This window comes from Nycticebus coucang, chromosome 9 (genome assembly GCF_027406575.1).
Source record: "Nycticebus coucang isolate mNycCou1 chromosome 9, mNycCou1.pri, whole genome shotgun sequence".
Lineage (NCBI taxonomy): Eukaryota > Metazoa > Chordata > Mammalia > Primates > Lorisidae > Nycticebus > Nycticebus coucang.
This window is the reverse complement of record NC_069788.1, coordinates 394,702-466,790: the sequence shown is the minus strand read 5'-3', so window position 1 is coordinate 466,790 and position 72,089 is coordinate 394,702. Positions and strand designations below refer to the sequence as shown.

The 72,089-nt window shown below is 47.2% G+C and overlaps 2 pseudogenes; one reads left to right on the top strand and one right to left on the bottom strand.

Moving 5' to 3' along the window:
- Positions 1-46,580: 46,580 nt before the first annotated feature.
- Positions 46,581-47,969, bottom strand: LOC128593546 (eukaryotic translation initiation factor 3 subunit E-like; annotated as a pseudogene).
- A 20,937-nt stretch (positions 47,970-68,906) lies between these two features.
- LOC128593843 (transcription factor SOX-2-like) lies at positions 68,907-70,518 on the top strand (annotated as a pseudogene).
- Positions 70,519-72,089: the final 1,571 nt, after the last annotated feature.

Genomic DNA, 72,089 nt, shown 5'->3' with positions numbered 1-72,089 from the left:
GAGCACCAGCCAGCTCCCACACAGACCAGTGAGCGCCACGCCAGCTCCTGGACAGACCAGTGAGCGCCACACCAGCTCCCACACAGACCAGTGAGCACCACGCCAGCTCCCGGACAGACCAGTGAGCGCCACGCCAGCTCCCACACAGACCAGTGAGCACCACGCCAGCTCCCACACACACCAGTGAGCACCAGCCAGCTCCCGGACAGACCAGTGAGCACCACGCCAGCTCCCGGACAGACCAGTGAGCGCAACGCCAGCTCCCACACAGACCAGTGAGCTCCACGCCAGCTCCCACACAGACCAGTGAGCACCATGCCAGCTCCCACACAGACCAGTGAGCACCAGCCAGCTCCCGGACAGACTAGTGAGCACCACGCCAGCTCCCACACAGACCAGTGAGCACCACGCCAGCTCCCACACACACCAGTGAGCGCCACGCCAGCTCCCGGACAGACCAGTGAGCACCACGCCAGCTCCCACACAGACCAGTGAGCACCAGCCAGCTCCCGGACAGACCAGTGAGCACCACGCCAGCTCCCACACAGACCAGTGAGCACCACGCCAGCTCCCACACACACCAGTGAGCGCCACGCCACCTCCCGGACAGACCAGTAAGCGCCACGCCAGCTCCCACACAGACCAGTGAGCACCACGCCAGCTCCCACACAGACCAGTGAGCACCAGCCAGCTCCCGGACAGACCAGTGAGCGCCACGCCAGCTCCCACACAGACCAGTGAGCACCACGCCAGCTCCCACACAGACCAGCGAGGAACACGCCAGCTCCCACACAGACCAGTGAGCGCCACGCCAGCTCCCAGACAGACCAGTGAGCGCCACGCCAGCTCCCACACACACCAGTGAGCACCACGCCAGCTCCCACACAGACCAGTGAGCGCCACGCCAGCTCCCGGACAGACCAGTGAGCATCACACCAGCTCCCACACAGACCAGTGAGCGCCACGCCAGCTCCCACACAGACCAGTGAGCGCCACGGCAGCTCCCACACAGACCAGTGAGCACCACGCCAGCTCCCACACACACCAGTGAGCGCCACACCAGCTCCCACACAGAAGAGTGAGCGCCACGCCAGCTCCCACACAGACCAGGGAGCACCACGCCAGCTCCCACACAGACCAGTGAGCACCACGCCAGCTCCCGGATAGACCAGTGAGCACCACGCCAGCTCCCGTACAGACCAGTGAGCACCACGCCAGCTCCCAGACAGACCAGTGAGCACCACGCCAGCTCCCCAACAGACCAGTGAGCACCACGCCAGCTCCCGGACAGACCAGTGAGCACCACGCCAGCTCCCGGACAGATCAGTGAGCACCACGCCAGCTCCCGGACAGACCAGTGAGCGCCATGCCAGCTCCCAGACAGACCAGTGAGCGCCACGCCAGCTCCCGGACAGACCAGTGAGCACCATGCCAGCTCCCGGACAGACCAATGAGTGCCACGCCAGCTCCAGTACTAACCAAAGAACGCCATGCCAGCTCCTGGACAGACCAGTGAGCGCCATGCCAGCTCCCAGACTGACCAGGGAGCACCACACCAGCTCCAGGACAGACCAGTGAACACCATGCCAGTTCCAGGACAGACCAGTGAGCACCACGCCAGCTCCCGGACAGACCGGCTCCAGCCTTCCCACGGGGGCAGGGTCCCACTTTGTGAAGACCCATGTCAATTGTTGCATTAAGTGTGAATTTGAATCACTCACACCCCACATTCTACTCACATTTGAGACTTTACCTATAGGTGGAAAATAAGAGGCCTTTCTGGTTATTATGGGAATTTGAAACCTCGATGAACAGATAAAATAGATGCAGAAGTAAAGACTGGGAAATCCAGGGTATGTTTAAGGGAAAGTATTTACCAGGTGTTTTTCATTGTGTTCCACTGATAACATTAGCCACGGATTTCTTTAGGTATCAGCAAGTGCCAAGCTCCACAAGGCCTTTTTTTGCACTCACCAGGTATCACCTGTTTTCCATGAGTATTTTTAAAAGAAGCTGAAACAGTGACTGTGAAGACCAAGGTTCACCTGATTTCACCACTGAGGTTTAAGTCAGCTCACTCACCCTTACATGCAAAGCTGCAGACATGTGTGACTGTTGGATTTAGTGAGGAGCAGTGGACGCTACTGACAACCACAGAGCTGCACACCCACTGAGTTCACATTTTATAGATGATCTCAGAAGGGTCAACACATCATCCAGATGTAACTTGGGAACCCTGGATGCCTCCCTCACACCCAAGTTACAGCATGCTGCACACTGGACCCACTTAAGATTTGCTTTTGAAAAGATATTCCTTTTCTCCAAAGAAAGGAAGCAAAAATAGTCAAATTATGAACAAAACTCCTTGTCAGGATCAGTGGGCAGTAACACTGAGACTCTGTCTCAACAAAAGGTCACCACTGGAAGGCAATTGCTCTCCCTGCTGGAACTGGAAGTGAAAAGATCATGATAATTCTCTTATCTGTCTCAGGTAGGTCTGATTTTTGCTGAGGGTGAATGATCTGTCAGTTTCCTAGTTATAGGTGGAAGTAGGAAACCAAAATTTGTCTTTTTCAGTCATTAATAAAAGACAATACCACAGGTGTCAAAGGGTAACTCAATTGTTAACCTGAAACCCTGGAAGGATTTTATTTCCAACTTATTACAAATCAGACTGACCTCAAAGCATACCCAGCTCAGAGTTCTGTGGAGAAAGCAAGACTGAAAAATCCACTCCCTGATTGGAAATCCAGATCATCCATCCAGGAGAAAAGACACTTGACTCCCCCTGCTCATGGATATAATAACCTCAGCCAGATGGAAATCAGGCTTCTAAGGAACTCTATTCATAGTGAATATCATTGTCTGCAGAAGAAAGGAAAACAACCCGTATGTGTGCAGGTACAGATTCAGGAGAAACCACAGCACTAATCAAAGTGAGATCTTCTCACCCTGACGAGGGGGTGGGAGTTCAAGGATGGTGAACATGGCACCTGCCAGCTAATCACAGTTACCCAGAACAATCTGGCACCTGCTACCTTCAGGCGAGAAAGGCTAATTGACTGGTCCTCCCCATACCTGCAGTACTTAAGGTGCTGGATCAGAGAACAAGGCCTGAGTCCTAAAAGTTTGTGTGTGAGATTATAGTGCTGTCAAAAACACTCAGTATGGCTTGGTGCCTGTGGCTCAAATGGCTAAGGCGCCAGCCACATACACCTGAGCTGATAGGTTCAAATCTAGCCTGGGCCCACCAGATAGTGATGGCTGCAACCAAAAAATGCTCAGTAATTTTGACCTACTGAGGCAATGTTTCCTGAATTCACTATAATTTTTCTACTATAGAGTGAATATATATAAAGAAATACAGGTTGAAGGCTAAATCCTGTGGGTTAAACATTTGGCAGAGAATAATTACACTCCAAACAGATTTGACTAATTCACTCTGTGCACTGTTCACCTGTTAGCTTTAGTCTACATCGAATTCAATCCTGGCAATGATGAGCTCCCACAATGGCAGGGAAACAGCTCTCTCAAGTAGAGAAATGTTTTCTGCCAGAAATTTCTGAGTTGTGTTTGAGAATATCTTCTTACAAATAACTCAGAGGAAACTACAAGCTTATATGTGATTAATTTTAAATTACCACAGCCTTGTTCAATACCTTATAATTTGCATAAAAATCACATGTAAGTAACTACCAAAATAATAACAGCCACGCTCCCGGGGTGCAGGACCACAGCTGCTGTGCCTGTGCGGTCTCCATCATCAAAACCACCTTTGGACGCGGGAGGCTGGGTGCCCACCGTGTGACACAGCTGCCCTCCAACCAAAAGACACAGCCTACTATTATTATACTGGTTTTTATTTTAAGGGACAACCTCAGCACATTTAACTAAAAACTGAATGCCCAAGAAATCATCATCCTAAACTTTTTGGGGAGTGCACACAAATATAATCTTAATTTAACAGTAACAGCATAGCCTCCTGTTTTACAGTTTCCATACTGTGATTGACCTAGAGACATGTGTGGGAAACATTCAGAGACCACCTCTCCTGAGGGCGGCATTGACCCTGCCCCTGCTCCTGTCCAGCCCCGGGCACCTCCTGCCTGGCCTGCTCGGTGCCCTTTCCTCGGCCCCCATCACTGCTCTGGCCCATGCACCACAACCCCGGGACCCCATCGTCCCAGCAGCACCCACTTTTCTGCCCATTACCTTCCTGCTGTTGCTTCTCACTCTAAACCTTGCCAGCTGACTTTGCAAAGGTGATGTTCCTGCACCGGATTTGGAGAGACTGGAGAAAAACTGAGACATAACGATCATTCAGGAGCCCGAGAGGAAGGCTGGGCTGTGGACCCGACTCCTGGATCCCCCATGGTCATGGGCCTGCCATGCCGAGACCAGGGCAACTGCCACCACCTGCCACACACTGTGATAACCACTTGACAATTTGGAACCTAAATTCTACTAGTTATGAAGCCTCCTAATCCCAATCAAAAGTAAACCCTGACCTCCGAAGACTGACACACAACAAATGCATAGGGTTAAAGTCCTGTTTAGATACAATTCCTGATGGAGGGACTTAAGCTGAGAATGTATTCTCTCCCACATCTGACCTTGTAGGGTATGACACAGAGAGGTTAAGTAAGAGGAACCAAGTGAGCCTTCCTCAGGCTGTAGGAACAAGCTCTGTCACAGTGAGATTTAGGAGTGACATTTAATGCTCCACTGGGCTTATAAAGTGGTTTCACATGTATGAAAGGACGGTAGTTTGAGGATTTACCAAACACGGGCTCTGTCTCCCACACGTCTTGCTCCCTGTGGTCCCTGCCCTCAGCCCAGGCAGCCAGGGTTCTCCAGCTCACACTCACAAAGCAAGGTTGTTTCTGTGGAAATGCAGGAAGCTTCCACTCAGGTTGGTTTTCTTAAATATTCCACATGTACATGCAAGTGTGTGTGTAGGTCATGAAAGGCTAACGATAAAACAGCCCCAACGTGCCAGCATTCAGTGGCCCAAGCTCAGTGTTTGAGGTCAAAAGTACCACTTTGAATCTTTGGCAGAGACAATGGCTTTGTGGGGAAGGCTTTCAAGGTGCAAAAGCTTGGATCTTTTGCACTATTTGAGTCCTGGCTTAAATAAACACAGGTAATGTGGTTGTAAGTGTCGGTGCAGACTCAGTAAAGATCTCACAAGCAAAAGGGATGAGGGAATCAGCAGGCCAGCAGGGCAGGATGCTTCAACTTCCTGGCACGCAAGGGCAGTGTGCCTGTCCCTTAGCTCCAGTGGACAGGTTCCTGGATGCCCCAGTAAGTTTGGGGGCTCCAAGGACCTTCCTGGAACCCTGGATTCAGCCCGGACAGCTTGGTACAAAAGAGAAAAGGACATGAAGAAAATTTCAAATGCACTGAGTTTTAACCCAACCCTCCTGTCATTGCTTTTTCTGGTGACCACTCCCTGTCCTGAGCTGGGGCCAGATCATTAGCATATAAAAGGCCTCACTTTGCAGATTCTAAGGATTTTAAGAGTTGCGTTTCAGGAAAGAGGGAGAAAGACCAAACATACACTTTACAAACATACATTGGCAAAATTACTTTGAACTTCATTGCAGAGACACAGCCACTGGGGAATGTTCTATCAAGTGACCATGGAGCAGACCCATCTACATGTCTGTTCTTTTGTTTGTGCAGCACAGACTCTCTGCGCAGGGTGCAGGGGTGTCAGGGAATGACCCCCACATAGAGGACACCTGAGCCAGTCTCAGGTCTCAACTAGAAGCAGCAGCTGCCGGGTTGCCTGCTGGGGACGAGACCAGCCACCCTCCCTCCAGGGCTCAGGGAGCTTCAGGGCTGGTGCATTCTGTGAGAAGTGGGACAAAGGGCTCAGGGCGAGTGGCGGAAGATGAGAGAGCTGCAGATATGAGAGTTGTCTCTTGCACAATGCACCCACTCAGACTGTTTTTAATGGACACACTGTTGGCAGAGGAAACATCTATAGAACCTTCTGGAATGCTCTGTGCTGCATGCGAGCTCGGCCCTTGACCCATGCGCACAATTCACATGTAACTGGCGAAGGGCTGTGTAAGATGCTCTCCCTGTGAATGAAGCTAAGTGATTACATCAGCGGCACTAACCCAGAGCAGCTGACGGCCCCAGGCACCCAGCAATCAGCAACATCTTTGGTGCAGATGTCAGGGAGCCCGTGTGCCAGTGATGCCATAATCCTGTGAGCAGAGAATACGGCTGGGGATTCTCATTGCATGTCTTCCTTGAAAAAGTGTCTTTTAAAAGATGGCAGTACACAATATGCACCGTGATCTTTTCATTGTTTGGGGGTCTTTTTGACTCTGAATCACTGACCTTCTGATCTTGAAGTTGGGAAGGTTCATGCTAGAGGGTTTTGGCATACACGACTTGAATGCTCAAGGCAGCTGTACAGTGATTTAGTCTCCATCTGAGCAAACCTGCTTCTAACCCACACTGTCTGTCCTTTTTCAGTATTTTCCCTGCAAAGGGGAAAACAGAAAATACATTGCTTGTTAAGGTTCAGTTAATCAGAACCCGACTAAACAGAATACCCAGTGGACAATCCTTTCTACCTTAAAAAATTATATGTAAAAGATAATTTTTACAGGAAAATACATTCCTGGGGAGACTACGTCTTTCCTCACATCTTCTAGGCTGCACTTCTGTGAAATTTGTTCTTTTTTTTTTTTTAGGAAAACTGTGCTGAGCAGCTATTTATGATGGGAACTATTCACAGTGAGAGGTTAGAGACACTAACCACAGGAACGAAGACATCCATGTGCAAGGGAAAGGTTATGTTATGTTCACTGTATGAACTGATCAAAGTTTTTAAAAGTTTTGAAGATTTTCAACGGCGCCTGTGGCTCAGTGAGTAGGGCGCCGGCCCCACATGCCGAGGGTGGCGTGTTCAAACCCAGCCCCAGCCAAACTGCAACAAAAAAATAGCCAGGCGTTGTGGCGGACCCCTGTAGTCCCAGCTGCTCGGGAGGCTGAGGCAAGAGAATCGCGTAAGCCCAAGAGATAGAGGTTGCTCTGAGCCGTGTGAAGTCACGGCACTCTACCCGAGGGCGGTACAGTGAGACTCTGTCTCTACAAAAAAAAAAAAAAAGTTTTGAAGATTTTCATCCATAAGGTAGAAAATAAAAATGAACTTATTGTCAAGCCTTAGTTATTTGGATAACTGTGTTGGCAACTGTCTCCTCCCCCACCTACACCATGCACTGACACTTTTCATAGTCCCAGGACTTTTTTTTATTTAATTAACTGTATGGATCAAGGGGCCTTAGATTAAGTAAAAGAGTTTTAGTTTCTAGCCCGAATGTATGGATGCGAAGCTGTAGAAGAATGGGGGAGGAGAACTGAAGAGCGAGTCTTTGGATCAGGAGATGTTCCCTCACAGGGCTGTGTAAATTTAGACCCCAGCACACTATTGCTTCCAGAAACTGCTTCCAAGAGAAAGTTTTATAGGCATTTGAAAGTCTCATGGGTGAGTACCTGAAAATAACACAGTTGGTCAAAAAACATATGTGTTTCAACTTTTTCTGACTTGCTTTGGTGTTACCTTATAAAAACTCATAGGTGTATATTGGACTCATTAAACTGAGGGCCTTGTGAGCCCTGGCGTGAGTGAGGCAGGGTGCTGACAGGCATCTCACACTGTGTGAGCCTCCCCACGTCATTCTGCCTGAGAGCTTCCACGCTAATCTGAAATATCCCAGCCTGTCAAACGCTGGCCTCCCCAAGCACTCACAACGGGTTGTGCCCCCCAACCTCCACCCCGCATAGCATCTCTGATGTGGATAGCTCTCTGCTGGGGACTCTTCAAATCAATCCAAAATTTTCTCTTCAAAGAATTTTGACATCAGGAAAGGGGGTAGAAGAAGAGTGTGCTGGCTTGACAGCTGTCCAATGCCAAACTTACTCATCACTGATGAAATCAGTAAATATTTACAACTCAGCTTAAAGACATTTTTAAAGAACCCATTGGGGTAAAGATATGTTATACGCACATACACAGATTCACACAGAGGATATATGCACATTTCAAAGGATGTTCCCTGTGTGTTACTTTGCTAAGTTGGATTCAAGGTGCCCTTACCAGTCAAGTACACCTCAACACGCTACACACATCCATTTTACCTGAAATTCATACACTTTTTAGGAATGATCAATTTTACCTTCAACAGGATCTCCTAAAATGTATATACTTTTTTTTGGTACTCTGTGTGTGTGTGTGTGTGTGTGTGTGTGTGTGTGTATCTTTTAGGACTATTAAAACCAAATTGAAGCTGAATGCAAAAAGATATTTTCAAATCCCCAAATTTTCTTAAGGGGTTACATAGAAGCCTCCCATAAAATATTTTACAGTTTCATGTTGACAAATTGGCACATCAAGACAATTAGCAACTTTGATACAAGACGGTGGGCAGATCCTTAAAAGAATGTGACTCTGATCTCTGCACAAGGTCAGGTGGCTGAGCCTGTAACAGAGGTGATACATTAAGCCAGAGAGAGATAAGAATCAGAAAACTGATGGAAAACAGCCAGGCAGGAAACACAAAGAGAAACACATTAAATTGTGCTTGAAAATGGCACGAGTAAACTTTGTTCAAAGACATGTGTGGAGCTGGAAGCCACACACCCAGAAAGAGTGATTAGGAGCCATAAATACAGGATTTATGACAACCTGGACCATAGAAATCTAGTGGGGGTGGATCCTTCCTGATAGGATGTGAGCCCCCTGTAAATGTGGCGTGAGGTGAGGGGATGAGGTGGAAGAACTCTGAATTCAGCAGAGGAACCTGAGGAGTAATACAGTGAAACGTGATGCTTCCTTCAACGAGAATAGAAGATAGAAATGCCACAAAAAAAATGAAATCAACTTGACGAATATCTAAAGAAGTTCAGAGGACATTTTTTTTTTATTGTTAAATCATAGCTGTGTACATTTGTGCAATCAAGGGGTACAATGTGCTGGTTTCATATACAATCTGAAATATTCTCATCAAACTCTTCAACATAGCTTTCATGGCATGTTCTTAGTTATTGTATGCAGACATTTGTATTCTGCATTTAGTAGGTTTTGCCTGTACCCATTCTAAGATGCACCGTAGGTGTGGCCCTCCCATTACCCTCCCTCCACCCTGACTTCCCCCCTCCCTTCCCCTCCCTTGGCCCTTTCCTCATAGTCTTGAGCTATAGTTGGGTTATAGCCTTCATATAAAAGCTATAAATTAGCTTCATAGTAGGGCTGAGTACATTGGATACTTTTTCTTCCCTTCTTGAGAGGACATTTCCTAGTCGCGTTCTATCTGAAACTGTGCTCGCCCACACTGGGGGTGGTGTGTGCTCTAGGAGGGAGGTAAAAGAGAGACAGGTGGGTGGACATGGGTGTGAAATGCTCAGGGATCCCTGAGGAAGGGCTACACCCAGCATCCCTGAGCTGAAAATCTGAAATCCAAAATGCATCATTGTATGTGTGATTCATCACAGTTTAAAACATTATTGTTAGGTGCATCAGTGTAATCTGATTAAAAATGGGCACAAGTGATGAACAAATACTTCTCTAAAGAAGAAATACATTTAGATGACTAATAAGTACATGAAAAATGTTCAGTGTCATTTTTCATTAAGAAAATGCAAATTAAAACCACAGTGATGGGTGGCACCTGTGGCTCAGTGGGTGGGGCACCAGCCCCATATCAACCTGCAGAAGACTAAAACTGGACCCACGCCTTTCACCATTAAGTAAGATAGACTCTCACTGGATTAAAGATTTAAACTTAAGACATGAAACTATAAAAATACTAGAAGAGAGTGCAGGGAAAACCCTTGAAGAAATCAGCCTGGGCAAGTATTTTATGAGGAGGACCCCCCGGGCAATTGAAGCAGCTTCAAAAATACACTACTGGGACTTGATCAAACTAAAATCTTCTGCATAGCCAAGAACACAGTAAGTAAAGCAAGCAGACAGCCCTCAGAATGGGAGAAGATATTTGCAGGTTATGTCTCCAACAAAGGTTTAATAACCAGAATCCACAGAGAACTCAAACGTATAAGCAAGAAAAGAACAAGTGATCCCATCGCAGGCTGGGTAAGGGATTTGAAAAGAAACTTCTCTGAAGAAGACAGGCACGCAGCCTACAGACATGAAAAAATGCTCATCATCTTTAATCATCAGAGAAATGCAAATCAAAACTACTTTGAGATATCATCTAACTCCAGTGAGACTAGCCTATATCACAAAATCCCAAGACCAGAGATGTTGGCATGGATGTGAAGAAAAGGGAACACTTCTACACTGCTGGTGGGAATGCAAATTAATACATCCCTTTTGGAAAGATGTGTGGAGAACACTTAGAGATCTAAAAATAGATCTGCCGTTCAATCCTATAATTCCTCTACTAGGCATATACCCAGAAGACCAAAAATCACATCACAACAAAGATATTTGTACCAGAATGTTTATTGCAGCCCTATTCATAATTGCTAAGTCATGGAAAAAGCCCAAGTGCCCATCGATCCACGAATGGATTAATAAATTGTGGTATATGTACACCATGGAATATTATGCAGCCTTAAAGAAAGATGGAGACTTTACCTCTTTCATGTTTATATGGATGGAGCTGGAGCATATTCTTCTTAGTAAAATATCACAAGAATGGAAGAAAAAGTATTCAATGTACTCAGCCCTACTATGAAACTAATTTATGGGTTTCACATGAAAGCTATAACCCAGTTACAACCTAAGAATAGGGGGAAGGGAGGGGAGGGAGGAGGGAGGTGGGCGGAGGGAGGGTGATTGGTGGTATTACACCTGCGGTGCATCTTACAAGGGTATATGTGAAACTTAGTAAATGTAGAATGTAAATGTCTTAGCACAATAACTAAGAAAATGCCAGGAAGTCTATGTTAACCAGTGTGATGAAAATGTGTCAAACGGTCTATGAAACTAGTGTATGGTGCCCCATGATCACATTAATGTACACAGCTATGATTTAATAAAAAAAAAATACAATAAAATAAATTTTAAAAAAACCACGGTGACATGCCACTACATATCAGTAACAACGTCTAAAGCTGAAACAACTGAGCACAACAAGTGTTGGGAGAGATGTGCCAGTTCAAAATAGAACTCGAATACACTGCTGGTGGGGACTCAAAATTCTGTGACAGGTTAGCAAGTTCTTAAAAAGTTTAACATGTATCTACCCCCTGGTCCAGCCATTCCACCCCCAGGTATTTACCTAAGAGAAATGAGAGCTGTCCCCATACAAAGATTTGTACGCAAATGTCTGCAGCAGCCATATCTGTAACAGTCAAAACCTGCAGACAGTGCCTCTGTCCGTTACCTGTGGATGAACGATGGGTTGGCGGCTCATCCACACAGCAGAGCATTGCTTAGAATAACAAGGAGTGAGCTCAATGTGCTGCGACAGGAGCAAACTGCAGGGTGACTGTGCTGGGAGACAGGACAAAAACAAGAATTCATACTGAATTATTATATACAGTTCTAGAACATGCAAACTACCCCAAAATGACAGAAAATTAGAAGGTGCCTGAGGATCTGGGGCCTGGAGAGGTCAAGTACTAAGAAGGGCAGAAAGGGGCAGAGAGGAGGAGGGACTAGGAAAGGGCGCGGGTGCTGGGGGAGTAGCAGGTGTGTCCATGGTCCAGATTGTTGAAGCTTCATTGTTTAATGAGCACATTGAAACACAAAATTAGACACATGAGTACTAAATCCATGTAATTTATTATACATTGACTAAATCTCAAAAAAACTGTAAAAATACACAAAGTAATATTTGAGGAGAAAGTTAGAAACAAGGAACATAAAGAACTGGGGTAGCAGTGGACAACTCGGCGCATCTGTCACAATCTCTGTCACCTCACCATCGGCACAGCTGGAGGCCGTGTATGCAGGAGCTGGAGGCTGCCTCCCAAGTAACCAGCGTGGACTCACCTTTATTCAAACACAGAGGGGAGTCTAGGGTCCAGATTTGAAAAGGGAAATAAGGAAACTGAATATAAAATCTACTCATCCCACATGTATTTTTGGCTTGAGAAGTACACGCACACATTCAACAGTTTTAATTTTCTATGTCATGGACACTAATTTCTCCTTTTCAAAATCCCCTTTCTCAGCTCAGTGCCCATAGCACAGTGGTTACAGTGCCAGCCACATACACTGAGGGCGGAGGGTTCGAGCCTGGCCCTGGGCCAGCTAAACAACAATGACAACTGCAACCGAAAAATAGCTGGGTGTTGTGGTGGGTGCCTGTCGTCCCAGCTACTTGGGAGGCTGAGGTAGGAAAATCGCTTAAGCCCAAGAGTTTGAGGTTGTTGTGAGCTGTAATGCCACAGCACTCTACCCAGGGTGACATAGTGAGACTCTGTCTAAAAAAAAAAAAAAAACCCTTTCTCTTGAATAACCACCTCCCTGAACAAAATCTCTGTTTGGATCTCCTTACTTCTTCCCTCTCCTTTGATGATTAAATCCATCTTCTGCCCTAGGCAAAGCTTTCATTCTTTTTTTCCTTAGGCTGAACTGCAGATCCAGGCTACCTGGGCAGGGATGAGGGAGTGTCTGTACTCCCCTCCTCCCTCCCCTCCTTCCTCCCCTCTTCCCTCCCCTCCCCTCTCCCCTCCGCCCTCCTCTCCACACTCCCACTCCCCTCACCCCTCCTCCATTCCTCCTTTCTACCCCCTCCTCCCCTCCTCCCTTCACTCCTCCCTCCCCTCATCTCCTCTTCCCATCCCTCCTCCCTCCCACTCCCCTCATCCCCTCACCTCCTCCTCCCTCTGCTCCTCCTTTCCACTCCCCTCATCCTCTCCTCCCTCCTCTCCTCACACCTTCTCCCCTCACCCTCTCCACCCTCCCCTCCTCCCTCCCACTCCCCTCATCCCCTCATTACCTCCTCCCTCCACCTCCAACACATGCTCTGTGCTGACCATTGGGTGTCCTCCTGCTCCTGTGGCCACAGTCATGGGTAGCAGGTCCACCGTCTTTTTGTCCTCTGTTGCTGCTTCTCCCTGGTGCACGGCTACACCCCAGTGCTGCCCTCTCACAGGGAACCAACCACCACCTCCCAGAAGATGCTCAGAGGTCTCGCCTGCACAGAGCCCTCCACGTGGGTCCATGAGGCCCAGGGCTCCCCACTCTTATCCACTAGAATGGGGGCTCCAATCCACACCCTGAGTGGTGCCCTCATCCAATAGAGGTTGCTCTCCAAAGTTCCCAGCAGGATGACATGAGCCCACCCCAGAGGAGGCTCCCCTGGACCACAGGGAACCGCGATGTCCCCATGAAGTCAAACACCCATGCACACCCCACCCCTATTGTCCCCTGCCCCTCCCCTCACAGGCAGGGCCACACCCTGATGGTCTCAGGCTTAGGGCACAGCAACATCCAGAGAAGAGCTACCACAGAGAGAAGAACACTCTGAGCCCACAATCTCACAGGAAGTGGAAGGAACAGAGGCCCTCTCTTCCCCAAGGCAAAAGAGGGGGAAGCACTGTGGGCCTCACAAACTCTGCAGCACCCCAAATCAGCTTCTTCCCACTCACCCTGTTAGAACAAAATGGCTGCACCACTGCCAGTGGGGCAGAGCTGTAGGCTCACACAGCGAAGGGGAGCCCTCCTGCTCTGAGTAATGCTGCTATAAATGGAGGACTCGGTCTTGCTTCCCTGAGGCTCGCTGTGACCGTGTGGCCTGGGGATGATCCCAGCCAGTGCTGCACACCCCACATGGATCTTTCTCCAGACCTTCTGCTATGGCTCCAGAAACTTCCCAAGAGAATAAATGCACACTCTGGCAGGGAATATTAGACAAATCATTGAAAAAACATAATGGAAAAATAGAACAAATTCCAGAAGTCCAGAGATAAAGGTCAGGGATAATAGGGCCTTACCAAGCATTTTCTTAAACTCAGAATGGAGGGAGAGATTTCCTCCGGCTATGTGATCATGGATACACGGGCATTCTCTCTGAGCCATAGAAAGAACCAAGAGTTTGAACTTGCAGACTATGTGGGGAGGCATTTTTGGAAACTGTTGTTAAGTAGCATGTTTCTCAAACTTCCCCAATCACAGGAGTCACTGGGGTGTATGCCTGAGGTGTCCAGCTCCACCCAGACCGCTGGTCAGACCCAGGGAGGGAGACGGGGACTCTGAGCTTCTACCACACATCTCCTGGGTGACTGAAGGAGGCCCCAAAGCAAGCAAACCAGTCCTGGTGACTCCCTACAATCATACAGACCAACTGGCCATCAGTGCAGCCATCTACCCTGACCCCCACATCTGCATGTACCAGCTAGGCTTCATCCTGGAGAAGATTTGAGAATTTGAGGAGAGAGGGAATGAAAAACAAGTTGAAGCTAAAGACTAAAAAAAAAAAAAAGTGGTATATTTGTAAAAGGAATTCAAGAATATGGCAAAAAATGCCGTATCTTAAAGACCTATCACTCCAGTTGGGCCACTAATGAGTCCAAGTCCAACACAGGATTATAAGGGGCTTCTCTGTCAGACCAGCTTCTCAACTTGACCACCCATTCAGGGAGGACAGCCCCATCCCCTGAGTCAGTGAGTGTCACAGTCCCCATCTCCCAGGTGACAGGATTTGATCAGTCCCCGTGAGTCCTGGGGCCACACCTGCACCCATGTACTGTGGCCAGGGCCATCCTGTCTGTCCATGTGGTCCACGTCAGAGGAGGGTGCAGTTGTGACAAGAAATAGGCCTCGCGTGTAAGAATAGAACAGATGAGTCTTCTGTGGCCTTAGTTTTATATTTTACTTCAAAAACAATGATATTCTTAGTTTCAAAACCTATTCTCTTAAGAATTGCCCATCTTGGCTCCATTTTAAAACTCTTAGGAAAGAGAAAGACCACCTTTTAAAATGCCGCCAGAAGGAAGGACCTGTAAGATCTGGCTGCAGAGTCTTCCAAATCATCTGAACACTTCTGAAAAATTTCTGTGTCTCCGAACTCAACCTAACAAACATTTGCTGAACTTGCTCAAACTTTTGTGATAACTAATCTCCAGTATCTTAAAACTCATGTGTTACAAGATGAATTCAATACATATGTTTCTCATTAATTTTCACTTAGCTCATCTGAAAATTAGCTAAGTTATCTGAAATCCAGAGAGCTTTTAAAAGGCCATCACAGTCCTTTCTCTTTGAACAAAAAGACTGTTTTTTTTACCCTTGTTACATGAAACTTGAACCCAATAGTCCCTCAGCTTGAACTCGGTGGGTCAGTGTAGTCCTGGAGGGGTACAACACTTAGTTTGCTCATCAGGTCAGTTGTCTTTGATGTAAGTAGGAAAACTACTCTCTCGTGTCCTGAGGATAAGAGAACCAGGACGCCAAACTGAGGTGTGATTGTATTCAGACTCCCGCAGGTTGAGGGAGGACAGGGGCAGCCCTGAGCAAGTCCCCATGCGACTCTCGCCCCCCCACACACACCCTTCTCCACAGCCCCCCTCCAGTCTCAGGCTCTGCCCTAGGGGCGCCTGCCCAGGATATAAATTTCTCTTGCCAATGACAACAGCATGTAGAGGGTCCACTCCTACCTGTGGGCTCACTGCAGCATCTCTTGTTACTTTGAGGTTCCCCTGGAGGAACAGGCAGCAGGAAGACTCTTTCCATTATTAAAACTTTCTGCAGAGAAAATCTGCCAACAACTTGCAGGAAGGACTAGAAGCAACAAAGGCGTTCATCTTTTTTTTTTTGTTTAAGCTGTTCTTGTTACACGCTGACCTCCAAAACTCCGAAAAGCCTGTTCCAGAGAGTCCAACAACTTGCAGAGTCTTCACAGGAAATCAGAGTTGTCCTTGAACACAGACGCATAAAACGAGGCAAAGTGGGAGGAGCTGTGGATGCATGAATGTTGGGGGCAAGTGCAGGAAGGTGAGCCGAGCAGCAACTGTGCCCAGTTCAGGGGCTGACACGGCTCATTCAGAAGGAGGGTGAGCAGCAGTCCTCTCAGAGCAAAGCAGACACACAGCCGGACAAGCATATGACACCCAAAAGAGCAGCTGGTCCCTGGAGAGTCACATCGATCCCTGCCCACTGATCAGTCAACCACCAACCTGCTTCTGACTGTACAGATTCGCCTTTTCTGTGTAAAAAGAATCACTCTGTGCGGCCCTGTGTGTGGCTGCTTCTGCGTAATGCTATCATGTCTCAGCACAGTATTTCAGGACCTCACTCCCCTCTGTGCTGGATAACCTCCCAGTTATAATAACTATCCCATTATAATGACCGCCCCATTATAATGACTGCCTCATTATAGTGACTGGCCTGTTATAACGGCCGCCCCATCATAATGACCCCCCATATGATGACCACCCTGTTATAATGACTCCCCATTATAATGGCTGCCTGTTATAATAACCACCTGCTATAGCGACCACCCTGCTATAATGACTGCCCTGTTATAATGATCGCCCATTATGACTGCCTGTTATAATAACCACCTGCTATAATGGACCACCCCATTATAATGACCACCCTGCTATAATAACCACCCTGCTATAATGACCGCCCATTATAATGACGGCCTGTTATAATGACCCCCTGCTATAATGAGTACCCCATTATAATGACTGCCTGTTATAATGACCCCCTGCTATAATGAGCACCCCATTGTAATGACCACCTGTTATAATGACCGCCTCATTATAATGTCCCTTGTTATAATGACCACCTGTTATAATGACCACCCCGTTACATGTGTGCTGCAGCTTATACCCATTTGTCTTTTGATGGATACCAGTGTTTCCTTTTAATTGTTATTATGAGTAATGCTGCTAAAAACACACACAAGTATCTGAGAAGCAGAAACCCCATTCACTGTGACCTGTGCCCTCAGAAGGAGACAAGCATTTTGAAGGTGGCAGCTCACTCTCATCTCTGACAGGTGTGGGCTGTGCAGAGACACAACCTTTAAGGGTGGCCCAGACCTAGCAGACAAGGGATCTGGGTGTTGCTCAGCCACATGTGACCAGGGACTCCGGCAGCTGATATTGGCAATTGAACACACTTAACAGGGGACCATTTATCTGGATAAAATCAGTGGGGTGGAACTGACCACACTCAAACCACAAAATAGACAAATGCTATGGCCAGCTTTGGAAATGATGGAACAGCTATATTTGCGAAGACCAATAAATTATTAACACCACAGATAATAATTATTATCTGTGCCACTGGTAGACTCGGACTTGGGGGTGGGCAGAGATTCAGAGCCACTGCCTACCATGAGATGTGGTCAAGGTTTGGGGTTTTTTTTTAAGGACTACTCAGCTGTAGGAACTGTGAGCATTGTGGGAGTGTCAGACCCCCTCCGACTCTGTGAAGAATTCTTCTGCCTTGGATTTTATTTGTTTCAGCTGGAGAATCCATCCCTGCCCCCAGCCCCAAGCTGCCTGCCCACTCCTACCACTGCTTTCCTCCTACGGCTGATGGGAAGCGAGAGCTCACCATGGAGAAGACACGTGAGGTCAGTTTGTGCCTCAAGTGAGTCCACAGCTTTCCACAGCGTGCTGGAGACCAGGTGAGGATGGCAGCACCAGCAGGGATGGACAGCCTGGGAAAGTCACCTCTGTGAGGGTGGGTGGCCTCTGTGGAACCTCCTCTTTTCTGTTTGTCAGGGAGTGATCTTGATTTTCTAGCATGTTCAGATTTTCCTTTCTAAAATGTTCTGGAGCTTCAACAGTGCTAATGTGTTCTGTGTCAACATGCATCATTGAGAAATATTAGAGGCCTCAAATGACAGGAACTGTCTAGGAATGGGGTTGGGGTGCTGGGAAGGAAACTGACATCTGCTCCAGCCACAGCCTCCACACTGCCCACCTCCACATGACCCCACCAGGCTCAAATCTCTGATGTTCTTAGCACCAGGCATTCAGCCACACACTGGGACAGCAGGACAGTGAGGACAGCAGGGATGGTGGGGACGGTGGGGATGGTGGGACCATGGGGAAGGCCTGCAGGTGTGGACTGTGAGTAGAGGAAGCAGCCTACCAGCCCTCCCTGCTATGTGTGAGCTAGAACTCACCAGCTCCCTGCTTTAAGGACAAGTTTTGAGGAAGACAATTGCTGGATAATATGCTCATGTTGGAGACAAACTGTAAATTTTTTCCAGGCGATCATGAAGGAAAAGTTCTTGGAGACAAATTCACCCAATCAAGCAGTATTCACTTTAGGAATACTGTGACAACTTCTCACCACTAAAGTACACTCAAAGCGAACAATTCTATAGGGATTCCCCAGAAAAGGCGTGTGTTTGTCTATGTGCGTGTGTGTGTCTGTGTCTGTGTGTGTCTGTCTGTATGTCTGTATCTGTGTGTGTATGTGTGTGTCTGTGTATATGTATGTGTGTGTCTGTGAGTGTGTGTCTGTGTATATGTATGTGTGTGTCTGTGAGTGTGTGTGTCTGTGTATATGTGTATGTGTGTCTGTGTGTGTGTCTGTGTATATGTATGTGTGTGTCTGTGAGTGTGTGTGTCTGTGTATATGTATGTGTGTGTCTGTGAGTGTGTGTGTCTGTGTATACGTATGTGTGTGTCTGTGAGTGTGTCTATGTGCTCTGCAGGAAAGAGCCAGTCACTTGTGTTCAGGAATCCAAGTTCAAGCAGGCCTCATGACAAATATATCTGACAATTTTAATATACTCCTTTTTTTTCTAAAGAGAATTCTTAACTGAGATACAAAAAAAAAAAAATTGGAAATTTACTAGAGTCCTTTATTTTATATTTTTAATTGTGGTAAAAAAGCCTAACATAAAATTTACCTCCTTCACTGTCTCTAAGTGCCAATGGTGGTGAGCATATGTGTGCTGTTGCTTCTCTGGAGGTTTTTTGTCTTACAAATCTGAAGCTTGCCACCTCCAACCCTGGGAACGCCTTCTCTCTATTTCTAAGAGGTTGCAGAGCCTGACCTAAAACTGGAAAGAACTTAGTAGGTCTACTCCAAACCTTCTACCCAGCTGAGTAAGGTGAGCCATGGACAGTGGAGCAGCTGGGTCGAGGCTGCCCACTGAGCAGAGGACAAGGACTCAGCCTCATCCCAGGGTAACATCATGTCAGTAATGTCATTATGTCCCATTACCTCTCATTGTCCAAACCAACGCCCATTTCCATACACAGAAGTGATTTCGCAGTAACTAAAACCACAGACATCAAATTGCAGCCACAGATATTTGGTGAGTTGAGCAAATGGCCAAAGAGAATGTCACAGCATGTCCATCACGGAATCTGCCCCACTCTTCGTAGGGCTGAGGTGATGACATAAACCTCCCACAGAAAGTCCGTGTTAGAAAGAAGGAGAGTATTTAGCCTGAATAACAGGAAGTTCTGGAGAGAGTTCGAGCTCATGAGCAGCGGGCTGGACATGTCTGTCTGCACTGAGCACACACTCAGGAGGAAGAGAGTGTGCCGCCACGGAGGGGGACACAAGAACACGACCCGCGGATGCTGGGAAACCTCCTTTCCTTGGGGCCATTAGAACTCCGGTTCCCATCAAGGTGACACCAGGAGTGTTTCCTTTCCAGGCCTCAGTTCCATGACTCTAGACCACCAGGGTTTCCACAGGCCTGCCCAGTGGTCCAGGGAGAGGCTGAGAGAACAAATTGGGGACTGTCTTCACCCCTGTGGGGCTTCCTCTCTCAGGTGGCAGTGCAGAGATTCACATGGTGTCCCCATTGAGTTTCACTTTGTCCAGCAGGGTGACATGCCTAGGAGGCAGCAGAGAGTCAAGCCCAGGCCTACAACCCTTGTTTTCATGAAGTCACGGGCTTGTTCTGGGTCCACAGCTGCAAAGACAAGTCCTGCCTGGTGTGCACAGCAAGTGAGCTCAGGGCAGTGGAGCCCGGAGCAAAGCCTAGGACACAGGTGGAAGGTATCCAGGGACGCATGGGCAGAGGCCAGGCTATCAGCTGGACATGTGGTTCTGAGCCTCACCTCTGATTTTGTGCCCCCAGACAAGCCACCAACCTCTCTGTGCCTCTGTTTTCTTACCTTTAAAGTGAGGGTGATGATGGCGACTACTCCATGGGCGTGGTGAGGGCACACTGAGTCTGTCTGTGTCATTCAGCACAGCCCTCACCTGTGACCAGCCCTCAGAAAATGCCAGCAGCTTCCATCAGCGGCCCACCACGGGAGGTGCGTGGCCCTCACCTATGACCAGCCCTCAGAAGATGCCAGCAGTTGCGCTCAGCGGCCCACCACGGGAGGTGCGTGGCCTTCCTACCCACTCTCACACCACCCTCTCTGCCTTCTTCTTTCCCTACACCCTCATTTTTCTCCTCTTTTCCTTTATCACCTGTCTATATACCCCTCATCCATGGGCAAGATCAATCTCATATGCTTGGATTTGGGATATAATAATTAATAATTTTAATAAACTAATTATATAATTAATAATGATAATGATTATATAATTAATAATATTGCTGTTAATCATATTTCATAATAATCAAATTATTAGCCTGACTCCTGATCACTCTAACATAACCTCTTGTAATTTCGTCGGAAATTATCTTGCTTTTTATTCATTATTAAATTACACCGCTTCTCCCCCAAGCTCTACAAAAGCAGGACCTTTGCTGTCTTTTTCATCACTGTGTCCCCAACCCCCCCCTTATGTGTGGTTGATGCTGAAGAAATACTTGCTGCACGCTGAGAGTGAGTGACGTTACTCTTCCCCAGAACACGCCACATGGTCACCATCTCTCCTGATGTCCCATCTCTCCTGCACAGAATGCCAACTTCGTTCCAGATGTTGGGTGACTCCCTGCTGTATGCTTCCCTGGCCCAGACCCGCCAATTCTCCAGGGGTAGGTGAGGGCATTTGGGCCTCTCATCCTCCCACCCAGACCTGTCGGTGCCCTCCTGCCCTAGCCTCAGCTCGGTGTCCCTGAGACCCTCACACACCATAGACCCTCCTGCAACCAGGGAGTGTTTCCCTGATGCAGGACTGTGTGTGCGAGTGTGGGGAGAGGAGGGGCAAACTGGACACAGTCACTTCTGGGACCCTCCTCTGACTGTGATCTGTCCTTTGAAAAATTCTAACCAGCTACAGATCAGGCCTTGAAGGTGATACCAGGAGAGTCAAACCCTGACATCAGGCCCATGAGCCCAAGACAGGCTGTAAAGCTATCAGGTTTCTCCTGCTGTGATTCTTGGAGGAGAGGAACGGCCCTCACTGCTCCCCACACTTGACTACAAGTTGGAAAGTTAGAACCTCCCCTGTGTTCATGGGCTAAACTAATGGTTCTCAACCTGTGGGTCACGACCCCTTTGTTCAATTTGTAACAACGTGGTCATTAGGAAGGTTGAGAACCACTGGGCTAAACGAACGCACTAATTTCTATCAGTTTAATGACTTGGGGCCATGAAATTCTGCTTTGCTTTTGTACTATAATCAGATGTTTGGAGTGTTTTGATGATATGGTTGCCCCAGCTCAAGAGAACAATGTTCAAAAATAAATGAAGATTTCTTCTCACTTATTCCCTCTCCAAGGTGAAATGATGCATCTAGGATAGGAAATCCAGCAGGAACACAGGCTCTGGACGGAATCCCAGACACTTCCATGGGCACCTGCCTGACTCTGAGCAGAGATGCGGTGCTGATAAGTGATGAGCTGGACCTGGCCCTGCTCTCAACGTCGGGCTCCCGGCACACACTCCCTGAGGGCTGGCAGGCTCTGAACACGTGAGAACCTGGTGGCAGGCACAAGCGACGTCACCATGTCCAGGGCAAGTCTAGAGGGGCTGTACTCCCATTCTGAGCCAGCCCCCTGCCGGTGAGAAGCCAACAGCTCTGAGCCTTATTTCTCAAGTCTGAGTCATGCAGAGCATGTTCTCAGAATCTCTGTCTGTGGGAACACTTTGCTATCCATGGGAATAGGTAATAAAATTAAGTAAGACCAACATACCCAGTTTTATTTCTAGGCTATTAGTCAAAATAGAAATAGTCTGAAGTTGACAACTTTTCTCAACCGTACCATAGCAATGATTTATACATCTTATAATCCTAATGCATGTGCTGCCTCCAAATGTGAGAAAGGACTGTGTCATTTCAAGACCTTTAATTTTTGATGCCAAAGTAAGTTAGAGTCATTGTATCAGTTCCAGACAGTTGGGGACTCACGCTGATGTTGAATGTGCCACACATCCTCCTTTGAAGCACTTTGTTTTATTGCTGAAAGAGAAAGTGCACTGGAATCATTTTGGGACAAATTTAGACATGTTGAGCAACAAAAATATGCAGACATTGCTTGGTATGCAATTAAAATACCGTTGGTGGGAAAGATTGACTCTGGCAGTAGTAAAGGGAAATTTGCTTTCTCTTTCAGGAAAGCAACTCCAGCTTACAGCCTCACTCAGCAAAATGAGATGAGCCCCTGACACCTCCTGTAAGGAGCCTCCTGACCCACATAGCACCTGGGGAGTCACAAATGCATTTGCAGTAGGAACAGAGAGTTGCTTGGCCTCCACACCTCGACACAGACAGGCAGGCTGGTCCTCAGCTCCAAACCCCTGTGGGACCAATGGCCAGCGCTGCCCTTGGCTCCAAAGCCAAGCACGTAAGTGCCTCTGCAGTGTCCTAGAGGGGACATGTTTCAGAAAAATGAGCTTCAAGTCCCCAAGTGCATGTAACACCTCCAAAGAGGCTTGTGGTTCAGTTTCTGGGGTTTTATCTTCCCTCTTCATTGCTCTCTAAAAACCCCAAAATATCAGCTACAGTTCCCACCTAATACAGGAAAGATCAATTTATTCCACGGTTTTGCTGTATGTGTAGGTGAAAGAAAGTCTTTCAGTACCCCTACTCTCTTTCTGTATGGAAAATTACAGAAATAGAGTGATGTGATGAATTTTCACCCATCACCAAGGTATGGCCAGCCATGCTTCGTCCACCCAGCCTGCCTACCCCCCACCAGCACTGGATTCCCTAAGGCAAACCCCAAACATTACATAATCTCCTGTGTAAGTATTTCATTCCATATCTTTAAAGGATAAAGGATCTTTCTAAGACAACCAGTAACATATGGAAAAGTTTGAAAACAATTCTATAACATCATCAAATATCCAGTCAGTAATAAACTTCCCTGATTGTCTTCTATTTTTTGTTCAAATCAAGATCCACATATTGCGATTGATAAGTCTCATATCTCCCTCTTCCTCTCTCTCTCTCTCTCTCGCACACTCAGACTCACACCCTCACACACACACATGCAATTTGTGTTGAAGAATCAAATTAATGTGGTTTCATGCCTGCCAGACAGGATTGGAAAGCCCTAAATTGCTTTAGCTCAGAGATGAGGATAATAATTAGTTGGCTTTTCTAGACCTTTAGTAGGTTCCTGAGGAAGCTAGGGACCATCGAGTCCCGAGTTCCTTAGATGTACAAGATTCTCCCTCTTGGATTAAAGGCAGCTCTATAGCCAGGCAGGCGAGATGCCAGCACCACTGCCAGGACAGGGCCTGACAGTCAGAGCGGGCTTCCTGAAGCTGTTCAGTGGGTGACGCCAGGGCTGGTCACACTTCAAACCCTGCAGCTGGGGCTGCTGTTCCTCTGGCAGAGACTCAGCAGGATCACAGGAGCCACGTCAAAGTCACTCTGACTTAAACTTGTTCTCCAGAGCAGCCCTGCCAATTTTTGTTTTTTTTCCTATTCAAGGGAGGAAACTCAACAGGGTTCAGAAGTTTGCCGGTCTGCCCAGAGTTTGACATGCTACCTAGCCAAGCAAATAGATCTGTTACTCTAAAAACTCTCTGACTAAAATTAATTTGAGAACAAAGTTGAAGTATGCTTCCAAATTACTCTTTACTGTTAATTTTCCACTGAAAATTTCATCTCTACTTTTTATGTGCCAAATGTATTTCCTACTAAGGTCAAAAACTTTAACAGCTAAATTACAAGAAATAATGCTGAAATTATATTAAACCTATAAAACCAAAGTCTGGCTAAACTTAGCTAAAGTAAATAAGTGGTTTTATTAGCAAACTGCACTGCGTCCTTAGAAGGAGCCAAGCGCTCCACTCCGTCCGCTGGCACTGCTCTCACCCACCCACCTGCACTCTGCCCTGCCAATCAGAGAGACCCCCAGCCCACTGCTGGGGCCTGGCAGGTCCAGCAGACATTCCCAACCCCCACACAGACCCGCGGGACCTGTGCGTTCTCAGACGTGCAGACAGGTAGAGAAGCAGAGCAATAGCAAAAAGAAAGCCTTAAGATGAAGAATCTGTCTGTGACCTGTGGGCTCACTTTGCCCAAGTAAAGATACAGAATAACCAGGAAGGCCCAACTTCACTCACTTACGAGCCATCCACTAAACAGGTTTGAGCCACAGGTATTTGCTGCCTGTGGCTGGAAGTGTCACTACACCGAGTGAGGAATCAACAACAGACCCAAAGCCTTCAATTTTTCACTTTTTCTGGGGACCTGTTTCAAAGCATTGTGCACAGCACCCTTCCCGCTCCCCACCCCATTCTGGAGCTGTGAAACCTTTGACCTGCCACATTTGATGTTGGGCAATTGGCCACCTGGCAGCTTCCACTGTGGAGCTGCCACTTGAAAGAATTCGTAACAATGTATTAGGCTCTTATGATAATTCAAGGATGATATACACAGAACCAAAGACCCCAGAAAGCTTTACAATATGTACATCTTATATGTAAAATAGTTGGGAGATTTGTGTCCTGGGTGTGCATGAGTGAGTGGTGCCCTCACACAGAGAGACATCTGCACTTCCTCCTGAGAAACACTCAGTCCTTGCACTAAATTTTAAAAAACAGTTCTTTACAAGGCAGTGGGAGAAAGTCAGCTTCAAGGATGTGCATTTACCATCCACTTAGTCAGGCTAGGAAAAGAGGAGGGCAGAGTCAGAGGCCACTGTCAGTTTTCCCATTGGAATGATGAGCACATGGGCACTGGGTGGTGTCACGTGCTGAGGTGGGGAGCACAACAAGAAGAACAGATTTGGCTTTTAGGGAGGAAATTACCTCAGTTTTGGACACATTGAAGCAAAGCAACTGTGTAAAAAGTGGGGATATCCAGAATGCAAGTGGATAAATCATTTCGGAAACTAGGAACAAAGCCTAGACTGGAGCAAGGGATGCATTGTGAGCCAGAGGGCAGGCGGGCACCTGAGGAGGCACAGAGGGAGGATGAGGCAGAGGAGGGAGCCTGGTGTCCCAATCTGCTGGGCAAGTGTGGGAGGGAACCCACAAAAGCTGAAAATCGCAGAATAGTCACCAGAGGACATAGAGGCTGTGCCAGCACAGAGGGGCTCTGAAGCTAAAATAAAGACAGAGCAGTAGGGTCAAATTGCCCCGAAGACATTAGTAAAAAAGAGGGGTAAGAGAGTTCCTTCAGACTCGACAGTTTGACTGTGGCCATGAAGAGATCCAAGGTCACACCAAGGGCACAGGTGGAAGAATCTGCCTGAGGGCAGATGAGGCATCTAGTGGGGGGGGGGGGGCGGAGCAGTATGCAGGGGGACGTCTGTAAAGCATCTGTGAGAAGGTGAGGAAGCTCATGCCCAGGGCTTGGGGTGTCTGTGAAGAGGCAGCTCAGGACACCCGCTGGGAGACAGCTGGGCAGCAGAGGGGGAGGGCACCAGGTTAGTGACACCACACAGTGGAGGTGAGAGATGCCACAGAAAGTGCTTCTCCCCCACCTCTGCTTCCTTGGTACACCTGCCCCGTCCCTAACTCACAGAAAACAATTCTAATTAAGAGATTAAATACAATTTTGGGTGTCCTGAGAGCCCATGTGGAGCCAGGCGCTGTGCTAGACAGAGGCAACATCCTGACAGGTCACAGCCTGTCCTTTGTGATTGGAGAAAGAGACAGAGAGAGACAGAGGATATGATAGAGAGATAATAGAGAAAGGTAATAGAAAGAGTGAGAGAGAGATTACATGCTGTGATATTTAGGGGCTGTGGATGCCCCACCAAGATGCTGTCAGGACAAGGCCTGCTCTTGCCTCAGGGCCTGTCCTCAAATGACCTCTCCTCAGGGACATCTGTCCTCACTCCCCCATTTTCAGTACACCGAATTTTTTCTTAGTAAATTGTATAGCTATGATAGCCAAATAATTTGTTATACATATAGTGATCAAATATATAATATAAAAATAATATAATTGTACATAGTTTTTAATATCTATCTCCTTTCCCACTGACACTTAAGGTCCACCAGGTCAGTGAGCTTGTTATTGCTGGAACCTCAGCACCAGGAAACAGGCCTGCATTCATTCATTATCCAACAATTATGTAGCCCCTGCTCTCTGAGAGGCTTGGTGTCCATAAAAGATGCTGAGAAAGATCTATCAGATGAGTGAATGACTGAAGGCCTGTAGAAGGGCTCATTTTAAAACACCATGTCTCGTGAGCAATCTATAATCACAACTGCTGTGGTGCAAAATGCTTGCTAAAGAAAGGGCACTCCACACAATCTAAGAGAAGAAATGTCAGTATGCCTTTGAGCCTCTCAGATCTAATTAAAGTTTGAAAATGGAAAGTAGTTCTGTCACCCACCTGCAAAGGGGCCAGCAACGCCCCACCAGGAGTAGCAACATAAAAACAGCAAAACAACAGACATTGCAGGTCTGGCACGCCAGCTCTGTCTGCCACGTCAAACACAAACTTGAGAACACTTTCTTGGCATATTTGGTCTGTTTGAACTAAACTGGGTGTAGAAAGGCCTTACCCTTTTCTTTCTTTTTTTTTTTTTTTATTCCCCTGACCTTCTTAAGAAGACCAATGAGTCTTTGAATAACTAACCAGTGAGTCTGGAATCATCTTGATCCTAGGAAATTTTGCACCATTTGGGCGGCCTTCAACACCACAGATTTTTTTTAAATCTTTCCTGCAGTACCTCTTTGCAAATAAGTCACCCTTTAAGACAGCTTTCAGAAACCAGGACACCTCCAACAGCAAAGCTATTTGGCTTACAGAAGTTTACTTGGCTTTGTCATATTCAGCCAACCCAGGACCTAAGTTCCATCCTTACCCTTATCTTTGTTGTAAAGAAAAACAAAATACCATCATTATAGTCATCTTCTGCCTTCAGCTCCTTACAAAATAATGATACGGTCTGTGAAGCTAGTGAATGATGCCCCATGAATATATCAATGTACACAGCTATGATTTAATAAAAAAAAAATGATAAACAAACCAAAGCTAATTACAGGAGAAGTCAGAGCTAATAATGCTAAGCTAATATTCACCAAAATGGTTGCACTAGTTGGTGACAGGTGAGCTATTTCTAGGTCACTGAGTGTCTCTCCCTCCCCAGCAATCCCATAATCTAGCAAAAAAAAAAGGGGGTGATGACCCATAGCTGCAGAGGCAACATCCTGACAGGTCACAGCCTGTCCTTTGTGATTGGAGAGAGAGACAGTGAGAGAGAGGCTATGATAGAGAGATGATAGAGAAAGGTAATAGAAAGAGTGGGAGAGAGATTAGAGAGAGACATGTAGAGATATGAAAGAGATGATAGAGATGACATGATAAAGAAATGATAGATCATAGAAGGAGAGAGAGAGGGAAAACAGAGAGAAATGATAGAAAGATAGCGAGACACAGAGATGATAAAGAGAGGGAGAGAGAGATGATGGAGACACAGAAACAATAGAGAAAAAGAGAGATGATGGAGAGAGATGATAGAGAAAGAAAGGGAGAAAGAGAGAGATGATGGAGAGAGATGATGGAGACACAAAAACAATAGAGAAAAAGAGAGATGATGGAGAGAGATGATAGAGAAAGAAAGGGAGAAAGAGAGAGATGATGGAGGGAGAAAGATGATGGAGAGACAGAGAGATGATGGAGACAGAGAGATGATGGAGACACGGATGATGGAGAGAGATGATGGAGACACAGAGAGATGATGGAAAGAGAGATATGATGGAGACAGAGAGATGATGGACACACAGATGATGGAGAGAGATGATGGAGACACAGAGAGATGATGGAGAGAGATGATGGAGACACAGAGAGATGATGGAGAGAGATGATTGAGACAGAGAAATGATGGAGACAGACAGATTATGGAGACACAGAGAGATGATGGAAAGAGATGATAGAGAGAGATGATGGAGACAGAGATGATGGAAAGATAGAGATGATGGAGACACAGAGAGATGATGGAGGCAGAGAGATGATGGACAGAGATGATGGAGACAGAGAGATGATTGAGACAAAGAGAGATGATGGAGAGATGATGGAGACACAGAGAGATGATGGAAAGAGACACAGAGAGATGATGGAGACACAGAGACACACCAGCTATGCGTTATTCCTGGAACCAAGGCACACAACAGCCCTGTCTTTCCAGCACCTACTTCCTGCCCCCTCAGGGTCATCACAATTTCCACCAGCTCAGTGTTTTTCAACCATTTTTTTAATCTCACCGCACACTTGAACCTGTAGTTAAACTTCCATGACACACTTAAATTATGTTGATTTAAAAAAGAGTAAAAAAGAGAATATACTTACTGTACTTTGAACTTCACTTGAAAATAGTTTAATTTATGGCCTTTAAAGATGTTCACAGCACGCTGGGTGAAAATCAGTGCCCAGCTCCTGAGCAAATAGGTTAATTTCACAGTTAAAGAAACTGGGGAAACTTATACAGTGTATTTCCACAGAGATATATTATGCCAAAAAAAGATTTACTGTAATGACAACCCAATTTTTATTTTGGTTGTCATTATGAAATAGAAAATTTTTAAATAAACCTTGCCATCGTGTTGGAAACTGATAATGAAAACCTATGACGGACTTGTGCTCAAGACCTGAGGTGTATGGGGCCCGTTGTGCATTTGAAGTGTTAATTCTTCTAACACTGTGAGGTCACCCAGCACCACGGCCCTCTCTAGGGCCTCCCTCTGCCACTTCTTAAACATGTCTCTTTTGCTCTGTTAAAAGTTTCTAAAAATTCACTTTCCTATTTCTTTTATCTATGTGTTTACAGTTTCTAAATGAGCCAGGATACTTATTGACATTTCCTCAGTAAAGCACACTCCATGAAAATCTTGGGAATTAGAGGCTGAATGTTAATGAATGAATGATTCACTACAAGCAAAGAGGTCACCACAGCTCAGAACCACTGCTGAGTTTCACAGGGCTCATCAACTGCTGATCAACACGCAGATGGGGCTGGGTGGGCCCCATGAGTTCTAAATCAACCAGGGCCAGGGCTGGCTGTGGAGCCAGAGGTGACCCTCACCTGTGTCTCACTGGATGAGCTCATTCATGTGTGGACATAGGAATCCATTAGGAAGAAAGTGATGTCATGCTAAAACCTTGGGAGAGGGACAGAGAAGATGATGACAACAGAGGGAAGGCTACAGCATCTTCCCCAACCCAATCCAGAGCCCACCAGACCCCTGAGGAGGAGAGAAGGACCTTCTTCATTTTCCTAGGGTAGCTCTGGGGTTGCAGCAAGGGTGGGGAGCCCTGGGTCCTTCAGAGTGGACAGCATTAGCATCAGAGGGGACAGTGCCAGTCCCCTCCCTCAATGGCCCTGTGAGCTGTGGACACCAACAGATTCTCTATAGAAGAGAAGCATGGTACATTTGTACCCCAGAATCACAGAGGACACTCATTAGGGCCTCCCAGAAACAACTGAAGTAAGGAGGGAGGAGCTGAGGTCCCCAAGAGCAGGTGCCAGAAGGGCCTGGAGGATAGTGAATCTGGCTGTTCCTGTGACCTCTGGGCAGCCGGGAGCTGGTGGGGCCTAGGGACACTGTTCTGGGTTTTGGTCACCCACCTGCGTCCAGATGAAGAAGCACTATCACTATTTCCAACACGACCCTGGAATGCAGAGAGGGAGAGGGCCTCAAACATACTTTTTCACATAATTTTTTCAGAAAGGGGCCTGAACAGAGACTTCACTCTAAGTCACTGGTCCAAATAAACACAGCATATCGCCAGGTTGTCCCGAGGGAAAGAGCAGCACCATCCTGGGCCTGAGAGGTCCCTCTGTGAGCCACTGCCCTCCTGATGTGAATGCGGGAAGACATTCATGCACAGGAGTTCCAAGACTGCCTCAGACGTGGCTTTCAGGAGTAGATTTTCCCCTCTGTTTAGACCAGGGTGCCTATACTTTTTTAAGCTTTTTCTCCTTATCACCTCCCCAATGAAATGTTGATACCACAAATGTACTATTCATATATGTCTGCTTATGTACCCTGTGTACCCACACTTCATACATTCAAAAAAGATTTTTTTAACCCACCAACAACCAATATTTGCCACCTTGGGAGTGACATAGATATTTTTACTCTGTTGGGGATGAGAATGAGAAATATGGATTCCTGTTACTTCCACAGCATCTCATAACCCGCCCGGGGCCACCACATGGTCACGGGTGTCAGTAGTATGCACAGGCTCCAGGAAAAAAAAACAGCACCTCCCACACAGCTGGCAGCATCCACGTATCCCCAGATACCGTGGCTGGCAATTCATACATGTGCAAACCAGCCTTTTATCTCCTTGGCATGCATTTTCCAAACAGTATCAACTTTTATGCTGCAGAATCACATGTGCCTCTCACATGCAACGCACTGCTGCTCATTAACACAGGTAGGTCCCTCTCATTGCTCACTGGGACAGTGGGGTCCGTCCTGCAGCTATGCACTGACACATTGGGCGTCTCCCACTATTGACTGTCACAATGGGGTCTGTCCTGCAGCTACTAACTGAAGACATTTGCCACACACACCGCCCCCCCGCTCACTGACATTTTAGGTCCCTCCCACTATTCACTGTCACAGGAGGGTTCCTCCCACTGTTCAGTGTCAAAGGGGGGTCCCTCTCACTACTCACTGGTTTCTCCCCCTATTCACTGACACATTGGGTCTTCCCACTACTCACTGTCACATAGGGTCCCTCACACTACTCACTGTCACATAGGGTTCCTCCCACTACTCACTGTCACATAGGGTCCCCCCACTACTCACTGTCACATAGGGTCCCTCACACTACTCATTGACATAGGAGAGTCCCTCCCACTACTCACTGTCACATGGGGTCCCCCCCACTACTCACTGTCACATAGGGTCCCTCACACTACTCATTGACATAGGAGGGTCCCTCCCACTACTCACTGACACAATGGGTCTTCCCACTACTCACTGTCACGTAGGGTCCCCCCCACTACTCACTGACACAATGGGTCTTCCCACTTCTCACTGTCACATAGGGTCCCCCCCCACTACTCTCTGTCACATAGGGTCCCTCCCACTACTCACTGACACATAGGGTCCCTCCCACTACTCACTGACACATAGGGTCCCTCCCACTACTCACTGTCACATAGGGTCCCTCCCACTACTCACTGTCACATAGGGTCCCTCACACTACTCATTGACATAGGAGGGTCCCTCCCACTACTCACTGACACAATGGGTCTTCCCACTTCTCACTGTCACATAGGGTCCCCCCCATTACTCCCTGTCACATAGGGTCCCTCCCACTACTCACTGTCACATAGGGTCCCTCCCACTACTCACTGACACAATGGGTCTTCCCACTTCTCACTGTCACATAGGGTCCCCCCCATTACTCCCTGTCACATAGGGTCCCTCCCACTACTCACTGTCACATAGGGTCCCTCCCACTACTCACTGTCACATAGGGTCCCCCCACTACTCACTGTCACATAGGGTACCTCCCACTACTCACTGTCACATAGGGTCCCCCCACTACTCACTGTCACATAGGGTCCCTCACACTACTCACTGTCACATAGGATCCCCCCCACTACTCACTGTCACATAGGGTCCCCCCCACTAGTCACTGTCACATAGGGTCCCTCCCACTACTCACTGACACAATGGGTCTCCCCACTACTCACTGTCACATAGGGTCCCCCCCACTACTCACTGACACAATGGGTCTCCCCACTACTCACTGTCACATAGGGTCCCCCCCACTACTCACTGACACATAGGGTCCCCCCCACTACTCACTGACACAATGGGTCTCCCCACTACTCACTGTCACATAGGGTCCCTCCCACTACTCACTGTCACATAGGGTCCCTCCCACTACTCACTGTCACATAGGGTCCCTCCCACTACTCACTGACACAATGGGCCCCTCCCACCATTCCCTGTCACAGGCAGGTCCCTCCTACTGCTCACTGGCACTTTTGGTCCTTCCCACTATTCACTGTCACAAACAGGTCCCTCCCACTGCTCACTGTCACAGGTCGGTGGCCCTGTGCTTCTCTACCACAATCCAATCACCTCCCCTCCCCCAGTGAATTGGAAAACCCAATTGCCCTTCTTATACAGACATGGTTGAACACCACAAGCTCTCCGAGAGTGTCCCTTCATATAAATTTCTTTAAACTTGCCAAATTCCAGCCTCTGTTTTCCATAATCTAGACCAACTGTCCATTTGCTGCTGAGAGTGGCAAAAATGGGAATTCACACTATTTTTTTTTCAGATCTCCACTCACAGCTCAAAGGCAGTTGATACCTACCTTTTTTTTATATGCACTAAAATTTCTCAGAAAGTGAGTTTTTGAGTGGAGGAAGTGTTTGCCCGTTGCAGTAAATGAAGGGGATCGTTAAACAGGCACCTGCCACTCTGGAGAAAAGTCCACACTTCCAATTCCAGCCGTCATAAAATTGCAGTACCTGAGCAGGCCTCTCTGCTCTGCGTGGCAGCTTCTGCCTCTGTCTGGGGTCTCACCTTGTCAGTACACACACTCTGAGGCCGCTGATCACATCCAATTAATAATCCAGCTCTAGACTGCAGTGGAGAGCAAAGAAGTGCTATTGGGGACCACCTGTGGCTGTGAATGGGTCCATGTGACCAGCCACGCTCACCAAGTTCAGAGGGAACAGCCATGATGCAGCTATCAGGGGCTCAGAGAGCAATGCGGGCATCAGGGCTGTGTGAGCCCCATGCCCAGAAAGATTCCAAGTGGCACATGATGTTTGTGTCCATCCAGTTTAAGAACACATTATTCAGGCGGCACCTGTGGCTCAGTGGGTAGGGCACTGGCCCCATATACCGAGTGTGGCAGGTTCAAACCCATCCCTGGCCAAACTGTAATAAAAAAAATAGCCGGCATTGTCGTGGGCACCTGTAGTCCCAGCTACTCGGGAGGCTGAGGCAAGTGAATCACCTAAACCCAGGAGTTGGAGGTTGCTGTGAGCTGTGATGCCATTGCACTCTACCAAGGGCGAAAAAGTGAAACTGTCTCAAAAAAAAAAAAAGAACACATTGTTCTCATAATCTCCTGGAGGTTCCTAATTTACTTATGGTGATCTGGGGCCCAATGCCCTTCAACACATAAAAATCTAAATTAATTTAATTCACGAGAGAGAATGAGCACATTGGAAAAATAAACACCCCCAGATGATGCCACCCTTCAGCCTTCCCACCTTGAGTAATCACAGCAATTTGTTAACGTTTCTGAAGTATGTTCTGAAATACTCCATTTAGTTTCAAATTGAAAGCCAATTTCAACATCAAATCAAACCTAAGATACACACATTTTCACATTTCTGTTTTCTTTTTTTTATTGTTAAATCATAGCTGTGTACATTAGCGCAATCAAGGGGTACAATGTGCTGGTTTCATATACAATCTGAAATATTCTCATCAAACTGTTCAACCTAGCCTTCGTGGCATTTTCTTAGTTATTGTATGTAGACATTTATATTCTGCCTTTAGTGAGTTTCACCTGTATCCATTCTAAGATGCACTGTAGATGTGGCCCCATCCATTAACCTCCCTCCACCTTAACCTCCCCACTCCCTTCCCCTTCCTTGGCTCTTTCCTCATAGTCTTGTGCTATAGTTGGGTTATGGCCTTCATGTGAAAGCTATAATTTAGCTTCATAGTACATCTGAGTACATTGGATACTTTTTCTTCCATTCCTGAGATACTTTGCTAAGAAGAATATGTTCCAGCTCCATCCATGTAAACATGAAAGAGGTAAATTCTCCATCATTCTTTAAGGCTGCACAATATTCCATGGTATACATGTACCACAATTTGCTAGTCCATTCATGAGTCAATGGGCCCTTGGGCTTCTTCCGTAACTTAGCAATTATGAATTGGGCTGCAATAAACATTCTGGTACAGATGTCTTTCTTATATTGTGATTTTTGGTCTTCTGGGTATAAACCTAGTAAAGGAATTATAGGGTCGAATGGCGGATCTATTTTTAGGTCTCTAAATATTCTCAAAACCTCCTTCCAGAAGGAACATATTAGTGTGCATTCCCACCAGCAGGGTAGAAGTGGGCTCTTTTCTCCACATCCATACCAACATCTCTGGTTTTGGGATTTTGTTATGTGGGCTACTCTTACTGGGGTTAGGTGATGTCTCAAAGTAGTTTTGATTTGCATTTCTCTGATGATTAAAAATGATGAGCTTTTTTTCGTGTGTTTGTAGATCTGCGTCTGTCTTCTTTAGAGAAGTTTCTCTTCAAGTCCCTTGCCCACTCTGAGACAGGGTCACATGTTCTTTTCTTGCTAATACGTTTGAGTTCTCTGTGGATTCTGTTATTAGACCTTTATTGGAGGTATAACCTGCAAATATTTTCTCCCATTCTGAGGGATGTCTGCTTGCTTTACTTACTATGTTCTTGGCTGTGCAGAAGCTTTTTAGTTTGATCAGGTCCCAGTAGTGTATTTTTGATACTGCTTCAATTGCCTGGGGAGTCCTCCTCATAAAATATTCACCCAGGCTGATTCCTTCAAGAGTTTTCCCTGCACTTTCTTCAAGTATTTTTATAGTTTCATGTCTTAAGTTTAAATCTTTTATCCAGCAAGAGTCTATCTTAGTCAATGGTGAAAGGTGTGAGTCCAGTTTCAGTCTTCTACAGGTTGCCAGCCAGTTCACCCAGCACCATTTGCTAAATAGGGAATCTTTTCCCCACTGAATATTTTTAATTGGCTTGTCAAAGATCAAATAATGGTAAGTAGCTGGATTCATCTCTTGGTTCTCTGTTCTGTTCCAGACATCTACTTCTCTGTTTTTGTGCCAATACCATGCTGTTTTGATCACTATCGATTTATAGTATAGTCTGAGGTCTGGTAGCATGATTCCTCCTGCTGTGTTTTTATTTCTGAGTAATGTTTTGGCTATTTGAGGTTTTTTTCTGATTCCATATAAAATGAACTATGATTTTTTCAAGATCTTTAAAATATGACAATGGAGCTTTGATAGGAATTGCATTAAAATTATATATTGCTTTGGGTGGTATAGACATTTTAACAATGTTGATTCTTCCCAGCCATGAGTATGGTATGTTTTTCCATTTGTTAACATCTTCAGCTATTTCTTTTCTTAAAGTTTCATAGTTCCCTTTGTAGACATCTTTCACGTCTTTTGTTAGGTATATCCCAAATATTTCATCTTCTTTGGCACTACTGTGAAAGGAATAGAGTCCTTGACTGTTTGTTTGGCTTGGTTATTGTTGGTATATATAAAGGCTACAGATTTATGAGTGTTGATTTTGTAGCCTGAAACATTGCTGTATTCCTTGATCATTTCTAAAAGTGTTGTAGTAGAATCCCTAGTGTTTTCCAGATATACAATCATACCATCTGCGAAGAGTGAAAGTTTAATCTTTCTGACCCTATGTGGAGACCCTCGATCGCCTTTTCTTCCCTAATTGCAATGGCTAAAACTTCCATTACAATGTTAAAGAGCAATGGAGACAATGGGCTACCTTGCCTGGTTCCTGATCTAAGTGGAAATGATTTCAATTTAACTCTATTTAGTATGACATTGGCTGTGGGTTTGCTGTAGATGGCCTCAATTACTTAAAGAAATGTCCCTTTGATACCAATTTTCTTAAGTGTTCTGATCATGAAGGATACTGGATATTATCAAAAGCTTTTTCTGCATCAATTAAAAGAATCATATGGTCCTTATTTTTTAATTTGTTTATGTGCTGAATTACATTTATAGATTTACATATATTGAACCAGCCATGAGACCCTGGTTTAAACCCCACTTGGTCATGGTGTATAATTTTTTTGATGTGTTGTTGGATTCTGTTTGTTAGGATCTTATTGAGTATTTTACCATCAATATTCATTAGTGGTATTGGTCTATAATTTTCTTTTCTTATTGGGTCATTCCCTGGTTTGGGGATCAAGGTGATGTTTGCTTCGTAGAATGTATTGGGTAATATTCCTTCTTTTTCTATATTTTTGAAGAGGTTTAGTAATATAGGTACTAGTTCTTCTTTAAAGGTTTGGTAGAATTCTGATGTAAAGCCATATGGTCCTGGGCTTTTCTTTTTAGGGAGATTTTGTATAGTTGATGCTATTTCAGAACTTAATATAGGCCTGTTCAACATTTCCACTTCGTTCTGGCTAAGTCTTGGTAGGTGGCGTACTTCCAGGTATTGGTCAATTTCTTTCAGATTTTCATATTTCTGAGAGTAGAGTTTCTTGTAATATTCATTAAGGATTTTTTGAATTTCTGAGGGGTCTCTTGTTATTTCATCGTTACCATTTCTGATTGATGAAATTAGAGATTTTACTCTTTTTTTCCTGGTTAGGTTGGCCAAAGGTTTATCTATTTTATTGATCTTTTTAAAAAACCAACTTTTGGATTTATTGATCTGTTGTATAATTCTTTTGTTTTCAATTTCATTTAATTCTGCTCTGATTTTGGTTATTTCTTTTCTTCTGCTGGGTTTGGGGTTGGAGTGTTCTTCCTTCTCCAGTTGCTTGAGATGTCCCATTAAGTTATTAATTTGCTCTCTGTCCGTTTTCTTGAGGAAGGCTTGCAGTGCTATAAATTTCCCTCTTAGGACTGCCTTTGTAGTATCCCAGAGGTTCTGATAATTTGTGTCTTGATTGCTATTTTGTTCCAAAAATTTGGTTATTTCCTTCTTAATCTCATCTATAACCCATCTATCCTTCAGCATAAGGTTGTTTATCTTCCATGTTTTTGTATGGGTATGCAGGTTCCTGTTGTTATTGAGTTCAACTTTTATTCCATGATGGTCTGAGAAGATGTGAGGAATTTTTTCTATTTTTTTCTTTTTTTTTTTTTTTTTAGAGACAGAGTCTCACTGTACCACCCTCAGGTAGAGTGCCGTGGTGTCACATGGCTCACAGCAACCTCTAACTCTTGGGCTTATGCGATTCTCTCGCCTCAGCCTCCCGAGCAGCTGGGACTACAGGCGCGCGCCACAATGCCCAGCTATTTTTCTGTTGCAGTTTGGCCGGGGCTGGGTCCAAACCCACCACCCTCAGCATATGGGGCTGGTGCCCTACTCACTGAGCCACAGGTGCCTCCCCAATTTCTATTTTTTTAAATTTGCTGAGGTTAGATTTGTGGCCTAGGAGGTGGTCGATTTTGAAGTATGTTCCATGGGCTGATGAGAAGAATGTGTATTCAGTTTTGTTGGGATGAAATGTTCTATAGATGTCTGTTAAGTCCAGATGTTGAATGGTTAAATTTAAATCTAAAATTTCTTTGCTTAGCTTCTTTTTGGAGGATCTGTCCAGCACTGCTAAAGGGGCATTAAAATCTCCAACTACTATGGAACTGGAGGAAATCAAGTTGTTCGTGTCTGTTAGAGTTTCTCTTATAAATTGAGGTGCGTTCTGGTTGGGTGCATAAATATTAATAATTGAGATCTCATCATATGAAGTATTACCTTTAACAAATACAAAGTGTCCATCCTTATCCTTCCTTATTTCGATTGGTTTAAAGCCTATTGCATCTGCGAATAGGATTGCAAAGCCTGCTTTTTCCTGCTTTCCATTTGCCTGGAGGATAGATGACCATCCCTTCACCTTGAGTCTGTATTTGTCTTTTAATGTAAGATGCGATTCTTGTATGCAGCAGATATCTGGCTTGAGTTTTTCTATCCAGTCAGCCAACCTGTGCCTGTTTAGAGGACAATTTAAACCATTCCCATTAATTGAGAACATTGATAAACTTTTTGGGAGTCCGGTGGACATTTTTAATCCTTTTGTGACTATGGAAGTTGGAATTTGATCAAAATTTTCTGGGTGGGTTTACTTTTGTGGTGGAGAATTACTCTGGTCTTTATGGAGGATAGGTCTGAGAATATCCTGGAGAACTGGTTTAGTTATGGCAAATTTCTTCAACATGTGAATGTCATTGAAGTATTTAATTTCTCCGTCATAAATGAAACTCAGTTTAGCTGGGTACAGGATCCTGGCTTGAAAGTTATTTTGTTTTAGGAGATTAAAAGTCGATGACCATCCTCTTCTAGCTTGAAAGGTTTCAGCAGAGATTCTAATATTCTTGCCCTTGTAGGTGATGGTTTTCTTTCGTTTGTCTGCTTTCAGAATTTTCTCCTTCATATTAACTTAGTGAAATTGATTATGATGTGTCTGGGGGATGTCTTATTTGGGTTGAGTCATGCTGGAGTTCTGAAACTGTCTGCTATCTGAATTTCAGAATCTCTTGGCATGTCTGGAAAGTTCTCCTTCATAATCTCATGGAGAAGAGACTCTGTGCCTTGTGAAGCCACTTCATCGCTTTCGGGGATCCCCATAAGATGAATGTTGTTTTTCTTTGAATTATCCCAGAGCTCTCTGAGAGAATGATCTGTTTTTGCCCTCCATTTCTCTTCTGCTTTGAGAATTTGGGAGCATTCGAAAGCTTTGTCTTCAGTGTCAGAAATCCTTTCTTCTGCTTGTTCCATTCTGTTACTGAGGGATTCTACTGTGTTTCTCAGATCTTTGAGGGCTGCAACTTCTTGTCTCAATGTGTCCAAATCTTTGGTTATTTGGTCTTTGAATTTGTTGAATTCTTGAGATATCTTTTGGGTTACTGCTTGGAATTCTAATTTGATCTTGTTTGCTATCCAGATTTTGAATTTGATTTCTGACATCTCAGCTATTTGTTTGTGCATGGATCTTGTGCTGTGTCTGCCCCATTGATCTTTGGGGGAGTTGATCTACTCTGATTATTCATATTGCCAGAGTTTTTCTGTTGATTTTGCCTCATGATTGTTTTTCACCATTGCCTCTGGCTGTCCTCAGAGTTGTGGAGGTGTCTCTCCAGGATTATATCCCAGCGGGATCACTCTATTGTTGCTGGATCTTTGTAGGGAGTGACCCTGTGTAGTTCCTGTGGGGCTGCCCCAGCCAGGGAGTTCTGGTTGTGGAAGCAGCTCCGGAGTGTGACACACCCGGATCCAGCAACAGGGCAGGAGGTGGTGCACACAGTTTTGGGAGTGCATGGCATCCAGTGACTTTGGCACAGAGAGCCCAAAGCTCCAGCAGTCTCTGGCCAGGAGAATGGCAGGACACTGAGCAGAGGCAGGGAGGGCTCCAGAGGGCATGCGGCTACCAGAGTCCCTGGCTAGATGAGCAGGCCGGTGTGGAGACAGGGAGGGTACAGGAGGGAGGACGCAGGGTTGCGTGGCTCCCACAGTTCCTGGTCAGGGCATGCGGAGGCCAGGTAGGCATGGGTCATGGGTCAGGGGTCACAGCACAGCTCTTATGGAGGTCCAGGCTGTGCCAAGCCCAGGACTTTGAGGTTGCTATGAGCTGTGATGCCATGGCACTCTACCCAGGGCAACAGCCCAAGGCTCCAGTGTGCCAAAACCGTTCTCACTCTGCCACTTATGATTAAGGCTGTAAGGCAGCCCAGTCCCACGTTTTGGGCTGCTCAGTGACTAGGTTACTAACTCCTGCCTGATCCTTGTGGCAGCCCACAGCCAAACACTATTAGCTCCATTCGGCTCAGTGGCTCAGTCTGGGGCCCTAGACAATGCCCAGAGTTCTCCGCACTCCTGCTCAAGCTCTCCCCAAGGCAGTGCAACTGACAGCCAAGTCCAAAAACACCGTAACAGTTCACAGGTAAGGACTTTCTGGTTTGCAGTCTCACTGCTGCTTGTACTTACGGCTGCCGGTGGGATTAGGTCAATCAAACACACGCAACCACTTGCCAATTTTCCACTGTTCTTATCCTTCTCTTGGGGTCCAGAAGTCCCTTGCTGACTCCCTGTATCCTCAAAGGGATGATCATAGGCAGATCCCACCAGCCAGAGATGCCTGGAGTCTTTTCTCCCCAGACTCACCGTGCCCAGTTGCAGGGAAGCTGTTACTCAGCCACCATCTTGCTCCACCCAGCCTCCACATTTGTGTTTTCATCAGTGACTGATTCATCAGCCGACACCAGCACTGTGTAGATAATCACAGCTCCTGCAGAGCCTCTGCTCCAATGCTTCATAGCCAGGCTGTGCCCCTGAGTGGCCTGGAGACCCCTCAGTGCTTCTCACTGAGATAGCACTGCCCACACCTGGGCAGGTTGCCTGACACTGCTGGGGTTGGGTACCGAACCCTTATTTTTAAATGGCTACCCCAGAGTTTGGTTTGCACATAGGTTTAGGAATAAATGTAGTCCTTCAATATGTGCATCAATTTACATTTGTATTCATATATAACTTTAAATCTGCCTGTAGTGGGGCATAAGGCAAATATGTCCAGAAAGTGAATGTCTGCGATGCCTCTGCTGGGTAACAAACCACCCCAAAATCAGAGGCTAGAGCAGGCACTGATTCACACTCACCTATTCTACAGGCCAGGAGCTCACACGGGGACCCCGTCATCTCCCCATGACTTCTGTGTCCTGAGCTGTGGGGGTAACTCAGCAGATAGGGCTGGTTTCGTCCAGAAACTCCTTTATTCACATCTGGCCCATGTGCTGGGATGCAGAACTCAGCTGGGCTGGCAGCCGAGCTCCCCAGAAGCCTGTCTGGGTGGCCTGAGCCTCCCCAGAGCAGGGCAACCTCAGAGGTCAGATTTCTCACCTGGTGTGTTTCAGATAATAAGGCAGAAACTGCCATGTGACCATCTCTCCATCACTCCTGTTTAACTCCCCAGACTACAAAGAAACAAACCACAAATACACCTCAGGGAGGATTTCAGGCACCAGCCGTAGCCTGGTGGGGAAGGAATCAGGCTGAGGGACACAGCTAATTGTTTCAGCCTCTCTGCCACTCTGGCTTAGGACCTGGAGCCGAGAGGCCTTCAGTTTCCTGATACAGCAAGAAGCCACATGCACACGTGGACTTCCTGTGCCATCTGTCAGACTATGGAGGCCACACGGTCAGCTGTCCCCCAAGGAGAGGCTGAGCCCACAGGAAGAACACACCTGTGGGTGTGAAGGACCCATCTTTTTACACCTGCAAACACTTTCACCTCCCTGCACAGTGAGCTCCCAGGTCAGCAATTCTCCTGAAACTGTACACTTCCACAGAGCTGCATGGTTCTCCTTGAACTGTGAGTTTCCACAGAGCTGCATGGTTCTCAGAGAGCCTTCACATTCACTCCCACTCAGAATTCACAGGCAGGGATCTCCAAAGCAGGCGTGTTTTATTTTCTTGGGACAGAATCTCACTCTGTCCCCTGGGTAGAGTGCTGTAGCATCACATCTCACAGCAACCTCACACTCCTGGCTCAAGCAATTCTCCTGCTTCAGCCTCCTGAGTGGCTGGGACTACAAGTGCCTGTCACAATGCCTGGCTATTTTTCCTATTTTTAGTAGAGACAGGGTCTCACTCTCGCTCAGGCTGGTCTCCAACTCCTTGGCTCAGGTGACCCACTCTCCTGGCCTCCTGGAGTGCTGGGATCACAGGTGTGAGCCCCCTGCCCAGCCTCCCACCCCTTCCCCCACTCACTCCCCAACCTCCACCCACCCCACCCACCCCCACCCAGCCTCCTGAGCTCCAGTGGCTCCACTTTTCAGTTGTGAGAAGAGAGAGCAGGGGACGTGGGACAATGCATTTGCAGACACACTGCTGGTCTGTGGTGAGGCCACGGCTCGGTGCCAGGATGGCATCACGGTGTCCTCACCACCTGTGCCACGAGGAGTCACCCTCAGCCATCTAAAAGAGCCTCAGCTACCAATTCTAAAAAGCCATGGCGGGCATGTCCCCAGCTGAAGCGTGTGGAGAGCTCGTTCCCACGTGTCTCATGTTTTCACAAGCACCTCAGAAGGGTCATCTCTCTCAGTTGCAAAGCTTGTCTGGGATGCGCACACGTATTCATAGGAGGTGGAGGACGAAGACAGAATCCTGGAGACCTGAATCCTGGTAGCTCACTTACAATCTTCACAAAGCGACTGTAACTTAAGCCACCTGGTCGCACCAAGTAAAGATGAACTTGCCAACCCGGTGGAAGCACAGACAGACACCCAGCGCCCGCGTCTTCCCTCCCTCACCCCCCTGGACCGTGACCTCCAGGCTCTGCCCTGCGAGTTCCCCGCAGCACTGTCCCTCCCATCTCTGGGATTTACTGCGACACCCAAACACGGATAAGCATCCCGACTAGATGAATCCAAGTAACAATCGAGAAGGGAAAGCATTAAATCTTAAGATTAAGATAAAGCATTTCTAAAAATTAAAGAAATGGAAATCATTTAGAAAGAAACAAAAGAACATGGGATATTACAAGAAGTCTGAGAGAATCCGTGTCGGTACCATCGGTGAAGATGCTGCAAAGATAAAAAGGAAGCTGCTTGGCAGGAGACGCTGCGCTGGCGCTGACCGGAAGGCCGCGTGGCCGGGACCACAGAGCGGGGCGGCCAGGACCAGAGCACGGGGCGGCCAGGACCAGAGCACCGGGCAGCCCAGACCAGAGCGCGGGGCTGCAGGGACCAGAGCACGGGGCGGCCGGGACCAGAGAGCCGGGCTGAGGGACGAGAGCGCGGGGCAACCGGGACCAGAGCGCGGGGCAGCCCGGACCAGAGCGCGGGGCGGCCCAGACCAGAGCGCGGGGCTGCGGGACGAGAGCGCGGGGCTGCGGGACGAGAGCGCGGGGCAACCGGGACCAGAGCGCGGAGCAGCCCGGACCAGAGCGCGGGGCGGCCCAGACCAGAGCGCGGGGCTGCGGGACGAGAGCGCGGGGCTGCGGGACCAGAGCGCGGGGCGGCCCACCAGAGCTCGCAGCCCAGCCTGGCATCTTCTGACCGCACCGGCCAGACGGAAGGCAGCGTCCCCAGCGCAGAGCAGACCTTCCGCACCTGGTGGTCCTGCAGCCCCGTAGGGCCTCAGTGCAGCTTCTAAAGAAAAGAGGAAACCGCAAAGCAGCAAATGCGCGACCTCTGCTTCAAGTTACCGCTCAAGGAGGACAGGACGGTCCCCCGCCCCAGGGCTCTGACACTTTCTCGCCTATTTCCCTACTTCTCCTCCAGGCAGAGCCCCACCTGGCACCACACGACTCCCCAAGCGAACTCTGCGCCTTCTGAAAGGGAGGTGCTAGGGATTGAAGACTTAAAATTGTATTAGGGGTTAGACTATTCCTTGCCAGAGTACATAGGGGTTGAATGCACGCCCAATTCTGTTTTTCCCAGAAGCCTCATCATTTTCATTGCATGAAATGTTATAATGCCTCAGTTTTTAGGAGAAACAACTGTATCATCTCATTTAATCCTCATTTTACCCCAATTTATAAGTCAAAGCCGTGGGGGTGGCTCTCATTGGACATCCAAATCGCATTGCTTCTGCTTCTCCCAATTGTGTTCCTCTGTCTCCTCCTGGAATATGAGCAGCACTTCTCTGCCATCCAGAAGCCATTCCCAGGACCTGAGGGTTAGAGAAACCACACAGCCACGGGGGCACCTGCTGGTGTCCAAACGGAAGCTGGTTTCTAATGTATAGGTCAAAAGTTCAAGTGTACACATAGAGCTCCTAAGAGAGGTTCTCAGGACCAAAGGAGAGAAGCAGAGGAATGACCAAGACGTGAATGACCAAGGCGGGAAACCGTCCGCCTGGGGGCCTGAGAGTGGATCCTGGGGAAACCGTCCGCCTGGAGGCCTGAGAGTAGAAATTAGGAAACCTAACTTGAGTGCCTTCTATGCTCCTTTTAAAATTTTTTTTTTTTTTTTGTAGAGACAGAGTCTCACTTTATGGCCCTTGGTAGAGTGCTGTGCCATCACAGCTCATAGCAACCTCCAGCTCCTGGGCTTAGGCAATTCTCTTGCCTAAGCCTCCCCAGTAGCTGTGACCACAGGCATCTGTGCTCCTTTTAAATAACGTGTTTCTGTTGCTTGGAGCATTCATATTTCTGCATCGGACTGTTCTCCTGGATGCATGTTTCACCCTCTGGCTTCACATCAGACGAACAAGGTCAAGATGGATAAAAGACCTGAATTTAAGGCACAGAATGATAAAAATCCTGAAGGAAAGCATGGGAAAAGCACTTGAAGATATTAACCTGAGGAAAGACTTTATGAAGAAGACTTCTGTGTCAATTGCAACAACAATAAAAATAAACAAATGGGACTTAATTAGACTGAAAAGCTTCTGTACAGTTAAGGAGATAACTACCAAGGCTAATAGACAACCTGCACAATGGGAAAGGGTATTTGCATACTTTGAATCCAACAAAAGCTTGATAACTAGGTTCTACCAAGAACTGAAATTAATCAATGTGAAAAAAGCCACCAATCCCTATATCAATGGGCAAGAGAGATGAATAGAACCTTCTCTAAAGAAGACAGATGAATGGCTAACAAACACATGAAAAAAATGCTCATCGTCCCTAATTATTAGAAAAATACAAATTAAAACCACCCTGAGATATCGTCTAACCCCAGTGAGAATGGCTCACATCACAAAATCTCAAAACTGCAGATGTGGCTCAGCACCCATTGCTCAGTGGGTAAGGTGCTGGCCACATACACTGGGGCTGGCAAGTTTGAACCTGGCCTAGGCCTGCTAAACAACAATGACAACAACAACAACAAAATAGCTGGGCATTGTGGTGAGCACCTGTAGTCCCAGCTACTTGGGAGGCTGAGGCAAGAGAATCACTTAAGCCCAAGAGTTTGAGGTTGCTGTGAGCTGTGACTTCATGGCACTCTACTGAGGATGACATGGTAAGACTTTGTCTCAAAAAAGAAAATTGCGGATGCTGGCATGGATGTGGAGAGAGGGGAACACTTTTACACTGCTGGCAGGTCTGCAAACTAATACAACCTTTTGGAAGTATGGAGAACCCTCAAAGAATTCAAACTAGACCTCCCATTTGATCCTGCAATCCCATTGCTAAGCATCTACCCAAAAGAAAAAAAAAATCCTTTTACCATAAGAACACCTGCACTCAACTGTTTATTGCAGCTCAATTTACAATCGCCAAAATGTGGAAACAGCCTAATGCCTACCAACCCAAGAATGGATTAACAAGCTGTGGTATATGTACACCATGGAATACTATTCAGCAATTTAAAAGGATGGAGACTTTACATCTTTCATATTAACCTGGATGAAAGTGGAACACATTATTCTTAGTAAAGTATCGCAAGAATGGAGAAATAAGAATCCTATGTACTCAATTCTAATGTGCGGACAATTAGTGACCTAGTAATGGGGGGGGTGGAGGAAAGGGAGAGGGGCTGGGGGGGGTCACAGTGTGTGACACTTTTGGGAGGCAGGACACAATTACAAGAAGGACTTTACCTAACAAATGCAATCAATATAACCTGGTTCAAAAAACAAAAAAAAAAAAAGAAGAGTAAGTTACTCACCCTATAAAATACTATCTCACAGGAACCCTCCCATTTTAAGAAATTTGCCAGGAACTCTGAGAGAACTGGAAGAAACAAAATTTACTAACTTCCAAGCAAGTCCTGTCCAACCATGGAGACTCCCATCTCAAGCAAGAACCACCTGCAAAGAAAATCACAGTTCCTATAAGACTCTGCTGGATTTTTTGTTTGTTTGCTTGGTTGTTATTTCTTGTAGGGAGAATTTTAAATGTTAACAGAAAAACTAAGCTGTGTTGGTGTAGTTAAGGGGGGAGGGTTTAATGAATGAATTTAAACAGGTAAGTCTGTAAAAGCCTACAGTGACACATGTTCTCAGGTCTTTTGCTTTGGGTTTTTAAGAGAGATTCATAATAAATATTTTCATATTTATTCAAAGTAGAATGTTGAAACCAAGATGAAGAGAACCAATTCTACTCAGCTTTGAAACAGAGGCAGGGCAGGATCGACTCTGCCACCCACAGCAGACTGTCTCCCATTCGGAACTAAAGTCAGAGAACGTGAAATGCCCCACCCTCTTTTATTTCACTTGTGGCCACATGTGTCTGTCTAATCTTGACCATAGAATACAAACGTTGAGAAGACTTTGAAGTTCATCAAATCCACACCCACACCTAGAGGACCTCCCAGTAAACTCCAGGCACACAGAGACCCACCCTGTCTGTGAAGACCTCTAGGCATGTACAGAAGAGTCCAAATGCTGGACCTCCTGCCGGCAGTCCACAGGGCCTCTGAATTCACGTTGGCTGCATATGCATATCCATCAATCATCCCAGGCCCTTTTCTACGCTCTCACTGCTCCACACCTGCCCCCAGCAGAGATCTGGACCAAGCTCTGTCTGTCATAGCTGAGGCCAGATCCCCCCATCTTCCTCCATATGACCAGGACAGCTCTGGGTCTGCTGAGACACCAGTGAGAGGGGAGGCAAATTCCAAAGTACACAGGAGCTTTGCTGTGTTTTATTCTTTTTTTATAGCAAAATAAAATGAATCATAGACAATTTCACTCAAATTCTCCAAATTTATGCTCAATAATTGTATCACCTCTTATTACATAATGGTTTTGTTATTTCACCTTGTTTTACAAAATTTTTTCATTTTTTCTTTATAATTCTTCAGTAGAAGCCAGTCTTGAGTTGCCCAGTTAGGAGCCTCTGACCTACTATTCTGGTTAGGTTTTTTCTCAAAATTCATGGCCAACATCTGGCTTCTAAAAGAAAAGCTTTCAGTCTTTTCAATCACTTGCTGATAGGGTGAGACTGCATTTGTTACCCATAACCACATGACCTGATTTAGAATCAATCTTGGCATGAAGCCCTGCGTTTCTGATCAAATTCACAATCCACCCTTCAGCTTCTTCTGGAGTCATGTTCAGTTTATCTGCCAACATATTAATGCTGGTATACTGGTGGATATGACAAAAAGTCTCAAATATGAAGAGACGGGCATTTTCAACAAAATCCTCAAGACAAGGCACCAAGAAGAAGTCGTTCGCAAGTACTGATTCACAGTCCCTCAGTTTTTCCTGTGCCCCATCAAAATCAAAGTTAACATATAAGCATTCAACAAATTCTGTAATTGGGTCTTTGTATGTGTAAGATTCCTGTTGAATAACTATGACAAGATCTTTTAGCACTTGCTGGTGGTTTCAAACATCCTTATTTGTTATGACAGCTGTAATCAAATGGTGACGAATATGTATACATTGCCTGAATTGCATTGCAAGATACTGTGGTTGGTAGAGATCAATAATATCATCATGACTTTTGGGGGGAATTGAAGGAAATAAAAGACCAGTGAATGAGCCATATTTGCTGCTGAAGAGACTACAGAGGAAAACCCACAGAATTATCATCTGTGGTCTCTTTTAACTGTGTCAGCTCTTCCACAGTGGCATCCAATTCTGGCATCCCATTTAGATTTTAAGATACCAGTCTTCCGCAAAGTGAATTTAAAGCATGTCTGTTGCTGGAACCAAGAGTCTAAAAAAAAAGATATTTGGCTGCTCCTGAGTAATTCCCACATTCATACTGGAACTTTGCATACCTGTAGAGTGCATACTGGAACTTTGCATCAGCATCTGACCGTTCCTGGTTGATTGACTTGAATTGTAGTTTCTGGACCTTCAAACATCTTCACAATTGATTCTGTTTCTTCCTGAAGCTGTTTCAGTTGTGCAACAACTGTGGCTCTTTTTTTCTCTCAAAGCATGAGAAATATCATCAGAATAAAGGCTTTTGTATACATCCATAGCAAAGTCTACCATGTTGGTATCAGTAAGAAGACCCAATTTCCCTCATAATAATTCTTTTTCATTATAAATCTCCTTTACAGAGACATGCTCAAGGAGCAGAAAGACCAAATGCCAGTCCAAAAAGTGGGCATGTGAGTAATCAAGTCATACTCTGCCATCTTACCAAAGGGGAAAAAAAAGCTGCTGTGTTTTATTCTTTGCAAGGAAACATTATTCACAGACCTTTCATTTAGGGAGTCTACAAGTGACATTTGACATGAAATATTTGCTTTAAAAAAAAAACGAATTGATCTTTATTTATCCCCCACCCAATCAAACTTCTGATCAAGCCTCAAGATTTGCAAGAGTGACTTCTAAGAAAATTCTTACTCTGCTGGCTTGAAACAGCAGGGAAGGAAACTTTTTCCTTTATTAATATGAAACAATTTGAGGTGCCAGAAATAGCCCAACACAAAAGAAAAAGGTGCTAAGAATAGTGTTTCCCAGGAAATGTTTGTGGTCAGAAAACTAAACTGGGGGAGAGACACTCAGTGGTGTGGAGGGGCCTCTGCTTCCCAGGCCCCTAGGTCACCCACTTCAGAGTCACCCACTTCAGAGCTGCTCCTAAAAACACCACTTCCTCCATTTCCCTGGCAGTGCGTTCAGTATTCCCCATGTGGATCACCAAATGGCCTGAGAGAAACAGGGATGGCAGGCAGTAGAGCCACCAAAGCTGCCGGGATCACCTCAAGAGGATGGGGACATCACCCTCCCAGCCTTCAACAGAGAGGAGATGGGGGTGAGTCCTGGGTGACCATCTGAGTCCACTCAGCACCATAAGTGGAGAGGCGTTGAGGCAACCAAACCAGGGCCTGGGACACCGGTGACCATCACCAGCAGTCCACAGAGAGGACCCTGGGGCACTGGTGACAATCACCTGCAGTCAAGGGACAGCATAACCCTTAACAGGATCCATAACAGGATCCCAAGATCCCAAGACCCTGCTGTGGACTGTGGGGTCGGGGTAAACTCCTCAGGTGACGCAGACTCTCAAACCCAGGCTCGGTCATCAAGCTCTGCAGCAGGAGTGCTCCATAACACACTGCCCTCTGTAGATAAAGACACTTGCACCCTTCACTTGCTGCGGGCTGTGTGCTTTCTTGCAGGGGTCCTCAAACTTTTTAAATAGGGGGCCAGTTCGCTGTCCCTCAGACTGTTGGAGGGCCGGACTATAGTTTAAAAAAAAAAACAAACTATGAACAAATTCCTATGCACACTGCACATATCTTATTTTGAAGTAAAAAAAAAAAAAAAACGGGAACAAATACAATGACACCACCACATGTGGCCCAGGGCCGTAGTTTGAGGATCCCTACTTGAGCATGATCAGAGTTTGATATTTAGTGTGATAATTTTCAAACGTCCTCCTCAGCCATTTACCATAATCTTTTGACCACCCCCCTTCCCTATTTCTGCATTTGCTGGGAAATCCCAGCTGAGCTCCTATACCCCTGAGAGCTCAGATGACCCTAATTGGACGTGTGACTTTGGGTTCCGCCAAGTCCGTCTTCCAAAGCCTCAGGACCTTCCTTTCAAAAGGTGAACGTTCCCAGACTAAGGACAGCTCTGCACAGCACACAAATGGGGGACTGGAAAAGTAGACTAGCTCCGTGTGCCTTGCACAGAAAGCGTGTACGTCACTCCAGTCCCACCTCCCCCTTTTCAGGGCTGTCCCTCTGGTCAGGCACCAGCCCTGGTCTGGAGGCTCCAATAGGTGCCAGGGGCTCCTCCCGAAGGGCCACGGCGCCCCCTGCCGGCCAGCTCTGCGGGCCGCGTGTGGCCAGGTGCACGCCAGGTCTGAAGCAGAAATACTGGCAGTGAGGGGAAATGAGGTTTCAGATGCAACATTCTTCATTTCCTCGGCAGCTCACACTGCGGCACGGGGCTCACGTTTCCCCCGTCATTGTTGTAGCATTATGGTGTAGCCGACACATCAGGGCTGATGACGGCCCGAGGGCGTTGTTCCCCCATACTATAGCAGGAGGCAAAACTCCAGGCAAGAGCCGATTCTCCCACTCTTTCTAAGGCTCCCCCAGCCCTGGACAGCATGGGCAGGTGTTGAGCGCCCTAGGAACCACACAGGATGAGGACAGCCCACTTGGAATGACAGGTGGGTGCCACGCTGCAGGCTCATGGCCCTGGAGGCTGCCCAAGGCTGCACTGAGGGGTCATTCGAGCACCAGCCCTGAATGGAAGGCAGCTGTCAGACTCAAAAACTCACCCGTTTACCTCCGAAGAAATCCCTATGAACCCAGAAAACCACTGGGGCCCATCAGGCAACAAAAATTTCACAAAATCCAACAAACATATAGAGAGCACTCACCAATCTGGCCCCTTGTGGGCACCCAGGAAACAGCTATGAGCAGGAAAAGCCTCTCCAGACAGAGCTGGCCACTCCGAGGAAACAGCAAACAGACAATCCCAAACTGAGTCACAAACCAGGACAAAAGGCATGAAGGAGGGTGCACAGTGCTGTGGGGACATACACAGTGCCTTGGGGACACAGTGCCCTGGGGACACACACAGTGCTGTGGGGACACAGTGCCCTAGGGACACACACAGTGCCCTGGGGACACACACAGTGCTCTGGGGACACACAGCCTGCTGTGGTGAGAGCATCCCTGAGGAAGTGACATTAGGATTGAGATCAAAAGGACAGATCAGAGGTAGGGATGTCTAAGGAGAGAGGGGCAAGAGTCTGCGTGTGAACTGATCCCAGGCATCATGTCTTTATGACTTACAAAATGGACTGCATAAAGTAAATAAAAGCAAATTGACTAAATGCCTGCAGCAAAATGAGCTGTCCACTTCTGAGTAGGAAACCAGAGGGGTGGCCAGGGCATCTGCAATGTGGGCATCCACCTGCTGGGAACTGCAGCCCCCCACCCCCTACCCCCGAGCTCTCAGTGTATCTTCAAAAGCTTTTAGCTTGCTGCTCCACGCCCCCAATTACAGAGCTTTCCTTTCTGTGGGCAACTCCTACTGACCAGGATGTGCCCCCTAAAAGACACTGACATTCTCTCATACCACATGGTGGCTCTACTCTGGCCATCCTAGAATGTCAGCCTGGTCTTCTGGGACAATGCCTCCGCAAAAGGACGTGCAACATTTTTCTGTCTGTTTATTTCTGCTGTTTTACCAAACATTCATTTAGAGCTAACTACATGCCAGGCAAGTTTTAAGTGCTTCACAAAGAGTGACTCACTTAATCCTAACAATAATCCCATGAGACACTAACTAGTATCTCCCCAATGCTGCAAACGAAAAACGTGAGGCCCCAAGAGGATAAGACACATTCCTGAGGTCATTGAGCCCAGTCACAATTTGGCACAGTCTGGGAGCTATGCTGGACAGCTCTGCCCCAAGCAGCCTCTTCTTAGCCTGTTACCGTCACTCACCCAACAGCCCTTTTCTATCTGTTAATAGTTGTAAAGTCTATCTCAGATGGGTAGAATCCCACCAACTCTGTCACCTGACTGCATCTACAGTCCTGCTTCCCGTCTCCCACTTTGGCTGCTGCACCAGTCCCATCCCCAAACGCCTTCCACCAGCCCTGTCCCCCAACCCCATCCCATCCTCATCCCATCCTCCAACTCCAGCCCCATAGCCCCATCCCATCCTCCAGCCCCATTCTCTAGCCCCATATCCCAAGGCCTGTCCCTCAGCCCCAACCCCATCTCTACCCCTTCCCCCAGCCCCTCCTGACATGGCAGCTCCCCTGTTGGAGCTGCTCTCCCAGCCCCAGGTCCCCTCCCCTTCTCCCTACCCTCCACACCCTGTCATCACACTCTAGAAAGAAATATTTGTTCTATGTATAACCTTCACTGCCCCACTACTGCCCACAGGTAAAATTAACAGAGAAGGATGGCAACTTGCTCCTGACCAGGAATGAATCTCCTTGTGCCCTGAGGACCAGACACTGGGCTTGCTCCACACAGCTCAGGGCTGACCACACATGTACCTGGGCGCACAAGCCTCACAAGGACTGCCTTGCTGTGCACTGGCAGGAGGATAAACTCAGGTTCGCAGGCTGATTCCACCCTGATGAGCTGTGCAAATTCAGAAAATTGTTTCACTAGTCTGAGTCTGCTCCCTCATCAGTGAAAGGAGCAAAGCACACATTATGGAGTTGAGGGGCAAGTTAACAGAAGATGCTGTTAAAGGAAGATACTGTTTAAAGTACCTGCGATGTCACTTGTAGGATTTCGAGAATCATTAGTCCCCTCTCCTTTCCTGCCCCTTTGCTCATAGTTCTAAGGACGTCCTGGTATCCAGTCTCTCCAAAAGAAGGAACATGAGAGGGGCAAGAAAGTGCCAAGCAGGTGAAGATCGAATGAGATCCTCAGGCCGGCCTCTCTCGTGGGGGGCCTGGGCAGCTCTGAGTGTCAAATACATGAGCTCTCACACAGCATAACGGTAAATTCTTACCTCACAGCGGCTTACTTCTGCATCAACCTGCATGTCAATTTAGAGTCCAGTGGCCTCCTGGAGTGTGGACAGACAGGGGTGACTGATGTCCCTTGCACCTTGGTTTGGTTGGCCCTTGGATCTTTGCCTTCACCCATCCATTCAACAAATATTGAGAACTTTCTCCATATCTGAAACAGTCCTAAGTGCTGTAGGGACACCAAGGCAAATCAAATAGGCAAGACCCCACCCTTGCATTCCAGTGGGGAGACTCGCAGACAATAAACAAAGTTAGTGAGTGAAGCCAGAGAAAGTAAAGTGGGGGGCCGGGGGGTAGTGCTGGAGCCAGTGATGGTGGGCAGGTACAACCACCTTCACCCTCTCTCCATGGCGCCCGTCCCCAGCCATGAGCTCCACACACAGGGAAGGGTCCCCCTGAAACCTGCCCAGTTGAGGCATATACCACACCCTGTTCAACTCTACATGGAGGCCTGGCTGGTATCACAGACAGAAAGAAGAAAATGCCCACCTGGACACCCTGCGCTACCCCAGACTCTGCCAGAGGCCACCCATCCACCTCGGCACAGTGCCTGGAGGGGACAGGATGGCTGGTAATTGCTGAGTGAGTTGGATTAAATTGAAACAGAATTTGAGGTAGAGGCAGGACGCTCATAATTGAGGCAAAATTAGGAGCTAGAATTGTAAAATGTTGGTCCATAAGAGGGAGCCACTTCCATTTGTCTGGAGCTTCAAGTCAGGTCCCCAGGCCAGCGGCTGCTATGTGCATCTTCTCTCTCCAAGGAGGGCGTGGCTCAAAGGGAACTGGGAATGTTGAAATGGGGAAAATCTCAGAAAATGAAGACTACAATGCACAATTCCTTCTACATGCACAAATTCCTTCCACAGGGAGGCTGGTCCCTGCAGGAGTCACTCAGACCACCCTGTCCCCACTCACAGGGGCAGTGTCTGCACTGGACCTGTCCTCAGCTGGGAGAGCTGTGGGTGACTCAGGCCCAGCTGCACCAAGAGAAAGGAGAGGAAAGCTCTGGCCACCCAGGCAGACACCAAGTCCAGGTGGAGAAACAGAGCCAGGTGAAGAGTCAAGAGTTCAAATTGGCAGAGCTGAGGCTAAGCAGGAGGGACCATGTAGTCACCTCCAGAGCTGGGGGCCCTGGACCCAGAGGGCACAGGTGAGTCGCTGTGGCTCCAAGGACAGAAGGGACAGCCACCCCCCAAACCCCCACCACCACCACCACCACCACACCAATCTGAAGCAGCATCTTTAAATACCCTCTATGCTGACTTCAGGGTGCTCAGCATGTTCATCCTAGCTCTGCCTCCCCTCCCACCACACTCATCCACAGCCTGTGTTTTCATTTTTATAAATCACAATGATCTTTACTAAGTCCCTTATGCAGGACCTTTTATTCCAGTGTGTTTGACACAACAACTGTGCTGTGAAGTTCGGCAGGTTCCTGCTTCCCATTTGACAGATGTTGACACAGACGTAGCTCACACAGGCAACAGCGGGAATGAAGGGCCCAGCACAGGGCTGGGCTCAGACCCTCTTCAGCTGCATCCTGACACATCAACAGCACAGCACGGCCCAGGATGGAGACTCCACCTCCCTCCATGCAGCTTTTTGACTCATTCAGGCAGGTGCTGGGTCAGCCTCTGAGCAGCACCTGGAGTATCAGCACGTCCACTGCGACCGCCCAGAGCCACACACCCCCACCGGTGCCCTGCCCCAGCAGATAGCACAGGTGACGTCGCTGACTCCTGTCTCTGTGGTCGGGCCCAGGTACAGGGCCACCTGCAGAGTCAGGCCACCAGGGTTCCCGCCACAAGCACAGAACTTCCCCTCCAGCAGCATCATATTAGGTCAGGAAAAGAATTTTGTCCTTCCCTTCACTGAAGAGAAAACATAGAGAGACCAGACACAACACTGACACCCTGTGAACTCCGGCCACAGGTTGACAGCATCTCTCCAGCTCCCACCGCACCTGAGACTTGATTCCACACACTACAGTGCTGGGACCTTGGGGAGCAGCAGCATCCCCACCAGTCCGGCCCTGCAGGGGCAATTCTACCGCTCCCACTCCATTCAGTCACACGTGAATCAATGAGCACATAGACAGCTCTCCACGGTTTCCCCTGAACAGAGGTTCTTCCTCTGCCTTTCTCCCAGATCTGTTCTTAGCAAAATTCAAACATTATCTTTAAACACTGAAAGGCCCAAGCAGTTCCCACCTTGGAGGCCGACCTGAAGCCTGGGCTGTGTCTGCAGCCCAGCTGCCCTTCTCATTTTCTCCAGCAAGTAGTTCTTACAAGGACCTTGAGTACATGTGCCTAACACACGTTATTTGGTTCTTAATAAAGTTCTGGCACATTTTCACTTCCACAGCACAGTTTTGCCTTTATAAGAATTTTAATAACTTTTTTCTCTGATGAGTCCCCAGAACCTACGGGTGAACAGAGCCGGCAGGGCTGCCGCACGCTAGTTGTGCAAAGTTAACAGCTATTGGGGATTTTTATTTACTTTCTTTTTCTGTTTGAGGGTACTTAATGCTATTAAAGTTCTTTCTGGCAGTAAAAAAAGTATGAAAGTGGCCACTTAAGAAAAGCAATTTGGCCATTTGTAACAACAGCTGCCTGATACTGTATTTTATTTAATTGGAAAAGGTACAAAAAACCTGTGGTGCCTTAGAGACACCAAAAGTTTGGAGAGATCTCGGATTATTCCCTTCTATTTTCTTCTATTTAAATTATCATTATTAAATAGTTCCTTGAGTGTCATCAATATACTAGGCATTTTTAATTATTTGAAACGTATTGATTAAGGAAAACTCATTTAAACCCTTTTTTTTTTTCTTTTTTTTTTTTTTTTTCATTTAAACCCTTCTGAAGAGGCTCAAGGGACCTTCCTAGTCATGTTTCTGCTGACGGGTAATACTGTCAGTAAGAGGCTCCCCAAGAGCTGTGGAGTCAAAGCTGATTCCCTGGGCCTTCACCCTCTGGCCACAACTTCACTCCAAGATCCTCCCCTCCTCAACCACCAAACCACACCAGCTGCCACCCTGGTGCCCACACCTTGTACTCCCAGCTTTTGGCCCTTTTCCTTCCTTAGCACCTTCCCAAGGGTCACCCTGGAGAATTTATCGCTTGAAACTCCAGCATCAGATCCAGCAACTATGCTTCTGGTACATGCTCAGAAGAACTGAGGATGATGGCTCACACACATTTAACACCTGAGTTCACAGCAGCCTTGTTAACAAGAGTCAGAAGGCGGAGACGGCCTGAGTGCCATAGACAGGTGAGTGAATGGACGGGTCTGCACAACAGCAATGTCAGCCAGCCATGGAAAGACTGGAAGTCCTGGCCCAGCAGCCACATGCCCAAGCTGCAGGACATTCCGTCCAGTGAAATGAGCCAATCACTAAGACACTGAGTGGGAAGTCACTCCACTTGCAGGGGAACTGAGAGGAGGCAGCACACAGAGACAGACAGCAGAGGGGGCCGGCAGGGCCAGCCAGGGACAGTCAGTTGTTTAACAGGTGCAGAAGTTTGGTTTTGCAGGAAGGAAAAGGCTCTTCAGGCAGACAGCGGTGAACATACTTATGCCAGCAAATTACAAATGTAAAAATGGTTAGGATAGTAAATTTTGTTCTGTGTATTCTTTCACTATTGTTTTTAAATTTTAAATACAAACATAAAAATTAAAACTCAAGCATCAACTTCTCTGTGAGAGCCTTCCCCACCCCAGCACCACAATTTACCACGCCTTTACCCCACAGCCCCTAGCACCTAATTTCAATCACTTGTCCGAACGCCATTCTCCCTTGGGCTTGGGAGCTCCTTCAGAGAGGGACTGTGTTGTTGCTGCCTTGACCCTGAGTGGTCATCACTCGGACCCTGCAGATGCCCACTGTCTACTTCCTGTGCATGAGAGCAGGGAGCCTTCCACCTCGAATTCTGTTGGCCACTGAAGTGTGAGCAGACACGATGAGCCATCCAGGGCAGGGCCTCGGGAATCCAGGGCACATGTAGTTAGAGCAAGGACCCTTGTTCTTTCAGGCCACCAAGATTTTAGAATTGTTTGTTGCCACAGCTCAGCCTAACCTGCCCTAACTGATAAGTCCCTAATGTTAGCATTGCTTATGATATGACAATTACTTGCAAAAATATATTTAAAAGTAATGACTAACTAATAAATTAGTGAATGATATAAACTATCTCTGTAAGGTTAAATAAGGTAATTTAACAGTTTATCAGTTCAATGTATCAGTTAAACAGGTAAGAGTTTAACTGATAATTCACCTAAACTTGGCTTGTAAATTGAGGTGACCACTTTGGTAACACAGAGCAACAACATGCAGTCCTGTCCCCAGCTCCATATAATGTCACTATTTAGTAATTAAACTATTAACTACCCTGTGTTGAGTTCTTACAGCTCTTAGAGATTATGTTACAAGCTTTACATACATTATTTTATATTATGTTTTATTTGTGATATTTTTGTATTTTATTTATGTAAAGTTACAAGAATTTTAGAGGTGGCAAAACTGTAAACTAAAAAAGTTAATTCACTTTCCCAAGATCACAAAGCTAGGTATCAGCAAAGCCAGGATTTAAAATAGTCGATTATAAATTGAGCTGCAATAAACAGTCTAGTGCAAGTGTCCTTATGGTAAAAGGAATTTTTTTCTTCTGGGTAGATGCCCACTAATGGGATTGCAGGATCAAATGGGAGGTCTAGCTTGAGTTCTTTGAGGATTCTCCATACTTCCTGCCAAAAAGGTTGTATTAGTTTGCAATCCCACCAGCAGTGTAAAAGTGTTCCCTTCTCTCCACATCCATGCCAGCATCTGCAGTTTTGAGTTTTTGTAATGTGGGGCATTCTCACTGGGGTTAGATATTGCCAATATGTGGAAACAGCTTAAATGCCTGCCAACCCAGGAGTGGATTAACAAGCTGTGGTATATGTATACCATGGAATACTATTCAGCCACTAAAAAGACAAAGACTTTATCTTAGTAAAGCATCACAAGAATGGAGAAGCAAGAATCCTATGTACTCAATTCTGATATGAGGACAATTAATGACCTAGTAAACAGTGGGAGGTGGGGGAAAGGGAGAGCAGAAAGAGGGAAGGAGGTGGGGATGGGGTGTGTAACACACCTTTTAGGGGCAGGACACAATTATAAGAAGAACTTTACCTGACAAATGGAATCAATGTAACCTGTTTTGTTGTTGTTGTTGTTGTTTGTTTGTTTTGCAACTTTGGGCTGGGACAGGGTTTGAACCCACCACCTCTGGTATGTGTGGCTGGTGCCCCACTCCTTTGAACCATAGGCATCACCGGTAACCTGGTTCTTTGTACCCTCAATGAATCCTCAACAATAAAAAAAAAAAGAAAAGAAAAGATTGGGGCAGTGCCTGTGGCACAGTGGGTAGGGCACCGGCCCTATATACCAAGGGTGGCAAGTTCAAACCCAGCCCCGGTCAAACTGCAACAAAAAATAGCCAGGCATTGCGGCAGGTGCCTATAGTCCCAGCTACTCGGGAGGCTGAGGCAAGAGAATTGCCTAAGCCCAGGAGTTGGAGGTTGCTGTGAGCTGTGATGTCATAGCACTCTACCAAGGACAATAAAGTGAGACTCTGTCTCAAAAAGAAAGAAAGGAAGGAAGGGAAAAAATAGATAAAATCCATAGGTGAAAAATGTATTTATGTTCAAAGTGTGCAAAAATAAATAAATAAAATAAAAATAAATAAAACAGGTTAGTTGAGTCCCAAAGGCTGCTCCTGTAAACTGAGCCCAGACACTCTCTCCCATCACATGGGAAGGTTCTTTGGGAGGCCTACAGATGAGAAAGATAGGTGAAATCACAATGAGAAAACTTCACTCCTCTGGTTGGCAAAAACAAAAAGACTGACATGTTATCGAGTGCTGGCAATACACATCCCCATTACTCACAAATCTCACTTTGGAATCTTGTGTTATAAAAAATAAGGGTACCAATATGTATAGGTATAAAGATAATGATATTTTTAGTGTCAAAACATGGGGCTTGGGTAGCTGAATATCTACAAATGAGGGGACAACTGAATAAATTCAATAGGTCCAAGCAGTGGGTGTTAGGAAACTGCAAAGGAGAGTGAACAGTGCACCAATCCCTGCTGCCCAGAGGGAAGTCCCTGATGTGTGTTGTGGAGGAAGCAGAAGGGGCTTGTGTGGTCTTTACAGCATGAGTGTTTTCTGTAAGACAAAATAGGGTGGCAGTGAGAAGGACACGTGTGCTGTGGTCACAGGGGCAGCAGTTCAGGAGGACAGCAGGTCACAGGGACACCAGGTCATGGGGACAACAGCTCAGGGGGACAGCAGGTCACGGGGACAGCAGCTCAGGGGGACCTCACCTCAGGCAGACAGCAGTTGCTGACTGGCCCCTGGGGGAGAGCCTGGAGGATGAGATCACAGTCTTCACTTGGTCTTTATGTAGATATAGACTGGCTTGCTTTTGAGATCTAAGAAATTCATCTAGACTTTTTTTTTTTTTTTTTGGTTTTTGGCCGGGGCTGGGTTTGAACCCGCCACCGCCGGCATATGGGACCAGCGCCCTACTCCTTGAGCCACAGGTGCTGCCCCTAGACTTTTTTTTTTAAGCGATGTGGTTGGCCAGTTGGCTAGGGCAGTGCTTGCTCGCCTCGGCACACAGGTGTGGCCCCTTGGCCTGACCCCTCCTCCTTTCACTCGAGGGCCCCCACATGAGACTTGGCTCAGACCAGGAACATCACCTCCAGCTGCTGGAGACTCGCGGCCGTCCCTGCCACCTCATGCTGCCTCCCCTTCCAGGGTGTCTCCAGGGATCTCCTGTCTAAATCCCTCTCCTTTCTCCTGTAAAGATACCAGTTAATGGATTTAGGCCCACACTGAATCCAGGATGATTTCAACTCAAGATTCTTAAATAATTTCATCAGCAAAGACCCTATTTCCAAATAAGATCCCCTTCTGAGGTTCAGGTAGAAGTAATTTTGGGAGACGCCATCTAACCCACTGACTCTTCAAATGTGAAGCCAACAAATGTGAACATAAGAATAGGCTGAACCACAACAGGAGGCCACACTGCCCCCAGGAAGAGCCGGGCACTCGCCCCCGGGGAGAGGGTGTCATCCAGCTTTCAGTGAGGAAGTTGCCTGGCACTGGGGGACCTCAGTGCTGCCCATCACGCTCACGTTACAGCGGCATCAACGGAAGGGCGGTGATACTCGAGGGGACCAGAGGACACAGAGGGTGGGGATGCTTTGAACTTCATGTGATTTTGGTGCCTTTCAAAACGGAGAATGTTCTGATTACAATTACCAGTGTCAGTCACCTCGGCCAGAATTTTTCAAGCTGACTTTCACAAAAAGCTAACTCAAGGGGATATTTATAGGTGCGCACACACACCCGCAGTCTTGTGCTCAGAACTCACAAAGTTGTTTCTATGAGGAGCAAAGCTGCCGGCCATGGCCTCATTGCAGGGACAGGGGTCTGCCTGGCCAGCATGCTCCCTCCCAGCAGACCTCCTCTTCCAGATCCCTGCAGAGTTCACACAATGTACCCACATGCTCACAGAGCGTCTAGTCTCTCTCCACCAGGGAGCTGAAGAGAGTAGCTGTTCTCCTAAGTAAGGAAACCTTACTCACCCTGACATGTAATCAAATTGAAGCATACACTTCAAATCACACAATAAATGTCTAAAGTAACTTAAAAGTCCTAAAAATTGGCCTAATCTGAAGCATTCTGAACTTACATTTCTTTGAATAATCAGTAAAGGCAAAAGGGACTGGTGTGTCTGCCTCTCTTAAAAGTTGAAACCACAGTTTCCTGTACATGCACACTTGTGCATACATGTGCACACACACATGCACATACATCCACACACTCACACACACTTTCACCCCTCCTCTCTGCCAGGCTCACCTGTTCACAAGAAGGGAGACACAACCAGTGTGTCAGGATGGAAACCAATGAAACCAGACAGCAAGAACAGGGTGACAGGAGTGGTACTGGAGTGAAATGGAATCAGACCCCACCACTTAATAAAACTATCACATCTGGGTATGCCTTTACATTTCCAAATGTTCTCACTGGTCATCACAATTTAGACTCATTCCCATCACCAAACCCAGCAACTTGCCTCCCCACCCCCCCACCCACCCCCCCGCTGGCAAAGTATTTATGGATCATGTACGCTACACCTGGGGAGGGGAACATGTTTCATACAAAAAAAGGGGCACCAGGGCTGAGCCAGGAGGGAGATGGACATGCCAAGCACTGAGTGAAAGCTGGTAGGGGGATGGATGGACACATAGACGAAGGGACTTGTGGAAGCAGTCCCGGAGACAGGAGTTGGTCTGAGCTTTCAGTGGCATTTAAGTGGTTAATGAGCTCTGTGTTGGACTGTGAATTATATATGTTTGCTTTTTACTTATTTTTTTTTAAATTTCAGATTTATATAACAGTACATACAATTAGGTTACATTGTTTGCATTTGTTAGGAAAAGTCCAAGTTTTATTTGCGTCCTTCACCCAGGAGGTGTGCCGTATGTTTGCTTTTTATAAAATTAGACTAGGCTTCACTGTTGATTATCAAAGTCATCAGCTAATTAGAATGCCACAGGTCACTGTGTGTGTACTGATGGTCTGATCTGTCCAGTTTACTGCTGTTCCTGGATCCATCTGTAAGCACAGTCACGTTGCTTAACAACAGGGGTCACTCTGAGCAACTCAGGTGGTTCTGTTGCTGTGCAGACACCAGACGGTGACTCACCCAGACCAGCTGGTAGCCACTGAACACCTGGGCTGTGGCTGCGGCCTCCTCTCCCAGGCCACACACCTGTGTGGCACCTCACTGTACTGACCACTCAAGTAGTTGTAACACAGTGGTAAGTAATTGTGTAAACACATTTAAACATAGAAAAGGTGCCATGAAAATACAATATAAAAGATTGGGAATAGGTGTACCTGTGCCGGGCACTGGTCGTGAGTGGGGCTTGTGGAACTGGGAGCTGCTCTGGGTGAGTCCATGAGTGGGTGGTGAGTGGATGTGAAGGCCAGGACATTACTGTGCCCTGTGGTGGACTTTATACAGTGTGCACTTGGAACACACTAATAAATTAACCTTAGTTTTTTGACTCTTTTGCTGTAACACTTATCTTAAAACACAACTACATTGTACAGCAATACAAAAATATTTTCTTTCCTTCTATAAGCCTTTTTCTATTTTTAAATTATTTTACTTTTTAAACTTTTTTGTTAAATCTAAAACACAAACACACACTAGCCCCCACACAGGGTCCAGGTCACCAGGATCCCTGTCACCACTCTCTAACCTGTCCCCGGGAAGGTCTTCAGGAGGGTGACACTCGGCACTGTCAGCCCCTGCAATGAAACTCTTTTGGATACCTCCAGCAGACCTGCTGAATCTGTTTTAGTGTACTTTTTTTAATAAACAGAAGGATACACTCTAAGACAATGATTAAAAAGCATAGTAACCACATGGGGCCATCATCTATACACAATCCATTGCTGACAGAAACACCATCATGCCATGCATGGCCACATGTCGCCCTCTGGGGTCTGTTTGTAAGTACATTGCTGCTGCTTGGAAGGTGATTGAGATCTTAGCCACCACGGCACTTCCAGAAAGTTACCTTTAACTTGATAGCCTTTAAGAATATTTTCATAGCTGGTCCTCTCGCTATTAATTTTTAGCCTCACACTCATACTAATTCTGAAGAACAGTGAGCTCTGCACTTCCCGCTTTGTGGTCACAACTGATTTCAAGGCCATGCAGCAGGCTAAGGGACGGGGCCTGGGCCTGACTCTGCAGGTGTGTGCCTGCTCACTGCAAAGAGAGACGCAAAATCACCGTGCCATGGGAATCATGCCATGCCATCGCTGCCCATCACCCTCCAAGCTGAGTCTTCCCTCGGCTGGGACAGCGTCCTCACTGTGCTGTGCCCCTGACTCGCCACAGTGTCAGGCGCCCCCCACCCCCACTCTCTCCAAGTGGGGCCGAGATGTGGCCCCAGGAGCCTGGAACATGCACGACAGACACAAAGAGAGCTTGTCTGGAGGCGCCCTAATGCTGGGGAGACTTCAGCAGGAGTCAGTGCACCACTCCGACCGTGGGGACTCCAGAAGAGATCCCAGCGAAGGGAGCGGGCTGGCAGTAGTCGGTCTGCTAGCGCCAGGCTGCCCTAGGGTAGGCCCGTCAGGGGGGGCCTGGGGGGGGCTGCAGCCAAAGCGAGAGCTGCGGAGGGTTCTCATGGAGGAGGGGCCCCCAGACAGCCCCGACGTGTTCCCACACCCCGGCAGCGGCAGCAGCAGCTGCAGGACAGGCCAACCCAGACTGCACACTGAGCCGTGAGCAGGATGTCCGCACCCTCCTCTCCTTTTGCTCCCACGCGCCCTTCAAGATCCCGGCAGCGCGGAGGGGCTGCCATGGCTGGACTCTGTCCCTCAGGCCCAGTCAGGAAAGAGGGGGCTTTACCTTGTCGTCGGTTAAAGCTTTTGTTTAGACTACACAGGACATATTAAAAGTTTTTAAAGGAGACTATGAATTAATAGCTAAAGGTGGCATCAAAAACTCCGGGACCTGGCCAAAGTATTCAGGTGTAGAAAAGGTGTGAGAACTACCTGTGATCTCTGTCCCACCAGCCCCAAAGGTGACGTAAAGATTTTCCCATATTGGCCACAGATCCTTCTTCTCAATCAGTGAAACGTCACAGGCACAGTGACTGTCCCCCGCCCCGACTGGGTGCCTCGCTCTCTTCCCAGGAGGCGCCGCCATCTGGGCACAGAGGTGCACAGTCGGCTGTGTTTTTATATTCCTGAAATGCAATTATGTATTTGTAAACAGTATATACTATGTGTTTGAAATTTTTAGCCCATTCCTAAAGGCTTTTCTGACTATAACTCTGTGGTACGGTGCTACTTTTACTTTTACGAAATAATAAAAGTGAGGAAGCGTCTCTGGTTCCTTCTCCGCACTGATGTCTGATCGTGGTAAATGGAACACGCGGCTGACCACATGGTGCGCGCGTCCGCTGGGCCCGGTTAGGACGCGGGGCGCTGACGCAGAGGGCCCAGCAGAGGGCGACGTGGTCCAGCCGGACGAGGCCCTGGGCCTCGACTTTGACAGCTCAGACGCAGCTGGCAGGTGCTCAGAGGCCATGTGAGCCACAGGCCGGCGGTCAGCGCATTATTAGCCTGAGGTTGCAAGCCAGTTAATATTTACACCTCTGCCTTCTGCCCCAGCGCCCTGGGAGGTCTGTTAGCGCCCTGCAGATGATTCAGCAAAACCCAAATGGATCTGAATCTCGTCATAAATACTTAGAAATATTGATAATGTTTGCCCTTTGTATTAAATCTCTTACAACCTTTTGCGCTGGTTTTAAGCCCTCAACATGCCCAAGAGGGACAACTTCAGTCATGATGAAGATGATATTTGGACTTGAGGGGAGAACAAGGGACAAAGAATTTGCAATCTGATAAAAACTATAAAATAGTGCTGAAGCAGTATTTTTTTTTTTTTTTTTTTTTTTGTAGAGACTGAGTCTCACTGTACCGCCCTCGGTAGAGTGCCGTGGCGTCACACAGCTCACAGCAACCTCTAACTCTTGGGCTTACGCGATTCTCTTGCCTCAGCCTCCCGAGCAGCTGGGACTACAGCCGCCCGCCACAACGCCCAGCTATTTTTTTATTGCAGTTTGGCCGGGGCTGGGTTTGAACCCACCACCCTTGGCATATGGGGCCGGCGTCCTACTCACTGAGCCACAGGTGCCGCCATGTGTTTTTAATTAAAAAAAAAAATTAAGGTCTAATTCCTTACATTGGCTCCTAGCACACGTTCTAATTCCTTACATTGGCTCCTTACATTGGTGAGCACTCCCGCATTTCATATGGTTTCCTGCTCACCACCGCAGCGACGGAACTTGGGCCAGATTAGGACAGTTGGTGCTGCTCTCAGGGAAGCCCCACGCCTCTCACGGAACAGTGAGAAGGTGGCCCTTCTCACGGACACTCCTCGGTTCAAGTGTCAACTGCGGCCTTCTGAGCTCCCGTGGGGGAGCGGCTGCCACACGCCTGGGGCGGTCCATAGGTTCCTGGCCTGCAGAGCCTGGAACACCCCCGCCTGGCCGCCCGGGTCTGCGCTGCTCCTCCAGGCCACAGGCTCACAGCTTTGGACGCTGGGACGGTGTCAAGGCCTGCACGGGAGGACTCTCCGTCCTCACAGGGCAGAAGAGCAAGGAGACTAAAGGGGAAACTCACCTCTAAGGACATCAGCCTTACCAGGGAGAGCACAGCCTTCCTGGCGTAGTCAGCTCCTAAAGATCTCGCTTCTGGGAAAGGTTACAACAGCAGGAACATGACACTATGACCTGGGGAGGGGACGAGCATTGGAACCACAACACAGGTCTTGTACCAAAAGGCCTGCCAACTGTCCCACCCAGCAAGGCTACCACCAAGATGTCCTGTGACCATGAAAATGTTCTGGAACTACGGTTGTTCAGTAAGCAGCCACCAGCCACATGTGGCTATGCCCTGGAAATGGGACTAGCAATGGAAATATTGGACAGGAGCAGACTTTTAAGTTTTGATTAATTTAAATTAAAATAGTCACACATGGGGCCAGGAGCGCTGAGGACTTATCAGCTTCCCATCCTGAGAGGCTGTGTTACCTGGGCAGAGTGTGGCAGGGCGCAGAAGGGTGCTGAGGGGCCAGCTCCCTGTGACCTTGGCCCTCCCCTGCTCCTTCAGGCATTTCTTGTAAAGCTCTTTCTATGATAATCAGAGGGGCACAGCCCACCCAGGAAGGCGGCCTTCCTCTCGGTCCCACACTGTGTCCCTAAGTTGGCATCAGGGCCCCACTTAGGAAGCAGTGAGCAACCACTGTGGCCTGGATAGCTGAGCTGGCCTCACGGTGAGCAGGTAGGAGGCAGGGTCCAGGCTGGCCTCACAGTGAGCAGGTGGGAGGCAGGGGCCAGGCTGGCCTCAAAGTGAGCAGGTGGGAGGCAGGGTCCAGGCTGGCCTCACAGTGAGCAGGTGGGAAGCAGACAGCTGCCCGCTTTGGGTCAGCTGCTCAGCAGTGTCAGAGCTGATATATATGTACAATTTTTTTTTTTTTTACTTTTCTGTTATAAAATATAAAACTTTGGTTATAAAACGCTGCTGCCACATTTAAGGCAGAAGGGTGTGGGTCTAGGTACTGCACAAAATGCACAGAAACTTTTCCAGAAGATACTCAGGACATGAATGCTCAACTTCGTGGTGTCTGTAGGCCCTACAAGCCTCAGAGATACAGGACAGCAGGACAGAGCAGGGGACAGCCAGCTGCTTGTCAGCACCTGTCCAAGGGCTCGGCACAGTCCCTATGCAGGCAAGAATGGACACTTCTGTCTATTGGCTGTCAAGCATTGGGCTGGGTGTCCAGAAGGGGCTGACCTAGAATGTGGAGGTTCTATGTAAAGTATACATGGAAGGTTCTATGAAATAATGTAAAAGTTTTTGCCAATCGGCCACAGATTTACTTTTCTACTTAGGCATCTCAGTCCTTGCAAGCACTCCCTGAATGACCTAGCTTATTATGACATTTACCCCACATCTAAAAACACACTGGGTGATTATTTTTAAATCTCTAAGTCAGTACATATGTCAGTGATTCAGACATATAAGAAATTTGTTAGAGCTTCTGTTACTTTTCTGTGTAAATCTTCTAATCTCTGGAGTGGCAGAAACCTGTCTGGGCGGTGCCTAAGTCTGGGGTAAGGAGACACTTTATGAGGCTGGGGAACAGTCTGGCCATCAGTGCTGTTTGTATACACAAGCCTCCAGTGCAGCTGTGTCCCTGGTTCCTGCCTGGTCCTAGGGTTTGCTGGGCTCTACCTAGGAAAGGCATCCCATAGCTGACTCAGGGAGGGGCTGAGCAGGGTGCAGGGGTGGAGCAGGGCTCTGGGTGAGCAGGCAAGGTGGCACTTTTACCCTGAAGTTCTGGGGGCAACAGGTTCTGGCACTGCCTAGGATAGCCACCCTCACAGCCCCCACAGGCTCAGAGATGACTGCCGTCGTGCTGCTGCCCCGGGGCTGGGGCTCACACTCGGGGTGGGGAGGATGCCCTGTAAACCATTTAAATCATCTTCAGCTTCTGCAGGACTTCTTTAGGGGGTTCCACTTGACACTGGATGTCACAGTGAACACAGTTTAAGGCTTTTAAATTCCTGCAACATTATTTTTCCTAGAAAAACAACTGTTTCCCACTAGGCTCATTATGCTTTAATTTTGTGCTAAAAAAAAGTCATCTGCAGGACTTTGGGAGTTTCCGCTTGACACTGGATGTTACAATAAATATATTTTAAGGCTTTAAAATTCCTGGACAAAGTTATTTTTGCTGGAAAATGACTGTTTCCTACAAAGCATATTATTCTTTAAATTTCGAGTTTTAAAAAAGCCAAACCTGCATCATATTTGGAAACTCTTAGCAACTCCAGATTTCAAATTATTTATCTGTAACTAAATGTCAGAGTTGGTGCTATCATAGGTCCCTCCATTTCTGTGATTTCTACTACTCTTTCAAGCATAGAACTATCAATGGATAAAGGAGGTCTGGCCTCTGGAAGAGGGTCTGGCCTCTGGCCACCAGTCACTGTCCAGACAATATGCAGAGACAGAGGTGGGGTAGCTTCAAACAAGCTTTATTATTTATTGTCAGAAGGCCGACAATTCAGGGAAACAGCAAGATGACCCTCTCAATTCTCTTCTGCCTCAGTTACAGTTCTAATAGCTTTTATAATAAAAGACAAGGAAACCAACTGTCACGGCCCCTATGGCGCTGGTCTCGATTGCCACAGGAAGGAACCAGGCCTGGCACGGATTAGAAGTATAAGCTTGCAGGAGGCGAGCATAACCTTGATTGCAGGGTAGCCCTGAGCAACCTCTGCAGTAGCCTTTTATTAAGACAGTACAAGACAGGTGAGGGGAGTATTAGACAATGACTACATGCCTAAGGATCGCCATGAGCTGGGCTCCTTCTCCACAAGGAGCATCTGCGGATGAATTGCCCGAGGGTCCGCCCCCCCAGCTGCAAATCATCTTGCTCAGAGGTCATCTGGCTCTTGGCGTCCTCTACATCCCAGATAGGAGATTTTAATTTTATCTACCATCCTAACAATGCGAAATGTTTGAACAACATAAAGGTGATCTTTATTTTAACAAAATATCCAAGAGAATCATCAGAGAAAACATCATATCATCAAAGTAATCTTTACCAATGTCACCACCCCTATTGTCTATGTGCACAGACCTCCTCAGAGCCTCCTGAGACAAACACCCTCACAACTAAGGTGAAACCTTGACTAGATGGTCATGGGCCGGAGGGAGATGTGAGCTGAGCAGACCAGGACAGCTGTGCAGCTTGAGCTCAGCTTCTCAGATTCCATCTTACAGGCCACTTTTCTGGCTTCAGAACTTTGGACAAAGTTCACAGAACATTTTAAATAAACTTCCAAATTCTGAATCTATAATTGCCATTGACAGATAAGAAGGGATTCTCAGATGAAGCTTCATAGATCTAAATCTACCTTTTCAAGGGCAGGAAGTTACTGAAAATGTATTGCTAGACTTTTATAAAGGAAAAAGTAGAACATTGCAAACTGTATGAAGAGGTAGAAGGTGATGTGTGCTCAGGAAAAAACAGGAAAGAGAGAGCAAAGGCCCTTCCCAAACCATTCACTCAAGTGAAAACGGGCTCTGGAGGCAGGAGACTCCCAACTCCTTGCTGGTCAGAGCCCACCTCTGGCTGCAGACACAGCCCCTGGGACACAGCAGGGGGCAGCCATGCTTGGAGAGAAGGGCCAGCTTAAGTGTGCTGGTTTACTTGAGAGAATGTGGTAACTAGTTGGTGGGGAAGAAGGCAGGGAAAACAATCTTGACTTTGATTCATGAAAGAATAACGTAATCCCTTTTTCTATCAGCAAGAAGCAAAAGATAGACCTGGCAGCTGAAAGATTATGTACAAGAGTTCAAAATCCAGGAGACAGAGAGTAGGTAGGAGCTTCTAGAGCTCCCTGCTATTGCAAAAAAAGCTGAGCAGCCCCATGGCTCTGCAGACAGATGACGAGGCCACACCACAGGCACAGACACTCCCCAAAGGAAGGGCCTTAGTTGGCCCCTCTATACAGTGAGGCAGCGATGGACACGCCAGGCCCCTGCCCTAGGCAAAGCACAGTAGCAGCTGCAAACTACAGGAAACAAGGAGGCAGCTGAGAGGCCGTACCCCACAGAGGAGGACCTGCAGCCCACTCAGATGGCGTAAGTCTTACGTCCCCACAGACTTGCAGAAGGATTTTAATGTGTTCTTTGTAAGTGGCAACCTGGAATTCAGCCTGGCAGAAATTTTGGTTAGACATTCATACCCCTGAGACCATCCCATTCTAAAGGGTGGGATGGCAGGGGACTAGTGAAATGAAGCCTACAGTAATGCAACTTTTTTGGCACGGACTTAAAAAAAAAAAAGTTTAATGTTCAGTTTGCAGCGAGAGTTTGTAAGTCCCTAAAGTCTTTTTGAGTGTTTAATTAACACGTGATAATTGTGCATATCTGGAGCTGCATGGCCTTTCAACACGTGAGTGTACTGTGCAGTGACCAGCTCAGGGCGTGTGAAGTGTCTGTCACCTGGTGCGTTTCTCACCTCTATGTTCTGGGAACATTTCGAGTCCTCTGTTCTAGCTATTCTGAAATATATGATAAATTATCGTGGGTCACATTCACCTGCTGTGCTATAGAGCCCTGGGACTTACTCCTTCTGTCTAACTGCAACATTATGCCCTTTAACGAACTTCTCCTTATAGAAATCCTTGAATTTTATAAAAAGTATCAACATAAGCATGCGCACGCATGCACACACACACAGTTTTTTTCCTGTAGTGAGATTTCATAGCTTTCAAGAGGCTCCAAACCCAAAAGTGACAGCCCTTGCTGACAGTGACAGGGCAGAAGAGCCAGTGAACCGCTGTCCACAAAGGGCATTAGTGAGGGGCTAGCATTTCTGGCAGCTGAGAGAACCAGAGAAAGGTAATCCTGTGACTGTGAGAAAATGACAGCTGGGGCCAGGCATGGAGTCTCACGCTGTAACCCCAGCACTCTGAGAGGCCAGAGCTGATGGATAGCTTAAGCTCAGGAGTTGAAACCAGCCTGAATAAGAGCCAGATCCTGTCTCTAAAAAAAAAGAAAGAAAGAAAACTAGCAGGATGTTATGGTGGGCGAATGTCGTCCCAGCTACTTGGGAGGCTGAGGCAGGAGGATCACTTGAGCCCAGGAGTTTGAGCTTGCTGTGAACTGTGCCACCATAGCGCTCTACCCAGGGCGAGAGAGTGAGACTCAATGTCAAAAAAAAAAAAAAAAGAAAGGGGTGGCGGGTGGCAACCAGAAGAACAGCCCGGACCGTGTCCAGCGGCCCATGAATGCTTTCATGGTGTGGTCCTGCGATCCGGGGCGCAAGATGGCCCAGGAGAACCCCAAGATGCATAACTCGGAGATCAGCGAGCACCCGGGCGCCGAGTGGAAACTTTTGTCGGGAGACGGAGAAACGGCTTTTCATGGACGAGGCCAAGCGGCTGCGAGCTCTGCACATGAAGGAGCACCTGGATTATAAATACAGCCCCGGCAGAAAACCAAGACGCTCATGAAGAAGAGTGAGTACACGCTGCCCTCAGGCTGCTGGCCCCCGGCGGCGAGCCGGGTCGGGGTGGGCGCCGGCCTGGGCCCGAGCGTGAATCAGCGCGTGGACAGTTGCTCGCACGTGACCGGCGGGAGCAATGGCAGCTACAGCGTGATGCAGGACCAGCTGGGCTACCCGCAGCACCCGGGCCTCGACGCACAGATGCAGCCCAGGCACCTCTTCGACCCGAGCGCACTGCGGTCCGACTCTATGACCAGCTCTCAGACCTACATGAACGGCTCACCCACCTGCAGCATGTCCTCCTCACAGCAGGGAACCCCTGGCATGGCTCTGGGCTCCATGCGTCCGGTGGTCAAGTCCTGCCCCCTGTGGTTACCTCTTCCTCCCACTCCAGGGAGCCCAGCCAGACCGGGGACGTCGGGGACACGATCAGCGTGTACCTCCCGGCGCCCCCAGCAGACTTCACCTGTCTAAGCGCTACCAGAGTTGTCCCGTGCCCTGCATGGCCATTAACAGCACAAGGCCCCTCTCGCACATGTGAGGGCCAGACAGTGAACTGGAGAAGGGAGAGATCTCCCCCCAAAAAACGAGGGAAATGGGAGGGATCCAAAAAAAGGAGAATAAGAAACAGCGTGGAGAAAAACCCGATACGCTTTTTAAAAAGAAAAGAAAAGAATCCCATCGCCCGCAGCAAATGACAGCTGCAAAGAACACCAACCCGGTCACACTCACTCAAAACCCGCCACACCGGCAAGAAAACTTTTATGAGAGAGATCCTGGACTTCTTTGGGGAGACTATTTTTATTTTTATTTTATTTATTTATTTTATTTTATTTTTATTTTTTTTTTTTTTTTGAGACAGAGCCTCAAGCTGTCGCCCTGGGTAGAGTGCTGTGGCATCACAACTCACAGCAACCTCCAACTCCTGGGCTCAAGCGATTCTCCTGCCTCCCGAGTAGCTGGGACCACAGGCGCCCGCCACAACACCCGCTATTTTTTGGTTGCAGCCATCATTGTTGTTTAGCAAGCCTGGACTGGATTCGAATCCATCAGCTCAGGTGTATGTGGCTGGCACCTTAGCCACTTGAGCCACAGGCACCCAGCCAAGGAGGACTATTTTTGTACAGAGTAAACCAGGGGTGGGCTGGGGAGGGAGTGGGGAATGGACCTTGTAAAGATCTGGAGGAAAGGAAGCTAGGCAAAACTTTTTAAAAGTTCTAGTGGTATGGTAGGAGCTTTGCAGAAAGTTTGCAAAAGTCTTTACCAATAATATTTAGAGCTAGTCTCCAAGGACAAAAAAAAAGTTTTAATATTGGCAAGCAACTTTTGTACAGTATTTATTGAGATAAACACGGCAATCAAAATGTCTATTGTTTATAAGCTGAGAATTTGCCAATATTTTTCAAGGAGAGGCTTCTGCTGAATTTTGATTGTGCAGCTGAAATTTGGGACAGTTGCAAATGTGGAAAGAAGAAAATTATTCAATTTTTTTTTCAATTCAATAATTATTCAATTATTCAATTTAATTGTTTAAAAATTGTGCAAAAGGAAAAAACAGAGTAAGTACTGGCAAACCATCTCTGTGGTCTTGTTTAAAAGGGCAAAAGTTTTAGATTGTACTAATTTTTTTAACTCACTGTTAAAAGCAAAAATGTACATGCAGGTTGACATTGTTCGTAATTTATAATAGCTTTTGTTCAATCCCAACTTTCCATTTTGTTCAGATAAAAAAAAAACATGAAGTTACTGTGTTTGAAATATTTTCTTATGGTTTGTAATATTTCTGTAAATTTATTGTGATATTTTAAGGTTTCCCTCCTTATTTTTCATAGTTGTATTTTAAAATATTTGGCTCTGTTTTATTTGAATCAGTCTGCCAAGAATCCATGTATATATATTTGAACTAATATCATCCTTATAACAGGTACATTTTCAACTTAAGTTTTTACTCCATTATGCACAGTTTGAGATAAATAAATTTTCGAAATATGGACTGAAAAAAAGAAAAAGAAAGAAAGAAAATCATGGCTGGTGTCCAGCTGGCAGCATTTTATCAACTAGTTATCCAATGTTTAACTACCAAGAGAATCTGGAGAGGACTCTGGTAGTAGA